Here is a 72,089-nt window from a genome sequence, read left to right as displayed (position 1 = left end):
GCCTGCTGGAGGGTGGCCATGGTGGCTGGGGGGTGGGGGTGGTGGGAGACATGAGTGGGGGCCTGCTGGAGGCTGCCCCTGCACTGCTGGGGGGGTGGGGGTGGTGGGAGACATGAGTGGGGGCCTGGTGGAGGGTGACCCTGGATGCTGGGGGGTGGGGGTGCAGGGGGACATGAGTGGGGGCCTGGTGGAGGCTGCCCCTGGTGGCTGGGGGGTGGAGGTGCAGGGGGACATGAGTGGGGGCCTGGTGGAGGCTGCCCCTGCACTGCTAGGGGGTGGGGAGGGTGGGAGACATGAGTGGGGGCTTGGTGGAGGGTGGCCATGGTGGCAGGGGGGTGGGGGTGGTGGGAGACATGAGTGGGGGCCTGCTGGAGGCTGCCCCTGCACTGCTGGGGGGTGGGGGTGGTGGGAGACATGAGTGGGGGCCTGGTGGAGGCTGCCCCTGCACTGCTGGGGGGTGGGGGTGGTGGGAGACATGAGTGGGGCCTGGTGGAAGCTGCCCCTGCACTGCTGGGGGGTGGGGGTGGTGGGAGACATGAGTGGGGGCCTGGTGGAGGCTGCCCCTGCACTGCTGGGGGGTGGGGGTGGTGGGAGACATGAGTGGGGGCCTGGTGGAGGCTGCCCCTGGTGGCTGGGGGGTGGGGGTGGTGGGAGACATGAGTGGGGGCCTGGTGGAGGGTGGCCATGGTGGCAGGGGGGTGGGGGTGGTGGGAGACATGAGTGGGGGCCTGCTGGAGGCTGCCCCTGGTGGCTGGGGGGTGGGGGTGGTGGGAGACATGAGTGGGGGCCTGGTGGAGGGTGACCCTGGATGCTGGGGGGTGGGGGTGGTGGGAGACATGAGTGGGGGCCTGGTGGAGGCTGCCCCTGCACTGCTGGGGGGTGGGGGTGGTGGGAGACATGAGTGGGGGCCTGATGGAGGCTGCCCCTGCACTGCTGGGGGGTGGGGGTGGTGGGAGACATGAGTGGGGGCCTGCTGGAGGCTGCCCCTGGTGGCTGGGGGCTGGGGGTGGTGGGAGACATGAGTGGGGGCCTGGTGGAGGGTGACCCTGGATGCTGGGGGGTGGGGGTGCAGGGGGACATGAGTGGGGGCCTGGTGGAGGGTGGCCATGGTGGCAGGGGGGTGGGGGTGGTGGGAGACATGAGTGGGGGCCTGCTGGAGGCTGCCCCTGGTGGCTGGGGGGTGGGGGTGGTGGGAGACATGAGTGGGGGCCTGGTGGAGGCTGCCCCTGGTGGCTGGGGGGTGGGGGTGGTGGGAGACATGAGTGGGGGCCTGGTGGAGGGTGACCCTGGATGCTGGGGGGTGGGGGTGCAGGGGGACATGAGTGGGGGCCTGGTGGAGGGTGGCCATGGTGGCAGGGGGGTGGGGGTGGTGGGAGACATGAGTGGGGGCCTGCTGGAGGGTGGCCATGGTGGCAGGGGGGTGGGGGTGGTGGGAGACATGCATTGTTGATCAGTAGTGCAAGGTGACATGTGGGTTGGCTGGTGGGCATGCCCATGGTGGATGGGCTGCCTGCGGGACATGAGCAGGGGTGCAGGGTAGTCCCCCGTGGTGTGGGCTGCCTGCAGGGGCCGTGGAGGTTGTGGAGCGTACACCTGGGAGGACCCACACGGCCAATTCTCCCCAGAACCCCTGAAATACACATTCCCTGCTGAAATCGCGTGTGCAACTTCCCGCGCACCCCAGAAATACACGTACCCTGCTCGCACTGGGACAATCGCGTGTGGAACTTCCCGCGCACCCCTGAAATACACGTACCCTGCTCGCACTGGGACTATCGCGTGTGGAACTTCCCGCGCACCCTGAAATACACGTACCCTGCTCGCACTGGGACAATCGCGTGTGGAACTTCCCGCGCACCCCTGGAATACACGTACCCTGATGGAATCGCGTGTGGAACTTCACGCGCACCCATGTAATACACGTACCCTGCTCGCACGGGGCCAGTCGCGTGTGGAACTTCCCGCGCACCCCTGCAATACACGTTCCCCGCTTGGCGTTTGCTGTCTGCCAGCCCGGTGAACTGGTCCAGGGTTAGCGCAGCCCTTTGCGATGATTTAGCGATTTTGATGGCTTTTCCTTGCGCGAGGGCGTTCTTGGGGGCGTTACTGGCGCTGCTGCAGGGTCGCTGCGATTCTCTGCGCCACGGCTGGTTTGGAAGCCTAAAATCCATGAATACGCTATGCGCGGAAATCGGTTTTAGCGCACGTGCCTGGCGCAGTCAATCGCACGCGGACACTCTGCGCCAGCCGCTAGCGACACTTTTCTGCGAGATTCTATGAATTACCCTCTTAGTTTCAGCATACTATCGTCGTTGGCAGAGCTCGAATACTAATGGCAAATAAGTGAAACGGATATCTGCCCAGTGTGTGTGAAACACAAGGAGAGTGTTGCACACTTCTTGTTCCTTTGCCCAATGTATAAGCATCTGATGCATGCATATTTAAAATCCATCATGTTACAAACATATTAGACGCTATTGCATTATGCAAATTAAGAAGCAGCGATGTAGTTACTCATGCAGTCTCTACATTTATATTTAGAGCATGGCCAATTAGGAGGAAGGCTGTTGCGAATCAGAACGTTACTCCTAATATACCCGATTCATGGCGTAAGCACTGCTATTGAGCATCGTCAACAAATACCCAGGGAGCCATGATATGGATAACCTCTCACTGAATTTATATAAGGGATTTTTGCATTGCATTAGATAGTTTTTAAAATGTCTGTCTTTTCAACCTGAGTAATCTTATGAATTACTTGTGGCTTGTCCATTTTAAAATAGTCAAACATTAGCAATGAATTTGAAGAAAAATAAATTAATCTATGTTGGTTTCTTTTTTATATGCATAGTATTTGAACTGTGTCACTGTTTACTTAATGTTTCTAATGTAATGAATGATTTTCACTTTTTATTCCTCGAAATGTTGTTATATGTAGGTACAAGACTATTTAGTCGAATAAAGCTAAATGAAAGTTATTAGCTAGCACCATTTGACACCTACTGTCCCCTGTTCTTTTCAAGACTAAGGGCCTCATTATGAGTCCGGCGGTAACCGAGGCGTTAAAACCACCTGGTTACCGCCGGACTCGTATTACCATTCCGCCTCTGTGATTCCCGGAATTACCAGGGCATTACAACCCCGGTTTTCCAGGAATCACGGAGGCGGAATGGTGTTAATTCCCATTCCCATTGAGTCCTGTACGACTCAATGGGAATGGGGATCATGGAAACACCTGCAGCATCTCGTGATGCTGCCGGTGTTTCCTCGTCCGCCTGCAGGCGGGCGGTGTTAAACCCGGTGTTTCCTCGTCCGCCTGCAGGCGGGCGGTGTTAAACCCGGTGTTTCCTCGTCCGCCTGCAGGCGGGCGGTGTTAAACCCGGTGTTTCCTCGTTCGCCTGCAGGCGGGCGGTGTTAAACCCGCCAGGTCAAACCTGGCGGGAACATCACCTCCCGCCTGCAGGAGTCGGGATCAGGCGGTCCGGAAACAACGTTGGCGGCGGGTTTACCGCGACCGTTATTTCCAGACCGCCTGATTTGTAATGAGGCCCTAAGTGTTGCTTCCCTAAGGCGTTGGCTAGCTGACTCCCAAGGGCGCTTCCATCTCTTCCTCTCTTATCCCTGCTTAGTGTTCGAGCGGTGTTATGGGATAGTGCCTCCTTCCACCCATGTCCACCTGCTCGTCAGGCACACATGGTCTTGCCTGACCCATTCCTGCCCGAAGTCCCAAGATACTCTCCTCTCACCGTACTACTGCCCTTCCAATCTCACCTTCTGCCTTTCCAGTGCCACCCTTTGATCTGACTTCTTCTCTTACTTCTCAGCTCCTTAATCTCTTACAGTCGCTACCACTGGTTACCTCCATTGTTCCCTTCCTCCTTTCCCCTAATCTTCTTCCTTGTCTGTTGCTGTTCTTCTGTTATAATCTCTCTCTGCTCCTACCATGACCCCCATTTCCCCACTCCCTGAAGCTCCTACTACCGTCCCTCTACTGCTATGTCTACTCCAGTATTAACACCCACTAGCGCCCTCTACTACCAACTACCTCTCTAATGCCTATTCCACCTCCAAACATATCCTTCACGCCCCCTGTCACTACTGCTACTTACTACCATCCCTCTCTCACTACTCCCCTCCTCCCACTACCTCCACTTCCAACTACTGCCTCCACCACTACTACTGCCACTACGCTACTCGCACGCTATCTTTACTTCTCACACTCTCCACTCTCAAACACAAGCACTGCACAGACCCCCTCCTTATAATAGCCTCGGCCCTCCTTTCTTGTCTCCTCTGGTTTCACGGACGTCCTCTTCCACCTCCTGTCCTCACCCAACTAACCCACAATCAACCTCTGACACACACCTCCCTCCCAGGATTGGTCCCTCACCCTGACCAATGACTTCCTGTCTCCAGGGGGTGTGACATGGGAACGGCTGGGGAGGGCTCGAAAGGGCATGTACGCCCCGCCACCGTTTTAATATGGACCATGCACTGGGTTCTCAAGGAGGTTTGCTATTCAAGGCCTCTCTGTAGGTCTTTCTTAAAAAAAGGTCTGCTTGGTGAGTGGTAGTGAGTTTAAAAGGCCTCTCTTGTGGCCTTTAAACCGGACTCCAGCTGATTCTGCCAGCTGGAGCCTTGTTGTCTTATTTCTGCTGTAAAGTATGTTGTCCCAGTTTCCGCATTCCCTGGTTGATGTTCTGCCGGGCTGTGTTCTCTGTCAGACGGTGTTGCCACACTCATTGCATCCCGCGGTGCGCCAGAACCAGACGCCAAGTTAATTGCGTCCTGCGGCAATGCCTCGCTCTTCCTGGCTCAGGCTGTCTGCGGTTCTGGCGCCTCTACACCAGGAGTTAAGGAAGGCTTGGGAGGGGTCCTGCCCTCATTCAAACACAGGGGTTAAGGGAGTTGGGGCCCCTCCATCCCCTGCCCTGTCCCAACATTCATGAGAGCAATTTCCGTGGAGTGATAGAAGCGGAAACCTGCTTCTATGGGAATCACAAAAGTTGTGGATGTCTAAGAAATGTGTAAGACTGTTGAAAACAAGCCTCCTGAGCACAGAATGAGAGGCACAGGGCGAATGTTAACGCGTAGGTTTGGGTCAGGCCCTTGCTTTTTTAGGAGGGGGGTGACTGGTCTTTTTGAAAATAGAGGGAAAGCAAGCAGAGATGAAGGACAGGTTGAAGAGTTCATTGAGGCAATAGGCTTGACTAGCAGAGGAGCAAGAGGGATCTTTGTAAAAAAAAGGATAATAATATATATATAATATATATATATATATATATATATATATATATATATATATATATATATATATATATATATATTATTAATACCAAGAGAGAGGAAAGGCTTAATCACATAACATAGTACTGCTGCATTGCATCATTTGAGCAGTAGGTGGCAATGATTCATCATAATTTAATATTGTTAATATGGAAGGATTTTTGGCTAGTGCCAATCTATGAAGAATAGGTCGAGGACAACAATATGAGTGTCCAAACTCCTCTTTTGTTGTTATTTATGTGTAATGAAAAAGAAATGTATCGTATAGTAGCATAACCTGCTCATAAAACGTTTTTTTAGAACAAATATTATCAATAGGGTTTTATGATGTATAAACGGTTATGCTAACATCAATAGTCTAAATATATTTTATATTTACGTTTTATTTACATTTCAAATTAAAGGATACCATTTTCATCAAATTGCAGAAGTCACATCAGAGTCAGGGGTGGTTTAGTGATAGTAACCCATAATGGCTGAAATCCACTTTACCCCAAGCAGTCACAGGGGACGCACATTCACACTGCCATTCCAGTAACATCTGTATATTTTGTGATTCAGTCATTGATTCAGAGAAATGAAAATGTAACACAGAGTCAGTTTCGACTGATTTACAGGGCAATGCCCGAACCAAAAACACAAAATGCTAGCGTGGGACTGTTTTTCTGGTCAAAGTGGGCCACTTTGTGGGCCAGTTTGATGTTACTTCACCATGTGGTGAATAGTTGTGACCAGTGCTACCGAATATTCGTTAAAATGCACAATTTGCATCACATTTTATCAAAAACCTCTCCCATGGGTACTACTCAGAGTTTGTCACAAAAGGAATGAATTGCCATTTGCAACTGTGGGCCACTTTTGTATTATTGCCCGAAAACAATTGTATGCCCCACTCCGGCCCTGCACAGGGTAATATGAGTGCCATTTAACAGCAGTCAGCACTCCCCCCATGGCAGACCTAGCCCTCATGCCTTATACGGAAAAGTAAACCAGAATACGATAGGTAGGTTCACAATTCTCAGGACAAGACGTCCAGGAAACTGGACCTTATTTGCATGAAGTGCTTTCTCTTCGCTTTTGTTTAAGAATCATCCTCTCTACGCAGCCAATAAATATCTAGTGGAGACCCTTCACCTTTTCCTGGGGCTGTCTGGGAATTTCAGGATCACTTTATTGTCTACGTAGCAGCCACAAATTACCTTTTTGGGGAGAAAGAGAAAAGTCCAGTTTGTAGTTGTCACCGAAGATGAGGGTTGAAAAATCGTACTCATTCTCCAGATTAAGACCAGCGTTCGTTGAGTTCACCACCTGCTTCTGGAGCAGGTGATTTTGCTGCAATCATGTCTGCTAAACTGCCAATCACATGAGTGCATGACACGCATATTGCGGTTTTGAGCATTTTCCTCCTGTGCACCTGTATTTTGTGAATACCACTTTATTACTTTAATCTGGCACACCCTTACACTCCAGTTCAGGGATATTAGCCTGATCTTTTGGCATCATATTGATTATGTGGTAAAGTCTACAATTTGCTCTCCATACTTTTTTTTTCTTTTTTTTCTTTTCTTAAATGTTTTTATTAATTATTCAAACAAACAATACAAACCAAACTTGCAGCGTTATACAATAACATTTCAGTTGTACCTCCGTCAATCGTGTTCACTGCTTCCCCTGTCCCAGCCCCCATTACAAGCCTACTTTCCTAATGTTCTATTCCTGCATCCAGTGATAGGGTATTTTCTTCTGTGCGATCCACTGGGTCTTCTAGTGACCTAAATAGTTCTGCTATCAGTAATTTCCAGGCCATCAGAGTCTCAGTCTCTTCCTCCCCCCCAGCGCTGCTAGCTTCTTGCCATACCATAGTTTCTGCCTCTGCCCATTTTTGTAGATCTTTCCACCATACCTCCACTCGTGGCTTGTGGCATGTCTTCCACTCCATAGCAATTCTCCTTTTCGCAAGCGCATATGTCAGATCCTTCAGCTTGCTCACATGCCTAAGTTTCCGTGGCCTAGGGAACCCCCCTAACAGGCAGGCCCACACAGTGTCCACCACAATCTTAATACCCTTTCCTGCCAGTTTGCATGCGATCTCACCCCAAAAGGGCTCAATAACCGGGCAGGACCAGAACATATGCACTGTGCCCGCGTTCTCCTCATCATATTTAGGGCATGCCTGCCGTCCCGCATTTTTGAACTTGGCTATTCTCTGGGGCGTCAGATACGCCCTATGTGTAATATACAACTGCATCTGTTTAAGTCTCGCGTTTCTCGACACCTTCTTATGATACCCTTGGACTCGCTCCCACAACCCATCCTCCATCGGGGTCCCCACTTCCTCCTCCCATTCTAGTCTCAATTGCACCACCTCCTTCCCCACTTTGGACATCATCATCTCGTATAGTCTAGATATCTCATGTCCCCCCTCTGTTATATCATATATTATGTCTATTGTAACATCTGGTTCTCCTTCGAGAGCAGATTCGGGCCACATTTTCTTAATCTTCCGCATCAATCTGTGATACGTAACTGGCCAGTGTGCAACCCGGTTTCCGTCCCCAGCTCCCCGAAATCAATCATGGTTCCCCCCTTGCAAATATCTCCCATTGTCGCTATGCCAGCCGGCTCCCAGTGGTTTCTGATTATCATCCTTAACTGCTCTTCTCCACCCGCCAGTGCGACCAGTGGTACCTGAGGGGAGCACGGGCATGGATTCCCCATCAATTGACAAGCCCTTCGCCACATCTTCCATCCTAGCACCATCATCTTTGGGTGCCCATCAATCACTGCCTGGGGCAACCAAATAATCTCCTTCAGATAAAATGGGGTGCAGTCCTGACTGAACAGTCTGGCTTCAGAGGTCACATCGTCTGAGAGCCATTTGGCTACGTATTGCAGCTGACTTGCAACATAATAAACTTCATAATTAGGCAGTTTTATGACCCCTTTCCCATAAAAATTCTATAGCTTCCAGAGTGCCACTCTGTTTCGTGTGCCCTGCCACAAGAAATCTCTACACATACTAGCTAGTCTTCCAAAGAACTTCTTTGGTATCATATAAGGGATATTCCTGAAATAGTGCAGGAGCCTAGGCAAGACCACCATATTTAACATTGCGCTAAGTTCCATCATAGCTAAAGGCAGTTTCTCCCAAAACCGCATGCAATTCTGAATTTTCTTAATGGCTACTTCTGTAATGCGCTTATGCTCTTCCTCCACTGTGTGTTATAGGTCTATGCCCAGATAGTGAAATTTATCAGCTGTCCATGGTACCTGTAACACCGGTAAATGCTTCGAGGGGACCCCTTTGTAACCACGCAACGGGAACATGCTAGACTTCTGAGGGTTCACCGCTATACCGGACATTCCCGCACATCTATCCATCACCTCCAGAATATATTGGAGGTTTTCCTCTGGGTATCGCAAGTACAACAGTATATCATCTGCATATAATGATATCAGGTGCCGTTCACCACCCACATGGATGCCTTTCGTGTCATATTGCCGCCTTAAGTAAATCGCCAGGAGTTCCAGGGCCAATATGTAAAGCATAGGGAACCATGGGCAACCTTGACTTGTTCCCCTACAGAGCTTCCACCTTTCCGATATCACTGACCCTGTCTTAACCCTGGCCAGCGGTTCACTGTATAACAATTTAGCCCACTGCAGATATCCTGGGCCCATCCCATAGCCCACCAGGGATGCCAACAACCACGGCCATTTCACTGAGTCGAAGGCCTTTATTGCATCCAACGACACGATTGCCAATTCGTCTTCACTTTCGTTTCCATATTCAATTATTCTGTGGAGACTTCTAAGATTATAAGATATGTTCCTATTAGGGACATAGCCTGTCTGGTCCGGGTGTATGAACTTGCTTATAACTTTCCTTAACCTGTTTTCCAAAACGGCAGTCAAAATGTTACTGTCTTGATTTAACATCGACAGAGGTGTGTAGGAACTGCAGCTATACCCAGGCTTATTAGGTTTGGGAAGTGGTATTATAATCGCTTCTCTGAGCGACTCCAGCAGTCTGCCTAGCTCAAACGCCTAATTAAACAAATCTAGCATCGAGGGGAGCACCATTTTATAAAATTCACTCGGGAGTCCATCAGCCCCCAGGGTCTTACTAGTTGGTAACTGTCTCACCACCTCTTCTAGCTCCTGTAGGGTTATCTGTGCGTCCGGCTCCTCCCATTCTTCTGCACTTATCTGCGGCAATCCTATGTCCTCCAGTGTTTCCATTATCATCGCGCGCTTTTCCTCCTCATCATCCCCATATAGCAGCCCATAATAGTTTGCAAACTCCTGATTAACTCCCTCTTGGGTATCCACCACCCTTCCATCTTCCCTTATTATGGATCTAATCGGAGGTCTAGGGGTTTCGCTCTTATATAACCATGCCAAGATCCTTCCTGGCATATCTCCTCCCGCATGCTGCCTCTCAATATACTTTTTATAATTAAGGTTGTACAGTCTTTCCCAGTGCCCCACGCACTTTTGCTGCAGTCTCGATATCAGATCCGCGTCTTGGTTGGTACCGTTTTCTCCCTTAAGTGCCCTTTCTAGTTCTCCCTCGGTTTCCTGCAGGTCTGCCAGGATCCCTCCCTGCAATCCCTTAGATTTTGCAATAGCCACTCCCCTCATCACAACTTTGAAGGCCTACCATAATGTGCTCGCTGAGTCCACACTGCCCGTGTTTGTCTCAAAGTAACTAACAATCTCTTCCCTCATGTCCTCCCTAAAAAGGGGGTCTCTGAGTGCCTCTGCCCTGAGGCGCCACGTCGGGATTCTTGCTCTCGGGGGACAACATTGCCATCTAAGGATTAAGGGCGAGTGGTCTGAGAGGACTCTCGCTTTATATTTGACTTGCGTGACCTCCGTTAGTATCTCTGGAGTGACAAAGACATAGTCCAGCCTTGTGTGTAGTTGCTGTGGGGCAGAATAATGCGAGTATTGCCTATCATAAGGATGATGCAGCCTCCATACATCTTCCAACCCAAAACCATTCAGTAACGTCTGTAACGCCTTGGCCGACGTAGTAGGTCTATCTATTTTCCCATCTGATCTGTCCACCCTAGGGTTTAATACACAATTAAAGCCCCCCCCAAATCACTGCACTCCCCACACACATACTAAGATTGTCACACAGCGTTCTGAAATGCGCTGCAGTATTTTGGTTCGGGGCATACGTATTCACAATACTTATTTACCTGTTTTCAACCAGTCCCCTCACCACGACCAGCCTCCCGTCCGTCTCCACCAGCGTCTGTAACAGCTGAAACGGGACGTGTGGCGCCACCCAGACTATTACCCCTCTGGCATACGCTGAATATGGCGAGCCCACCACGGTTCCCTTTCATTTCCTCCCAATCATCTCCATCTTATCTCGCGTAAGGTGTGTCTCTTGCAATAAGGCAATATCTATCTTCTGTCTCCGTAGGTATAGCATGACCATGACCTTGTTTCTCTTCAGGTAACTGTTGAGCCCCCTGACATTCCAGGTAACTATTTTAAGATCCCCCTGGCATTACAAAGTCCCCCCCCATTCTGTGCAGCCCACCATCAGTTGCTTGACTAGTCTATGTAGGCTCACACCCCAACTAAAACTAAACCCCCCCTTAACTATAAACACCACAACCCCCCCTTCCTCCCCTCCCCCACCCTACCTTTCCCCAACAACACCCTCCCCAACTGTTGCCCAGCTCCATCCCTGGATCTCAGGCACCCCCGCATCTAGCCCTTTCTGGCAAAACGCCTGTACTCGCAGCTCAGCAGGGTAAAGTCGCCCTTGTGGCCGCCTTACTACTAACTCTCGGGGGTAGGTTGCTCCCCACATGTTGCTCCTGTTCTTAGCACTACCTAGTGTCACGACCCTCGCCCAAAACCCCCTCTGGCAAACCCATTGGCCAGGTGGAGTCAGGACCCGGGCCTCTAGAGCCTGGCATCCTCTTCAAAAGCCCTCATGGGGCCAGGCTCATACACCATGAAAAACAATGTGCTTAGGAACTACTTTATTGTACTGTCAGCCAACATGGAGGCATCCACATAGCTTGGTTCCTAGGAACCAAGCTATGCGGTCTAGTGTTTTGGGTGTGGTAGCCTAGGGACTACTTTACCTGGACTATTTTGTTGGGCTATTTAAACCACACCCGAGCAAGACAACACACTTTGCGTTACTTTGCAGCTTGCAACGTGACGCTCACCGTGTCCAGCTATTCCCCCTGAACCTCGTAGAAGCAGAACCTGCAAGGAGACAAAAGGAACATCATTAGCAACGGCATTTTATCCGCAGTCTTCATCTTTAGCCACTCGCAGCTCCTGAGAACAGCTTCCTCGAATCTGCACGCTTCTCGGACAGAACGACCTGAAAGAGGAAGATAGAGGCAACATTAAAGAAAGCAATAGAGACATTTGCAAATTACAAACTGCTCAAAAGGCTTACCTGGCTGGTCGCCTCTCGGCTGGCACCACTCCGGACATTCCACTCGCGCTGAAGAACACCGCAACCTGCAAGGAAGGAAAACACAGGTTACCAAAGGCAAGACTTCGCAGCGCTGCGCATAGCGCTTACTTACCGCATCATAGTGCTCTTAATGCGCCATCATTTACCAGCGGGGCTCAACCAAGCCAGTTCGCCATGCTGAAGCTCTGCATACCTAAGGGAGGAAAAGAGACATTTTAAACAAAGGAAGGCATGAAGGATAGCAACAATACTAAAGAGCAGCAATAAGACCTACCTGAACAATATCAAACGGGCCGGCATCAGTGAAGTAACTGGACCGCACATGCCCACGAAAGACAACGCACCCTTGCAAAGAAGGCAGGATGGAGAGCACGCCTAACTCTACCACAAGGTGAGGAGAGGGCCCCAGAGTGGCTGAAATCATACGGGGGTGGAGGGAGGATACTTACCCCGGTCGGTCAGTCTTGAACACAGTCCTCCTGTATTTTCAGGCAGAACCTTCCCCTCAGACCACATCTGGGAAAAGCTGAGAAGTATACCAGCGAGTAACCTGGCTGGGTGGCGTCCCTGTGGATACCAGCTGAGCGTAACACCTAGTTCACTTGTGCAGTTTATTCACTATATTCCAGTCCAGCAGGGTCATAAAGTCCAAGCGCACCCAATACCAATCAGATATGCCAGAGCTTCATACTAAAACTATCCCTCCCGCTTATCCACACAATGTTCACGACACCTTCTCCTCACTTATCGTGCTTCTGGCGAACCTGCTCCTCATCTTGCTCCGGGCAACCCTGCAAGTCCAGCCATGATGCCGCATCCTCCCGGGTGTCAAAAAAGAGCGCTCGGCTTTTGTGCAAACCTTTAAGCTTCGCAGGGTACAAGAGCATGTACTTGATGCCAGCAGTACGCAGTCTCCTCTTGACCACCACATAGCTATACCATTGTCTTTGCACCAGCATAGTATAGTCAGGGTATGCTGTGATGTTGGTGGATGCTCTTTCTATTGTCCCGCCTCTACGAAAAAATTCCAAGATCTTCTCCCTATCTTTATAGTTCAGAAATTACGCTATTATCGGCTGTGGCGGGGCCCCAGGTCGCGGTTTCCTCATTAGGGCCCGATGCGCACATTCAACCGTGAACCCTTGTGAGAGCTTATCTGCCCCGATCTCTTGCAGGATCATGTTCTCCACATAGTCAGTGGGGTCCTGGCCTTCTTCTCCCTCCGGCATGCCGACCACTCGGATGTTCTGTCTTGCCCTTCCTTACCCCTCTTCCACTCGATTTTCGAGGATGGCTACCTGCTGTTTTAGTACATGGACCTCTTTTGCATTATTCGTGCTGACGTCCGTGTTAGTCTTCACCGCGCTCTCCAGGCCACTTGTTCTTTCCGCCAGCGCCCTAAGGTCTTGTCGCAGCAGGGTGACTTCAATTCCTACTGCATCAATTTTGTTCTCCAGAGCCGTCCGCAGGTCCGCCATTGCTGTACCCCATTTGGCGCTCAGTTCTGTTATGGCTGCCAGGACCTGGTGGTTATCTCCTTCTGGGGTGCCATCCGCAGGAGCCACCACTGCACCCTGTACCGTGGTCGCGGGGGTCCGCTGTACCTTTGTAAAGGTCTCCATTGTGGATTGTTTGCTCCTGGCCTTCACCCCTTTTACTGACATCCTGCAACCCTTTTGTGACTTGGTAGGTTCCAGCACTTCCGTGTTATCGTGACTTCGCCCGTTTCACCAGGCGTTGAGCTTCTGTGATTTTCTATTTGAACTACTGACTTTAAAAAAAAAACAATTTCTAAGAAGAGAGCATCAGAGCTTTGAACTGGACCATTGACTGTGGCTGTCCTGGCTCCATAAAGGCCCCTTCTGAACCTATTGATTTGGCAGTGCTTGTTCCCTTACAGGTTTTAATTGTTGAACAATATTATTGCTGGGATAAAAGACTGCCTACATCCCTCTGGGAGAATCTAACTGTACAAAGTATGTTCTGAACTGACTTTTTCCCCGTTATAACTCAATATTGCAAAGGTAATCACGAATAAGTATTATTACTGACCTCAAATTATGTCACTCGATGTGCTGGAATATGTATAGCATATCAAAAGTTACTCACCTACTTTATTCCTCTTGTTGAAATTGAATCATAACTTTGTGATAAATGTTACTATTAGTTTCTGCTTTTTAAAGATTGTATAATTATCCTTGTGTATATATAAATGAATATGTATCCTATAACTTTAAATGTGTAAGTGTTTACTTGGATACCTGTATTTACTGATATCATTGTACAGCTCTACAGCTCACATTACCCCTCTTAAGATAAACATGGCTGCTTGGTCACTCTACCAACGTGTGTAGCATAGGCCGATATTAAAAGGTGGGTTACCTAATACCAAGAGATAAGTCTTATAAAGTCCCACACCAGTTGGACTCTACAAATTGTTACCTAACATCATGCCACGTTATTTTATGCCATGTTTTGTTATGTTGCTTCATATTAATTTCATGTTGCTTTATTTATTTATTTGTGATTTATACTTAACAACGCTCCCCAAGCTAAGGGGGACGGGAAAATGACATCTAAACATTCGGAGCTCAAGGGAGATTCCTATCCGGTGAGTGCAAACATGTCAAAACAGAAACAGAAACCGGAACAGCTACAAAGTGGATAGCAATTAAGCGCAAAGAAACAGTAAAGCAGAGGTGTTACAGAGCATGAAAGGAGCAGGACAACAGGGTTTGGAAGGGGAGTAACAGCGAGGGTAAGGGGGTCACAGGAGAACAGGTACAACAATTCATTGTACAATTAGGATTTTTTTTGAAGACGTAGGGTTTTATGTTTTTATCTGAATCAGGGATGGTACTCTGAGTCAGGGTACAAGGAGCTATTTTTTGAAGAGGTAATTTTTACATTTTGTTTTCCTGAAGTGTGGATGGTTTTCCCCCCGTCACAACTCGTGAAAAGCACATTCCACACGGTAGATCGCACAGTATCCAGTGTTTTCCCGCCATGTCTTCTGTCGCTGAAAGGTGCAACAATCAGGTACCTGGATGCAGAGGATCTCAAAGGTCTCAATGAAAAATACTCATTAGTCTTAGAGATATGGTTAACAGGCCCAGATCCCCAGAAGGCTCTGTGTAATAGGCAAATGGTTTTGATTTCAGTTCTAGCTGCTATAAGGAGCCAGCGTAGGGTAATCAGGGCCTGAGTAATTGAATCACAGGGTTTTACTTCAAGCATCAGCCAAGCAGCCTTGTATTGGATCTGCTGAAGTTGATAGGTTCACGGATTGGGCAGTTTCCTGTAAAGGCTGCTATAGTAGACCAAGTGAGATGTGTTAATGGCAGCGGTTACCTGACCTCCTTGTGCCATGTTCAAGAGTGGCAGTATACATCTGTGAATGAGGAGCTGGAAATTAGATTTTTGGGAGATCTCCAAGATCTGTTGCCAGATGGAGAGAATGCTGTCAAAAACAATACGGATATTATACGCAGAGCTAGAGAGCGATGGTGGAGGGGTAAGGCATATAGAGGGAGGCCTGGCCAAAGGGAGTGCAAGAGAAGTTTAGGCACTAAAGTGGATAACTTCAGTTTCTGGCTTATTTAGGCAAAGACTGGTATCAATCATCATCCAGTCCTGGATTTTCAGTCAGCAACTAGTGATGATGTTAGAGTCTAGAGCAGGTAAAGAGAGCTTGAATGCAGTTTGTGTGTCATCTACATAGGTTTGAAATAAAATATTGAGGGAAGAAATGCCATGGGCAAGATGTTTTAAGTAAACATTGGAGATCCAGGAGGAAAAGTGCCGAACCTTGAAGACTCCCATATTGAGAAACGAGTCCTCTGAAAAGAAAGGCCGTACATGGACGTTTCTGGGTCTGTTGATAAGGAAGTAGGAGAGCCAAATGAGGGCCAGCCCTCCAATGCTAAAGGAATGTTTTAGGTGGCTGAGGGAGTGTGACATGATTCACCATGTCGAAGGTTGACAAAACATCAAGGAGGATGAGAGTTAGTGTCAGGCACCTTAAGGAGTTCCATCCTCATGAATACAAGGGCAGATTCTGTGCTTCTCAGCGGGCAGAAAACAGACTGGCGTTCATGGGGTGATTATGCATTACAGTATAATCCATCAGCAGTAATGTAGCAGCTTTTTCCATAATCTTGCCTAGGGTGGGAATGTTGGAGATAGAACAGTAGTTGGTCAGAATGTTAGGGTCAGCATTTGCTTTTTTGGGTCGCAGAGTAACTTGTAATTTCTTAAACGAGGATAAGGTCAAAAGCACTGGCACATCAAAGCACAGTTTCCCTGGGAACATCTTTGCAGCACACTCTGTGACAGCATCAACTGCCAACTAATCAAAGTAGACAGCAGATGTGAAAATTCACTGACTAAGCGAGCTGGAACTGACGATTCGGCAGGCACAGCTAGCAGAACAAAAGGCTTGTTGTTACCTGAAGACAGATATGATTGAGTAGGAAGATAGCAAGCTTGCTCCGAAACAAAAGGTAAGGCATTGCCAGGTAGAGTTTGATATGTTGGAACTTGTAGCAACAAGGGTACCCAAGGTTACCCAACCTGTGGTGCACATCGAGGACAGGTGATGGATTGGACTCTCATTCCTGTCACCTGAAAGATTTGATTGGAATGTATTTGGCTTGATTCTGTCCGGCCTTGCACCAGATGTCCCACCAAATCACGCAGGACAAGCCCCTGTTCAACTTCAGAACACCATGTCAGGGTATACACATCACATGTACATTATGTAAAACGGCTCTCTAGGACAAACTCAACATGGCTAATTTAGTGAGCACTTTGGGCCAACATTCAGAAGGAGCACTCGCCTGCAGCCCTCATTGGAGTACTGAATGTACTTTCCCATCTAATTCCCCTATATAAGAAAAGGGATAGATTGAACCCAGAAAACTACTGACCAATAGCAATTTTGGGTTATTTTCAGCTTTGATCCTAGCAGAATTAAATTGATTGATGTTCGAAGGGGGCATTAATGATATAACTCAACGGCCTCCTACTTTCTTCATTGAAGAATGACTCTAATCGAAAGGGACAGACCTTATTTCTAGCCTTCATTGATTTAACTTCTGCCTTTGACTGAGATCTTCACCCTGACACAAAAGTCCAAGTACGCTAACACGCAGAGGGTATATTATCTGAGCCCATTTGTACCAACAGAGGCCTACACCAAGACTGTTTTAGCACCTGTGTAATTTAATTTATACACCACAGATCTTGCCCTCGACCTGGCGACTTCTAAAGCTTTCCCACCTTATTTAGCATGCATTTGCATCCAATGCCTAGCATACGTGGATGATCTAGCTATACTGGATGAAACACCTATTGGCCAACAACGCAGTCTCCCTGTAATTAAAACGTATATGGGAAGGAATTACCTAGACATTAACACCAGTAAGACCAAGATGATGATTATTCAACCATACAGAAAGTGATTTTCCTTCTCATGGGTTCTGAATAACATTAAGCTTGAACAAAATGGCCAATGGACATATATGGGACACACGATAAATGGGAATATCAATTTGAAGGACAATATGGGGGAATGTGTTTGCTTGCCACTTCCTTTGCAGCACAAATGAAAAAGGTAAACAGGAAATATGGATGCGTCTCATTAATACCTACATTTAGGTTTTAAAATAGGCAAATTATTCCCAAACTTACTTATGGTCCAGAAGTGTACTCGGAAAAGCTCATTGTTTACTTGCTAAAAATTGAAGCACTTTTCTCGACAAAAGTTTCAAAATTACCCAATAGTGTCCCAATCGTATCTCTCAGATGCAAACTTGGTTTAATCTCCATCCAAGCTATTATTCACCTGAAGAAGTTGTCACTGTTTAGGAACATATTGGATCCACCACCTAACTCAATGTTTACTGGTCTCTATAATGTTATACATTCTAAGGTATGCACACTTTTAAACATGTCGATACAGGGATACCTACGCATTTTGGAGCCCTTAGGTCTTACACCGAAAGGTTTTATTGAAAACCTAAATAATGTTAACAAAAATGACATATATGGGATTGGATCCAAACCAGAAATTTTGCTGGTAAATAGAAACTTTTTTCCTACATTATTATAAATGAAAAGGGGAAAACAATTCTTCCAAAATATCTAACTAAAATTCTAAATAAGAAATGGATGTATGCTTTTTTACAGCTAAGTCAAGGCTAAACATATATCTGCCCATGAAGATTCAAGAATCACGACAAAAATTCCCAAGAGAACTCAGGTTATGTAGATATTGATTCTCGCCAATTGAAACATTTTGCACACAACTCAAAATAACTTTTAAAAATCATTTTGTTCATAACCAAGCACGCCTCGAGACTAAATCATTTTGGCTCAGGAGTCTGGATGGTAATGAAACCTCACTAATAATTCCTAATTGAATTTAAAAGAAAGTTCTCCATTCTTTTTCAAACTGAAGATGACTTTCTCTTTTATGGTATTTGTTCCAGAAAATGTATACTTTTACCTTTATACTGTATGCAAAGAAAAATGTTCTATATTGTATTATAAATGTGTTATGTACACTGTGAAAGGTTTATAAATAAACCAATCAAAAAAATAAAAAATATTTCCCATTAGGGATTTGAAGTGAAGGAGGCAGTCTTGGGCCTAGCATTACATAAATCCACAATCAAAGACGCTGCATGTTCTGAGAGAGGATTCCTGGGAGCAGTCTCGAGCAAATGTCAGGTGTACCTCATGTGCATTTTTCAGTCCGACATCAAGCTGGAAAGCAAGAGCCACCTGAAGAGACACATTCACCTGAGGCCGCCATGTGGAAAAGCTAATCCTGAGGTTTGTTGTTTGTGACTGTGCTAAAAGCAATGCCGTGGGGGTGGGCAGAGGGAGAACAAGCAGAAGACAGCATGTTTCTTCATTTTCTTTTGTCTTTTTGAAGGCCACAGTGCCCTTATTAACAGAGCAAAAGGATGAGACCATATAACTGAAGTTAACAACTTGCTTGTGAAGTGAGCTAATGACTGACACTCCTCAAACCTGGTACTTGAGCAGAGAGTAATCAAAATGTATTGACCACTGTGTAGGTAACTAATGTTAATCTGTACATGAACATAACTGTTCAGAGTCAATGCAGCCAATCTATGGATATTAATGCTCAGAGGAATATCACTATTTAGAAATAAACCAGAGACTCAGTATCAAGGTTCTGAGTTAGTGAAAGTGTAAGTGAGAGTGCACATGGACACACTTATTAGCTCATCCAACTAGTGCAGCGTAATGCAAGTATGTGAGAGAATGAAACAGAAGGCAATGTGCTTCGATATATGTCCCATAAGGTGACAAGTTCACTGAAGAAACCGAGGATCATAACTTTCAAGAAATCCCCCTCTGAATACAAAAACCAAGTACTTAAACTCAGAAACTGCACAGTTAATTACCAATTTATGGATTGTTATTGCACAAGTGATTCCATCAGTGACCCATCCACTTCCTCACATACAACCAGTCCCAGGCGCTCAATGTAGGTACGGGCATCTTTGGAAGTAATGATACCCTTAGCCAAAGGTATAAGGGGGGGCTTAACAGAGACCTGAATATGTACCAGACATTTGCATCCCAAAGCCAGATGCATTTCCTGACACAACCATCCACTTTTCAGGCAATCCTAGCAAGAACTGTCTTATTAATGTGTGAGAAACTCATGGTAACCAAAGTAAGACAGACAGAAGTGATCAGAGTTCAAGGGTGTTTATTGAACAATGAAAATGGTATGGGGGTTGGAACAACGTCTGAGATAAAGCTAAATCTAAGATGGAGACTGGCGTCCACCATCAAATGAAAACTAAGACAGTCCTTGTGATGTCAAGTCAAATAAAAAGGCCTATACTAAGAAAACCTATTGCCAATTCCTTAAGCTCAATACAAATGGTGTTGGGTTACATTTTAAGAAAGAAAGAAAGAGGTGTTCTCAAATAATAAGTCAGGATGCAGTCAGTGGCGTAACACAAAATGTGGGGGCCCCCCCTGCGAGACCTCCCAATGGGGGCCCCCTAAGCTCCGCCCCAACATAGGTATGCCCCGCCCACCAGTTTAGACCACGCCCACCACGATATGCTCCGCCAAACACATTTGCTCCACTCGTATATTTACGAGCCATTCGTCCCACTCATACCTTGACGAGCATCTGCACTCAAGTACAATGTTCTCGCTCTTATTTCGTAAACATTGCTACCAATTAATGTACAATGTATTGTATTTAATACATAGCACAGTCAGTATATAATGCAAAACATATATTATCCTACGACACATACGAACTAAGCAAATATATATAAAGAAGTGATAAAGATAACAAGCCCCAAATCAGAGTATAGTGATGGAAGTCAAATATTATCAAATATATGTTTCTGCTTGTCAGTAACACAATATAGTCATTATCCCAAATCAAGTAATGGAAATTTGGAATTGCAGGTATCCAAAAATAAAACAATCTTAATGACATATGTATATTCACATATAAATACAAAGAAAAGGCATGTGTGCATGTCAATAGACAGTGTATTAACATCAGTGGGAAACAAAAAAGGCAATTGAGCAGGATGAAGAAAGAGCAAAATGGTCTCACCGTCTAGACAGTGTGACAGCCCATCGATTTAGTGAATTAAGTCCCATCAATTAAAAGTGTCGCAGTGACAGATCCTTGTACCTGGAGTCCAGAACTATAATTTGAGGAAAAAAACAAGAATGAAATAAAGTGCCTTGCCAGCAACATACACATCATACATTTAACCATCTAGCAAACTACCCAATAATTAGAAAGTAGTAATGTATCTGTATATGAACTGCCTTTAGATTTTTTTCCTAACACATAATCCGAGGCCCTACTTCATTGTTAAAAATGCTAAGTGAACGGTTGCTTAAAACAAAACTGCTTATTAAAGTAATTTCAACATCACTTGTAAAAGACATTTTCAGAGAAAAAAGGAACATTACAAATAATGAATACCTCATATCTATGAAACACTTGGCTGTTACACTGGACTGAGACTGACTGCTTGGCTGGTAAACTTGACTGTCACTGATGAACGCTTGGCTGACACACTGAACTAGAGCCTGGTGACAGCTTGGATTGCAAACTGGACTGTTGACTGCTTGGCTGGAAAACTTGACAGTTGACTGCTTGGCTGGCAGACAAACTGGACTACACCAATGACTGCTTTGCTATCACACTGGACTACAGACTTGTGGCTGCTTGACTGGCAAACATTACTGTTGACTGCTGGGCTGGCAAACTTAATTGTTGACTGCTTGGCTGGAAAGCTTGCCTGTGGACTGCTTGATTGGCAGACAAACTGGATTACACCAATTACTGCTTTGTTGTCAAACTGTACTACAGACCTGTGGCTGCTTAGCTGGCAAACTTGACAGATTACTGTTCGTCTGGTAAATGTAGACTGATGACTGACTGGCTGAAAGAAATTATGACTGTTGGCTGGCACACTGGACAAGAGCTTGATGACTGCCTGGCTGGCAAACTGGACTGCACACTCATGACTGCTTGGTTGGCAAACTTGACTGTTGACTGCTTGACTGGAAAACCTGACTGTTGACTGCTTGATTGGCAGACAAACTGGACTACATCAATTACTGCTTTGCTGTCACACTGGACTACAGACTCATGGCTGCTTGGCTGGTAAACTTCACTGTTGACTTCTTGGCTGGAAAGCTTGACTGTTGACTGCTTAATTGGCGGACAAACTGGACTACATCAATTACTGCTTTGCTGTCACACTGGACTACAGACTCATGGCTGCCAAACTTGACTGTTGACTGCTTGGCTGGAAAGCTTGGCTGTTCACTGCTTGATTGGCAGACAAAATGGACTACACCAATTACTGCTTTGTTGTCACACTGTACTACAGATTTGTGGCTGCTTAGCTGGCAAACCTGACAGATGACTGCTCGTCTGGCAAATGTAGACTGATGACTGACTGAAAGAAATTATGACTGCTTTGCTGGCACACTGGACTAGAGCTTGGTGACTGCCTGGCTGGCAAACTGGACTGCACACTCATGACTGCTTGGATTGCAAACTTGACGGTTGACTGTTTGACTGGAAAACCTGACGGTTGACTGCTTGACGAAGACAAACTGGGCTACACCAATTACTGCTTTGCTGTCTCACTGGACTACAGACTCATGGCGGCTTGGCTGGCAAGCTTGACTTTTGACTGCTTGGCTGGAAAGCTTGACTGTTGACTGCTTGATTGGCAGACAAACTGGATTACACAAATTACTACTCTGTTGTCCCACTGTAATACAGACTTGTGGCTGCTTAGCTGGCAAACCTGACAGATGACTGCTCGTCTGGCAAATGTAGACTGATGTCTGACTGGCTGGAAGAAATTATGACTGCTTGGCTGGTACACTGGACTGATAATGTCTTGGCAGGCAACATGGACTTCAGACTTTTGGATGCTTGCTGGCGCATTTGACTGTTGACTGGTTGACAAAATGGACTACACCAATTACTGCTTTGTTCTCATACTGAACTACATATTGATGACTGATTTGCTGGTAAATTAAAGTTGTAGAGTATTAGGGCAAAATACGCTTTTTGTACTGTTAGTCAAGCACTGTCGTCATACCGTCATTAGTTATGCACTTTCATGTTGTTAGTCAAGCACACTTTAAGCTCTGCAAGTTTGAAAAATACTGTTTTGTTTAACTTTTCCACTACTTAGGTTTGTGGTTTTCTTAACATTGTTTTTTCTCCAGGTATCCATGCATTCCGGACCATGTTTTTATGACTAGATAAAAGATGCATTTTATTAGACAGTTTACCCCACTTGCAATCAAGAAGGAGAGGTTATGTTGATCTGTGATTTTGAAAAACACCTTGGATTAGAATTTAAAGGTTGCTGGCACCTTTTTTCGAAACTCCGGTACCGTGTTGGAATAAAGTTTGTCTGCTTGCCTTTCTTTGTGCAAACTCCTCTGTTAGCTCTTTAACATCTACTTTCCTTGCTCTTGCGCTCTCTATACTCAAAATGGACAGTCGTGTGAGCCTCTCCTGTGTCATGGAACTTCTAAGATAATTTTTTATTAATTTTAGCTTAGAAAAAGATCGTTCCGCAGTAGCAACAGTTACTGGAATGGTTAGGAAAAGTTTAATAGCTGTTGCAAAGTCCAAAACACTAGGCAGTATTCCACTATTTTTCAAAAATAAAAGATCTGCCAAATCTTTCATTGTTCCCCCTGACATGTTTTTGATTTGTCCTTTCAATGCAGTCCTGAATTTTAGAAGTTGCAATGGGAAGTTTGAGGATAGGTCATCCTTGTATTGAGCTGCAAGGGATTCTGCCGATTTAAAAAACAAATCATCATTTGCTTTTAGAATTTCAGATGGAGTCATGAAATTAAATCTTTGAACAATGGTATCTATGCCTGAAAATCTTTTTTGTGACTGTGATAGAATGATATCAATCTAGGTGTAAAATACTTATACCCTAAAATTATCTTCAGGGTTGGATAATCGTTTGTCTTCGCACAATTCGTCAAAATGTTTTTTTGTGTGCCGGATTCTTTCTTCAGTAAATTTTGGTTCAATTCCCCAAGCAGTTGCAAGAGAACAGGCAGTGTTTTTAATATCGTCAAAATGTCCTCTAAGATTTACAAAAGTTGTAGTTGTGCTCTTCAACATCCCAACTGCTTGCAAAAGGTCCACATTCTTAGATTGTAGCAGTTTTGAAACTATGTTCACATTTTCTAAAACTTTGCTTTGTACTACAATCATAACAACAAACTCAAATGTCTCCATGCATTTCTTAAGCCCAGTAGCTTCGGTACGTTCATCTCCTTTTTTAGACTGCAGAATTATTTTAGCCAGTGCTTTCATGACATCCAGAAAGCAAAAACATAGCGCATGAAGAGCATCATGTCTTGATGCCCAGCGTGTTGGACACAGTTTTTTCAATGTGGGATTTGAAGATTAAGCTACTTCCCTTAAATTGGTAAGAAGTTCCCACCGTTTGATGCTGTCACTGAAGAATGTATAAACTCGCTGCACAACATCATAAAATGTTCTAATTTCGGAAATATTCATGCAGGCATCATTTAATACTAAATTTAAATTATGCGCAGCACAGTATACATAGACATTCGGCTCTCTAGAGCGTATCCTAGTTTGGACAATCGAGTATATCCCACTCATGGTGCTAGCCCCATCATATCCTTGGCCTCTACATTTTTCGATTGACAATCCTTTATTTTCAATAATTTTTAGAATTTCTACTGTAAGGCCTTCTGCACTTTGGTCTTTTATAGTGTGAAAACCTAAAAAACATTCATTGATTTTCACCTCAATTGGTTTTTCATTCTCATCATGGATGACTGTAATGTACCTGAAAACCTGACTTAGCTGGTCTTGTTTTTTAATGTCCTGTGTCGTATCCATGATGATGGAATAAAATTGTGCATCTTTAATTTCAGCGACTATTTCATTTTGTACTTTATGTGAAAGCAATTCAATTAGTTCATTTTGTATTTTTGGGCTTAGATATTTTATTCTTGTGTCTTTTTCAATTAGTTCATTAAGAATTGGGTCATACTTGCTTAACAGCTCTATGATTGACAAAAAATTACCACTATCAATCTCTCCTATTTTTTCCCTGTGTCCTCTGAAAGCTAGATTACGTGTAGCCAATGTGAGGGTGACATCAATAATTCTTCTCAGAATTTTAGTTAAAAAGTTAACCTGTTCTCGGAATTCAGATTGCAATTTTGTGTCAACTGTGTTATCATTTTTCCACATATCATAAACAACACAGGCCCCTAAATGGGATTGTGTCATTTCATGCTCTTTAATTTTCTTAGAAATTCCTTGCCAGTCTTTTATTCCGACAGCCCATGATTGTTGTTGGGAAGAAAGTCTTCTGTCACCAAACAGCCAACAGGGCTCACAATATGCGCAATCCAATTTGACTGAGTAGCATAGCCAATTTCGGGGTACCTTTTTCCCTGCCTTTGTTAATATGTACTCATTTGAAAAATACCTCTTCTTTAAATCTCTTGGGAAGGGTCCTGTTGGTTTGAAGGGACCATTTTTAAGAATTCAATTCTTTAAAGCAGTATTATGGTCAAAGTTATTGGGAAAGTTTGCTCTATCTGTAGGGAATACATCTGGGAGAGTCAATGGAATGATTTCAACGTCAATGTCAGATTCCATTACAGTCACTGGGCCTCATTACATGGATGGCGGTAAGGATTTACCGGTACCGCTAAAATACCGGTACCGGTAAATCCTTACCGCCTTACTACGAGGTCCCTTTGCGGGTTGGGGGATTTAACACCTGTTTTTTGCAGGCGTTAAAAACCAACCCGCAAAGGGACCCAGGGAGCTAATTACGGTACCGCAATTTGCGGTACCGTAATTAGCGCCTTCCCCATTCCCATTGAGCCCTATGGGGCAAAAATGGGAATGGGGAAGGGCAATGGTGGAAGGGGGAATTACCGCCCGCCAACTTTGGGAAGGGGCGGTAATTCCCCTTTCCGCCAAGGCGGTGCCGGTATTTTACCGCCAGAAAGTGGCTGCTCTGTTGCCACTTCAACAGCAAGAAATGAAGCAGTATTTTCAGAAGGCAAAGCAGCTAACAACTGGCCAGAACAGGTTGGTTGTTCTACTGGCACTTCAACCGTAGGCAAATTAGCAGTAATCACTGGAGGCAGCGCAGCTAACATTTGGCCCGAGCATGATGTTGGAACTTCAGCAGCAGGAAATGAAGCAGTATCTACAGAAGGCAAATCAGCTAAGTTTTGGTCAGAGCAGAATGGTTGGTCTGATGGCACTTGAACTGTAGGCAATATAGCAGTATTTACTGGCAGCAAAGTAGCTATGTTTTGGCCAGAGCAGGTTGGTTGTTCTACTGGCACTTCAACTGCAGGCAAATAAGCAGTAAGTACTGGAGGCAAAGCAGCTAAATTTAGACCACAGCAGCATGGTTGTTCTGCTGGCAGTGGCATCTGTGGTTGTTGCTCTGCACAAGATAATGCATGAACACTGCTTCTAGGCTTAAATAAAGATTCAATTTTTGGCTGTTTGCTCTTAGGAGTTTCATCACTAGCTTTATGTCGCTTCTGAGCACCACTTAAATACTTCCTTGATTTACTCATTTTCTTACTTTATGAATTTGTAAATGATTGTAGTTAATTTAAATGGTGCTTGTGGTGTCCCTTGTAAGCTACCTCCTCTATTCTAGATATTTGTTGGCCTAAGTAAGGAAAAATATTTGAAATTATTCATGCATATAATACATGCCAAGTTGCCAACATTCAAAATGAAGAGAGCATGCAGTATTAATCACCAGCAATATTAAACGTGCAATAGAAAAATAAACATGAAACAGTTATTTTACCTGTGTCAAAGTATGAATGGAATAAATGTGGCTCTTTATTTCCTGGTGTTTCATTTTACTGTCACTGATATATATAGTGACCACTGCAAAAGCATTGCACTGGGAGTGTCTGTGGGCCCCTCGCTAAGCCAGTGCATGAACAAAATGTTTTCCACGTTACAGGCTAAATGAGAAGAGCAATGAAAAATAGTAGTGCAAGAGAAGCAAGAGAAGTGGGAGGGAGCAGTGAATGGGAGGATGCAAGGAGAGGGACATTAGCCACAGATTAGACAATATAAAACACCTTCCTCTTTACATTTTTGACAGTTAGACTTACCTTGCAATATACTTTCTGCAAGATGTTGGTCGCAGAGTCAGTCACAATTCTCTTGTTCAACACAAGTGTCCTCGCTGCCTGGCGATGTACCTTGAAGGCTGTAGAGACATAGATGAAAAACTACTGTAAATAGACTGCTGTATACTACACACCATTGTTTTAAGTCATTGTTTCACACAGGCATTTTGTGAAAAAAATGTGCAAGCAGCACAATGCATTAATAGCACACTGCTTTCATACTAATAAATTAGACATCACAAACTAGCATTGGTAAGCTAATAAAATGCTTATGTGATGGAGATATTTACTGTGGAGTTAGTATACACGGTCAGGGACTGCTGGGGTGGGATGGCTGTGAGCTAATCACGCCTGTTGAAGCAACTTTTTAATCTTGTCAGAATTAAAGTGTTTAGTCCGAGCAGGTCTTCATGGGCATGCAGATGTGATCTGACTGATTAATGGAGCGTGTACGATTGTTGTGGTCAGAAATAAAAAATGATTACATACATAATAAGGCAGCAGGGCAAATGCAAAGCTTGCCAATCGGGCCATCATGGAAGCATTGGGAATTCACTTCAGTACCCCATATATATATAGCAAGCATTGGTAAAGCCATAAGCCTTGTTTGGCAAATGTAAAGGATGACCTTTTTTTGTTCTGTGGACTTGATAAAAAAAAAGGACCTCTTCATTTACACAACCTGGCCAATTCGCTTTGCAAATATCCATGTGTACGGCAGTAATAAGTGATGTAAATGTGAGCCCCTATTTTTATTTTTCACAACTCGGTGGTGCCAAAGGGACATCTAGAAGCCAAAACGATTGCATTTTAATACATAGGTGGGAGGTGAGATATGAGGGACACAAAGCAGGTAGGTGTTTGTTTATTTACCCACCCATTCACTGTACCTGGCCACAATGACTATGGCTATTCGCACCCACTTCCTGCCCCCCACCCTCCAAACACACCTTCTAGTGTCTGTGTGAGCTAGTTTTATCAAGCAGTAACATCAAACTGTGTGCTCAAAGTGCCTGACATGGGTTATTTCAAACAAGTTATCTGTGAGGTAAAGGTTTATTTGGAACTGTACATGTGCTGCTGGTGTAATAAAAACATATTTAACTTAGTGCTACTTAAGCTGCTTGATTCATAAGCTGAGTGCTTGTTCTTCACGGAAGTCCTGTTAAAACGAGCATTGGCTTCACCAAATGTCCTGATTGTTGTGCCTTTCGATAGGCTAGACCAGTTTGAAGTAAATCAGGAATTGTGATTGATGTTTGTATTGGGTGAGCTATGAACTTGTGGGCTGTGATGAAATGTAAAAATGCTTCCACGATTGATGGCTGTGGGCGCTGGCATCCCTTATTATTTTTGTTAGTGCTAGTTTTTCCCCCTCTCTGTCTCAGATTGAACATTTGGTTAATGAGATTGACTTTTATTGAGTGGTTTATGGATTTTAGGGAAAATGATGGCTGTGCATATGGAAATACACATCATGAATGCAATCGTGTCAGAAGTGTGCGATGTCTCACTTTAGCTAATGCACATTATGTGGAATCTGCCATCCCTTAATGCAGCTTGATCGGCGCAATAGATGATAATGCAGCCCTGAGTCCTTTTTCTCAAGCAGCCACAGCATAGTTGCAAGAAGGAAAAAAGACAAGAGCCGCCGCAGCAAGAGAAGCAAAGCAGTTTTGAGAATGGGCTCCTTACAAGAAATAAGAAAACATGGGCTAATTTCTGGGCCTGGTTTCAGGCTACCTGGAAAAACCCTGAGTCACTGTAAGGTGATAACAGAAAAGAGAGGATGTGTCAAGACTTTAAAAATGTTAGTCAACTTGCAGCAGCCTTTTGTGTGTCACGTTTCAGGCCAGCAGAGAGTGCAATGGATTCATTTATCTCAGTTTAACCTGGTATTCTGGGCCCAAAGTGACATGCACCCACACAAGATACCCAATTATGAGAGTGAGTGGTACACATCAAATATATTTCAGCCAAATGGCACATGATTATTCAACTCTAAAATTCAAAATGTATACCTGTCAGTGGGAATGAGGTACCGAACAAAATGTTCTTCTACATCAGGCCGCAAACTGTAGCGGCCCGGGAGTGAAACATGATCTAGGAGCTTCTTTATATGAGCCAGGATGGACATTGACTTAGTGTGGATGGTACTTCAATACCACAGTTCTTAAAATCTCTGTAGGAATGTGGACACCCGGGTGGAATGTTGTCATTGGTACTTTTATCTTAAAATACCCAGGTTACCCTCCAGCAAAAATGGGGCTTATCTAGAGTTCCCTTCTCTGACTTCACACTTCCTTCTTCGCTGCTCCCACTTTCCTTTCATATCCCCCCTCCCTCGCCGGATCCCTCGCCGTGCTTTGAGACATAAGGGATTTGCACGCAACTGATAACTTTTCAGTCTGCGATGTCCCTTAGTGGTTCTCATGCTACAGCTAGGCTGTTGCTTTGTAGACAAAACAACAATGTTGAAAGACTGTTCCCTTTTTTCTCCTAAGCAAACCTTGTTCCCCCTTTAGGCTCTGTGAGTCTAGCCCGAGGCTCAATCCCTCACACCGAGGCTGACAGCCCTAACCTGCCTATTCCCTGCAGCGGGTGCTAAGAAGAGAATACCACCAAAATAAAGGGCTCCTATACGAGGGATGCGTGCGCAAAACCTCTCCACCTTATCACACAGGAGGCTGCCCTGTACTATGATGGTGGTGCGTCTGCGCCCGTGCATGGCCCATACAAAACACGCCTGAGGCCGTGACGGTATGGCCCATGCCAGGCCGCACCCAGCAGACAACATGTAGGATAGCACACTCTGGTAGTCTCCAAAGCATGACGGCCCATGTTTAAGGCGTGCGCCGTGATAGATTTACTATCAGTTATGAGTATAATCAATCCAGCCCAACCACCTCATCCTGTGCCCTGTCAATGGCTGCTTATAAGGGCTGGCTCCTCCGTGACATGCACCGACTGACACATACTAAAATACCTAGAACACTTTGCAAGCGGCCACCACTAACTATAATAGGCTTATTAATCAATTAATTTACATTTGTGTTTAGTGTGCACCAAAAACCTGAAATGCACTTTTCTGGTAGGGTCCCATCAGTTGTGACATATGTGGGAAGAGCACCCATTTTAACGAAACTACTATCTTCTAGCAGCCTTTGATCCACCTTCACCTCACCCCCTGTGTCCCCACGCCCTCTTCTCCTGCACTTCTCCCTCTCCCCGTTTTTCTCCTTCTCACTCTCTCTCTTCTCTTTCCCTCTCTCGCGCTCTCTCCCCCACCCACTCTCTCTCGGTTTCCCTTTCTCTCTCGCTGTCTTTCTATCAGGCCAAAAGGTGCCTTTCCGGTGCACCTCGTCAGCCGGTTCTAAACTGCAGACCCAGACTAGATGTTCTAGTAGTCAACCCCACCAGAGGAATCAGGCCGGTAAATAAATGAAGAAACACGTCACATGCGCAAAACTAGCTGTCCCATGATTACATAATTGTCTTTTGAACTTTAGTGCGTGCCTGCTCTCTCTGTGCTTGGCTTTGTCGGTATACCTACCCTCTGCTACACGCAGCTCTGCTTCATCAACCTCTACCGTCCACACACCCCACCCTACCATATACGTCATATAAGGTAAATAACAAAGAACATCTTGTTTTCTAGCAACAAACCCATTCACATGTGTATCAAGTCAAGTCCTAAAAATTAAAGTGGGGGGGCTCATCAACAAATGCAATAGGAGGTAATGTCACCAGAAATTAGCCTATCAAGGTGAAATATGCACATTTCATTAAATTGGCTTTGCATAACCACCCAAATTAAACAGGACAAATGGCATTTGTCTTTCATAAAATCAACAAACACACAAAAGTTAAGAGGGGATATTTTCTTCGAATAGTGTTTTTGAAAATTTTAAAAGGTGTGAATGTTTTAAACTTCAAGAACCAATACAAATGTTTACCCTGGGACTTGCAGTACCGAAATGAAACATTTCATCTTTATTTCTTTGTCATTTTTCATCAGGTTATATAGTGCAGTGGTGAAGTGTCTGGCCTACAAACCTGTCAACTGTGGTGTGATCCCTAAGGTCGGATTTAATTCATGAATTCAAAGAGGACATTCAATATCTGGGGGGGACTGAGTCCACCGCCTGAATAAAGTGGGTGGACTCCGTCCCCCCCTAGTGGTTTTTAAAACTTTAAATGGTGTGCATGTTTTAAACTTCAAGAACCAATACAAGTGTTTTCCCTGGGACTTGCAGAACCGAAATAAAACATTTCACCTTTAGTTGTTTGTCATTTTTCATCAAGTTATAAAGTCCAGTGGTGAAGTGTCTGGCCTACAAACATAATTAACAAAACTGATTAAGTGCGTGCAGCATGTCCTTTGCAATTATTTGCAAAACGTTTTGTTGGGGGGTGGCGTTTCCCCCTGTAAAACGTTTTTGTGAAGCAGGGCAGGGCAGCAGGCCCATAATATTTTACACTCTCAACCAATAAAAAGCACCATTTCCAACAGGCTTACGTTACACATGTATAGTAGACATGGTTGTCCCTTAACTCAATGTACAGTCATAATTTACTACCACGCGTAGGAGTAGCTTTTGCACGGCACCTGTAACAGGCTAATTTAAAATGACCCTCTCAATAGCATGACGCAGACTGCCTTTGTGACCACGTTTGTCTCCACCGCCTGCTCAACCGCATATGAGGTATTTTCTGGGTGGTGTGGAAAAATGCATGCGACTATGTGCTATTTGTAGCTCCTTGTCCCTTTTTAACTGCCTCGGTCAGAAAATACTCCTCGGTCACTGCGTGCAATCAGTAACGACGGCCTTCATGTGGGAATATGGCGCCAATATTGCACCCATCGTTACAGGAATTCCTGATGGATTATCAAAGGCAGTGAGAATTCCGTAGGCATTCAAGCCTCTCCACATTCACCAAAATAGATGGGATATACATGCTGTTGCTTGAGGAAACCCAAAGAGCGTATTTCCCACTCTTATCCCATTAGAGGAAGCTTAAACAAAATGGCTCTGATCATCGAAAATGCACCAAAAATGTGTACCCGCGTTTTTTTACTGATCCCTGCAATTTTAAAGCACTATTGAAAATGTTAATTTAAAATGAGCCTATACATCCTTACCTTTGCCAACCACAGCCATGAAGTCAGTGAATATTGTTGTTGGTCTCCTATTTGACAACCACACGTCATTCGCTATATAATCACGTAAACATAGGCGGATGCATGGTAATGGTGATTTTAAAAAAAAGGATAATCTCGGATGGAACTTAGATAATGCGTGAGGAATAATGAATACTGTTAATGCATCTCCTTCGAATAGGTGTTGCCATTAAGGTACTTTTCTCCGCACGGCCTGCACTTTCTTTTTTATTTTTGATGGTTTTCTGGTTTCATATTCTAATGGCATTTAGTTACGGGAGGTAATATTTCTCAAGCAGCTATTGATAATTGCACACATTCAGAAGCGCACAGACCGAATAATGTACAGCATTAAAGGCGTAAGATCAGTTGAGTTTTCAAACGGATTAATTAACATGAGCTGCTCTGGCGTGCTCTGTTAACCGTGGAGCGTTATTTAAAATCACGCAAGATTAAAAGGACGACCCAGTGAAATTCCACATTAGGCCTATGGATTCGGAACAACATCGAAGGAAATGTAAAATAAACCCCATTTCAGACAGGTCATAGGCCTCAGCAAAGCACTGCATGTCGGAATGTGCTGTTGTGACTTGTGCTGTGACAGAGAAACGTGGACAGTGCTTGCGAGCACCCCTCCCTATCCTAGCCCGGCCAATAGAGTCACGCATGTATAGTAAGGCCTCCCCTGCTGCTAAGTTAAAATAAAAAAATAACTTACCTTAGTTGACGACGAGTCGACGTTAGTGAAGTCCCGAGTTCCGACCTTTCGAAACTGAAGCCTCAGTAGATCCTGCCTGCCAAATTACAATGGATTACCACCGGGGCCGGCAACACACACTATAATCCAGTGTCTCACTACAATCATGCGTAGTGTGTCAGGGTGCGGGCCGTGCGGCTCGCTTTCGGCTCGTGCGGAGGCAGGGCTAGCTTGCCAGCTGCGCATGCGCTTTGCAGCATGATGCAGCTCACGCGCAGGCTCAGCTCAGCAAATCTGCAAGGCAAGTTAGTGTGCCTGCCTGAGCCTGCCGAGCGACAGTAACTTCACGTGTGACCACTGCATCCCAGGCGCCGGGTCCATTGCAGTGCAGACAGTCAGTGCAGCACCCCAACGGCACCATAGACCCAGAGACAGAGGGCCAGATCGTAGTCTCTCTGGGTTATATGGTGCTGCTGAGGGCTGCTCTGACTGAGAGAACACAGTGATATTGCTGTGCTGGGACTGGGAGAGGCAGCCCCTCTCAGTGACGATGGTGTGGGGGCCCCCGCAGCCCCTGGGCCCCCCCGCACCGCGGGGGCTGCGGGGGCCCCTGTTACGCCACTGGATGCAGTGGCTTTGGTCTACCTTCCGCACGTTTTAAGCATGGGGTAAGGTTGGAGCTTGGAGCACAGTATGGTTTCGGGCTTCACCTGCATGAGACAACAGTTCCAATGGTAGATAGTTTTGGGCTTCACCAGCACGAGACAACAGTTCCAATGTTCTCCCGTCTGTCAATGGACAAGTCTCGTTTCATTAGAAACTCTCTTGCCTCCGGGGCCTGAAGTGTTCAAACAACAAAAAGAACAGCTCCTTTGACAAATAATGGTGATGGTTTTGCCCCTGGGTACTCCTCCTCTGGGCTGACCCCTTTTGAAATAGTGTTTCTTTTCTATTTCTGGTAGGGTGACGGCGCTGACCCCTTTTTTAGCTGTATTCTTTTACAACAGTTCAACTTGGGAGACAACCTCACCTCCTTTGTCCCCCTCTTCTGGGCTGACCCCTTTTAATGACCAAACTTTGGGGCAAAAGCTTACCTCCTTGGATCTCCCTCCTTCGAGCTCAGACCTTTTCTCCTGCCAGCCCTTGGGTGACGACTTCACCCCTGGATCTCCCTCGTACAGGCTCGGACCTCTCTTGACTGCCAGGATCGAGTTTAACTTCACCCCAGACCTCCCTCCTCTGGGCTCGGATCCTTCTCTGTACTCTCTACTATTTTTTACGGAATTCACTTCCCTTCCTTTGTGGCCAATTCTCGAATCAAAGTCTTTCGAATGTACAGGGCTTTTGCTTGACCCTCACTTATGACCACTTTGCATTCCTTTTGGCTGGCCTTCCTACGGCCTTCTGGTTTCTGTAGTTTCTCAATATGGGGCTCAACCAGAGTCTCGTGAATTGACACCCACGTGGTGTCGGTTTCCCTCTGTCGCTGATCTCCCATTCACACTTCTACAGTTGACTTAAAGTTAATCACTATTTGCTTCAGAACTTGCCACTTTGCGATTCTCACTCAACATCTCCCGGCTTCTCTTGATGTCGTTCATTTTCTTTGAGGAGTCAAGACCGTCACCACAGGCACGGGAGCTTCCCTTGCTCCTGCTTATCACCGAAACTCGCCCCGTGTACTGCTCACCTCTGCTGCAGGACATTTGCTTGATTGTTCGCTGTCTTAGGGTCCCCTCAACAAAGGTTCCACTGACCTGGGATGAAAAGGGCAAGGTTCTTTCTCTCCTCACCTCCCTCTCGCTTCCCTCTGCCTTTCTCCTTCATCTGAACTGCCTCCTTGTTTTAGCTGTCTCGTTAAGCAGTCTTTCGCATTCGCCGCACTCGCCTTTCTCGTACTGTGCTCGTCGGCTCCACCTTTTATCCCTGTGGGGAAAAGGAAGGGCCGTCAGGTGTGTGTGATTGAAGTCATTTGCCTGACTTTGCCTGACCCTTGGGTTGGGGCATGTTAGGTATACAGATTTAACTTTACAAGTCTGTCATAATGTGACGAAGAGTTCAGGGTGAAAAAGGAGGGTGGTAGAATTCTTGAGTGTCCTACGGGGTAGGATAGAAAAAGGGTATTGTCAGATTGTCCGACGGGCCATGATGGGGGAGGTTTTCAAATTCGACGAGAAGGACCAGGATGTAGAACAGAACATAGGGAATTGTGGGAATGGTAGTACTCTGTTCCACTGAATTGGGATTTCGGAAATTGATAATCAGAAGGACGAGACTGGTAGGGTCTGCGGGGTAAACAGGAATGGCCTGGATTGGAAAATGAACAAAGGGGATTGTGTGAACTGTAATGTTTTGTCCAAATAATCTGAGGATCTGAAGAAGAATAATCGGAAGGATGTGGAGAGGAATGATGGACAGTGGTCGGATAGAAAGCATAGGGTTTCTGGGAGATGTGGTTTTTCAATTGAGTAGGGTTCTGGTTTTTATGCGGGCCACCAGATGGGGAGTTTTTGATTGCTGTTAATACAGGATAGAGAAGAGGGGAGAGGGGGCTAGTGGGGAAAGGCTAGAGGGGGCTACCATCCTCCTCATCCTCTTCGCCTGTGACATACCGTGTCTCACCATGGGTATTTCCCCGGGCATAACCCCACGCTCCCCTATGCAGGTGATCCCCCCCCCCCACTAGTCCACCCCAATGAACTGGATCCAATAGCGATGGGCATGTCCTGGCCGCCTGAATAAGGGAATTCCGGGGTCTTATTCAGAGAATACCCTCAGGTTTCTCACAAATGTCATACTTGAGTGGGGAAGTATCAGCTTGGGCAACACCATTGGTGCAAAAGATGACCATGTTTTATGTGACTGGGACATATTCTGGGAAGACTGTGGACAATATTCAACCAAGGAACCACCTGGAAGGCAACCAATGAGGAATGAAAGGCCAGTTTGTATCCGCTCTTTCACCAATAAGGCATTTTAGCATTAGGAAAACAAAAAAGTAGGCTACGGTCTATGCATCCGTCAGGGTAACTAGCCAGGCCTTTAGTCGCTTGCCGGAATGTGGATGATACTTCAGTGCTCAAAGAGCAACTACAAAAGTATTCCACAGTAGCATGGACATGGCTTGGACCAAAACAGTTCTCTTATCCAGATTGGCTTTTATATAACTGTGGGCACAACTAGACACTCATTTCAGCAGAACAAAGTGGTCTGTTTAATTGGTAATGCTTGCATTTGCCATGGATACATTTCACAGTTCTTCAAAGAACGCCTGGTGAATAATACAAGCCAATTGTGCTGGCTAACAGAAGCCAATGAATGCTTCCGAGTGCAGCAGTAATTTGCTCTCTACAACCTAATCTCAAATGCAGTTGTGTTTTGAACAATCTGAAATCAATGAATGTTATATTTGTCATGCCAGTGTATACTGCATTACAGTAACCCAGCCTCAGATACTAATACAGACCCAAATGTGTCAACTAATGATACTTGATGAACGCAGGAAAAGAAATGCAAGATTCTTCTTAAGCTGCTTTTCTGCTGTGCACAGCAGACTCTCCAATACAGGGCATGAAATGAACTTCTTCGGTAAGAATAGTATGTTCTCAGAATTTTAGGTGGCACACACCTCACAGTACAGAGGAGCTCATTCAAATTACTACAGGTGAATGCAGGCTTTTCATGAAACACAGACATTACTACGACCCCAGACTACTTTGCCTTGCGAGTCCATAAACAACCGACAGGCAATCACTTAAATGAAATCCAGTACTTTAAAATCTAGAACAGACAATATGGACTCAGTATGGGAAAATCATGGTAGACAAATATGGGAAGAAATCCAGCACAGCACATAAAACATGCACACTAATAATGTTTGGTTAAATGGATACCTTATAATCAACAGCACATACATTTCTGGGATGCTTTTGACAATTTGTAAGAATTTTAAATTGGCCTGAAAATAAATTTAACTTGACATGAATTTAAATGATATTTTTCTAAACTAAGCAAAGGAAAGGTTGAACTGAAAATTATGTTTGTTTCTGCATAAGGGAAAGTGAATTCAAAGAACTGGTTCCTGAGACTCTATTCCCTCTATTCCCTGAACTCTGGTCAGGCCTGTGTTGAATTGCTGGGTCCCAGGCCCACCACTGTTTGTCAGTGGTCGCACCCCCAGAGAAGACGATTGTCTTTGCGTCGAGTTGCGCTTCCGGACCGCCATACTACGAGCTGTGCTTGCGGGTGCCTGTCAGCCCACCAGGTCTGGCCTGGCGGGCAGAGCGGCATCCGCGAGCACAGCATGTCTTCCCCTTCCAAATTGAGCCCTAAGGAGCTCAAATGGGAATGGGGACTGACAGGCACCGGCACCCGGCAATGCAGGAATTACCGGGTACGGCAATGTCGGAATTTTCCGGTAATTCCTCATTGACGTGTGCCGGAAAAAAATGCAACTCTGGCAGCAGCCGTTCCTGTTTTACAGACACGGCTATGGCTAGGGTTATAATGAAGCCCAAAGTCTTTTCAACATCCATATATGCAGACAGGGTAGTTTGGACTGGGAGTTCCATCGTGGAACAGGAGTCCTTGTCTCCAAGAGGGGAGTCACTTCCAGTGAGGGCTCACTTGCCAAGACCCTTAGGGAGGGTGAGGTCCCACTTGCACAGCAGTCTCACCTCCCTAGCCTCAAAGTGGGTGGCTCCCCTCTGGGGAGAAAGGATGAATTGTGCAGATTCGTCACATTTCCCAAAGCACAACCGTGGATGGATCAGCAGTGTGTGTCACCACTTGGTCTTTGACTGAGTGGAATATGGTAGGTGAGTCTTTCCTTCCACAACCAGAGTTTTTATACATGTGTAAAATAATAGTGACTGAGGAACAGAATTCCCTGTTAATACCAAGGTTCCAAGATTGCGACATAATAGACACAATATAATATGCACAGTAGCAAAATGCACATTGCACAATAGTAGCACTGGTGCTATTTGGGCAGTGGGTGGTTTTCTTCCTTTGTTACTTGTAAGATATTCTTCCTTATATCACCCAGTTGCCCTTCTTGATGACAGTCATGTGGCCAAGGGTCACTTTTCCTGCTTTTTGCCTGTGTTGCACTGTTGTCTGGTTGGTGCAGTCATCAGTGCAGGACTTTTGCACTTTGTGGCTGCACTTGAGCAACTGCTGTGCTCTAGATGGACACTTAATGTTTGAGCACTTTGGTCTCCCACAATGTTTCTTGTTACATTTTGCACATGTGCTCCTAGGATCAACAAATACGCACAAGGGCAGGTGCAACAATGCATTGCAAACTATTGCGAGTACATTCGCAAGATTTGTTCTGCACATTTCTACATTTGCGGAACTCTTTTGCTGATCTTAATTAGTGAATGCCTTTGGTTTCATCGTCTCTTATAGCCAGCAGTCCCAGGGCGGAAGGATATTAGCAAAGCCATCTTTTTTAAGGTCGCAGCTCACGAGGACAGGACATTCAAAGTGCAATATGCAGGTTCTCTACTTGGGCCAACAAACTTGCACATATAGAGTTGATGAAGGCAGCAAGGTGTCAATAAATCAGAAAAAAACGGCAGTTTTGGTTAAAGGAAAAAACACGAAACCTCTCGACATGTATGTGCGCAGTGGTGACTCAGAGTTTCAGTCATATGCAATTTCTTAATGTTGTGGTTGAGGAGCCGAATAATACGTGGAGGATCAAGGAATTGGGCTGTGTGCCAGTCGTTCAACTCGGTCATTACTTGCGTGCCAGGCCGGCAAAGGCAAGAGGTAACTAACGGTCATAGCACAGTGAGCAGAGAGATTCGTGTAGATTATCCTCACGTGCCAAGAATGCTGGGCGTTGTCAGGTAACAGGACTGCAGCCAAGCACACAGCTGAGCTGCCTGAGAACTGCTCTATGAGACAGGTCAGGATGTTATTTCATGACCCGTCTCCCTACCGTGGGTATGCAGCCACATATTTGAGAATGCGTGTGCAGAGGCACAGGCAGGTGAGGTGAGGCGGTTACTCTTCCGCTCCAGTCGCTGCAAGGCAGTGGCATCCAGTCTGCAGGGCACGCGCTACCACCTGCAGAGCACCCACTTACAGCTTGTATCTTCCTGTTATGGGGAAGAGTTGCAATGGCAACGTCCAGTGGCTATACCTAGGTATCAGGATTCATACATCTGTGCTACCTCCTTCTATTACCACTGTATCCCATAGGCAGGGGTGTTGCTAGGTCTGGAAAAGACCCCGGGCTGCGCTGATGTCAGAACTGCCAAGACTGCGGGCTAGCTAGCCTTTTGGTTGCAGCTCCTGAGATTCTATCCGGGGCTACAACCAAAAGACCAGGGGCTATAGCCGCCATAGCCCCCCGCTAGCAACGCCTCTGCCCATGGGCATATGCCAAGGGGGCTGCTGGGTTCAAAGGCACAATGCACACTATACAAAGGCAGAATTCCTGGAACTGTGCAATCCAGTACTTTACTGTACACAACACAGTAGGACCTGATATCTGGCCCAGCTGCACCTACTTATGCCTGTGTTTTCCTGGCCAACTGCTGGTCCCAGGTGGAGCAGGCAATGAACTGCAGACATTTGCACTTGGTGGACAGCAAGAAGAAGAGATGGTACACTTTTGGGGTAATGTCGCAATGTAATGGAAATGCACCCGGAAGTGAATTGCGGGTAGTAGGTGGTTCAGAGCCAACCACTTCTCCCTCTTGGGAGCATCCAAGAGAGATGAAGGTCAGACAGCACACAAAGTGTTGAACAGTGTCGATGGTTATCACTCTTTGCTGAATGAACAGTTTGCAGATGATAGGCGAGCAAAGCACGTACATCAATTAGAAGGACTGGTTGTGTTCATGCTTCATGTAAGCTGGTGATTTTGTATAATAACTACAGCATTGCCATTAAGAGGTAAGCAGCATGCCTCCTAATGTCAGGCGATTTATTCCAGAACCATACAAAGCAGGAAGGGCAGAAGATGCATTCCAGAAAAATACAGAGAGGAAATGGGAACAGAGGTAGGAGAATCACTAGTCTCGTGTGACCTTTGGCTTAAATACTTCATCGTGGAACTTGAAAAAACAGTATTATGAAAAGAAATTCACAAATTGTGATAGCACAAATCGCTTGACAAGTATTCAAAAGTTTAAAGGATTCTGCAGCGATGTGAACGCCATGCGTATGTGTTAGGAAGGACAGTGAATGGGGGAGAGAACAGGAAGAGGAGGGGCATGCGGGAAAGCCCACACAGAGAATATGCCTTGCTCGGTATCCAGTATTTTTATCACAGTTTTTTCATTGCACCTATTTTTTTCCCAGCACATATTTTTACAGCAAAATACAGAGGGGTGTTTGGGCAAGGAAATAGAGGGTGGAGGATAGGTGGAGGGATGCTGGGGAAGAGTGTGGATTTTGGGGGCAAGAATAGCTGTAAATAAAACAGTAGACAATCAGCAACAAAAAAGTTGCAATTAAAAAATATGCGGTAAAAAGACAAAGAACCACCCTGCTCCTGTGTGGCTGCATCCTAACGGCATAAGTAAGAAATTAATAAAAAGGCAGTAAACTCAACAGATTGCAATTGCTATTTATTTGAAGTCGTATCTATATTCAATTTACACAATGGCGACAAAAGGATGGGATCCAGAAAGCAAATAGAAAAGAACATGAGCAACACAGAAGAACGAAAGAAAGACAAAAGGAAAGAAACAAGAAAGAAGATCAAGACAACAGATGAATGGCACAGATGATAGCAGCATCACCAAAATTCCACCAAACTTGCCGGGAAGATAGCTCAGGGAAACACATTTTGTGTTGGATGCAAAACAACGCAGACCGTCACTAGTTAGAATCCCGGTCCCACTCTTAGAGGGAGGTCTCCGGCATGAAGCGTAATATAAAAGCTCAATTTACATTTTTCGTAGGCCCCAGGTAGGCCAAATATACCATGGCAGAAATGGTTACAGACTTCCAAGTGTACACGGAAGCTTCCGGCCTCCAAGAAGCCAGGGAGAAGAGGAAATCAGCAATTTTAATAAATACGTTGGGGATGGAAGAGAAAAACATATTTCAAACATTGCTGATAGAAAACAGGACAATTGGAGCTGACATAGACATCTTTAAGAAGAAGCATTGTAAAGACTAACAAAAAGATTTCAGAACAGAGGAAATGTGTTGAGACAAAGACTACAATGTTACAAAAGAAGAAAAAAAGGAGCGACCAAACATAGATACGCTGAGAGAGATGGCAAAAGATTGCCATTTTAGAATTACCTTGGACATAATGTTGAGGGACTCATTGGTGGTGGGATACAAAAATGTACAATGCAAGGAAAAATGTTGCATAGCAAAGATCCCACACTTCAAGAAGTGGTGATGACCGCACACAGTGTAGAAGAAAGCACATTGCATCAACAAAAGTACAAAGCCAAAGGAGGGAAACAATGTAGATAAGAATTAAAATGGAGGGCGACAGGAATGAGAAGAGAGCATAATCAAGCGAGGGATCCCATACATCAAAGGGAGTGCTTCCGGTGTGCAATCCGCAGCAAAACGGCGAAAGACAAGATATGCCCACTGAGAGGAAGAAAGTACGCCAAAATCCAAAAATAGGCCAGTTTGTCCGATGATGCAGAAGCACGTTAGTGAATCAAATCGAAAATGAAGACTGCCTACGATAGTGAAGAAACAGAGCGAACAAGAGAACAAACCGATAAGAATACTGAGTGAAAGCAATCTATACTGGAAACAGAAGAAAAAGAAAGCCTACTGCAAAGTAGAAATAGATGGAAACAAGATAGTAATGATGGCTGATTCCATGTCAGACATCACACTATTGTCAGAAGGACAGTACATGACAATGCCAAGAGGGGAGAAAAAGATACAAAAAAAATACCAAGAGCAAACTAGGAGTCATGGAGGGAAACAAATTAAGTTGAAATTGTAATTCAGATTGGACAAACAATTTAAAGACATGAAAATAAGAGGGAAGGTATATGTCCCAGAGGAAGGAGACGCTCTACTAGAATGGCAGCACCAGGCAGACCTAGAAATCAAACTGGACCATGATGGCAAAGAACAAGTGATGACAGTAAAACTAGAGGAATATACAGATATACTAGAGAAATATGCAAAAGTCCTCAAATACTCTGTTGGAATGCAAAAAAACTACATGCACAAGTCTAGGCTGCAGAAAGGAGCAGTATCAATCAAGCAGAGAGTAAGCCAAGTTCCTGTGACTGTACAAGAAGGATTGCAGAAGTTGATAGAGAATTTGTTGAAAGAAATAATAACATAAAATGTGGTACCGACAAAATGGTTGAACCCAGAAGTGAGAGAAGAAATTGGTCAGATTAGATGTGAATGTGCATAGTCTCAAGGGCACTTAACCAAGAGTTTGTGAGTGACAACTTTCTACTATCAAACATAACTAAAATGATGCAGTTGCTACAAGGGCAATTTTTTCTTTTTGAAACTTGACGTAACAAATGTCTATCATCAAATAAGACTACATCCAAAGTCATGACAGCGGACCACATTTGCAACACCGTTTGGGACCTACCAGTATAACAGGATGCCGTTTGGGGTGTGTTCAGCGGCTTCAGTGTTCCAAATCATAATGACAGAAATATTACAAGGGATACCAAAGGTCAAATATTTTCAAGATGATGTCCTGATCTATGGAACAAACGAAGAAGAACATAATGACTCCTAAAGAAAGGCACTGAACAAGCTTAAAACTCAATGGTTACTCCTAAAGAAGGACAAAAATGTGAAATAAACAGAGACAAACTAGACTTTCTGGGATATAACATATATGCCAAAATGGAACCCAAGAAAGGCCTAATCAGAGCAATAGAACAAGCCCACAAACACCAAAACAAGGAGCAATTGAAATCGCTCATGGGAATGGCTGAGTATTACACAACATTCTTAAAGGACTTTTCAGACAAAACTGAATGTCTGCGAAAGTTGATGTGGAAGACAGAAAAATTTGAGTGGGTTGAACATTGCCAGGAGAGATCATAGTTGAGATAGCAGGAGCACCCACCCTGAAGCCATTAACTGGTGACAATGGGACCACAATAGTGATTCACACCAGTGCTTATGGGGTAGGAGCCGCACATTTGCAAGGATCAGGAAAGAGAATGCACACAGTAGCATTTGCGTCAAAAGCACTAACAGAGACTGAGCATCACTACTCGTAATGAATAAGAGGACTGAAGCAAGATGAAACACTAAAGAAAGTAAAGAAATGGACGATCAGAGGATGGCCAGGAGAAAAAACCCTGTCTCCAAAACTACTGGAAAGTCCATTCAGAGAGACAAATGCAAGGAGAAATAGTGCTGAGAGGAGATGTACTGGTACATCCCATGAATCGTAGAACCAGAATCACGTAGCTAGGACATGAAGGGCATACAGGCATAACATTGATGAAGAGAAAGATTAGAGAACAGTTCTGTTGGCCATATGACATGCAGAGAAGGGGACAAGAGATCGAAGTCGAGACCCATAAAACTAGAATATGCAAGATTGATAGATGAGACTTGGACCCAAATTGGGGTTAACTTCATACGTCCCTTGGATAACCTGTCATGCGACACTGAATATGCGACAGTAATAGTGGATTACACCACAACCAGATTAACCAAAATGTGTTTTGAGGACATTTTCGTGAGGGTTTGCTGTTGTTTCCACGACAGTAATTACTCCGAAATCACTTCAAAAAATACATTTAGTTGTGGTTTAGGGGGGAATACAGGCATAACATTGATGAAGAGAAAGATTAGAGAACAGTTCTGTTGGCCATATGACATGCAGAGAAGGGGACAAGAGATCGAAGTCGAGACCCATAAAACTAGAATATGCAAGATTGATAGATGAGACTTGGACCCAAATTGGGGTTAACTTCATACGTCCCTTGGATAACCTGTCATGCGACACTGAATATGCGACAGTAATAGTGGATTACACCACAACCAGATTAACCAAAATGTGTTTTGAGGACATTTTCGTGAGGGTTTGCTGTTGTTTCCACGACAGTAATTACTCCGAAATCACTTCAAAAAATACATTTAGTTGTGGTTTAGGGGGGAAAAGTGGGTGGTGAGGGGGCTGGGTCAGAGTCTCAGTGAAGGGGATGTGGGGTAGTGGGAGAAACCCCAAATAAAAAATAAAAAAAATTGGAAGTGAAATTTTGAAGTAATTTACTTTGAAGTAAATTACTTTGAAGTAATTACTGTTGTAGAAGTCACGGGACCTTTTAAGTTTGCATTTTGCACTGAATTGTCACCAAGAGTGTTACCAGTACTAACCACTGAGTTGGACACCTAGTGGGCCATATGTCTGACTATGGCCAATTCATTGGGGCTGAGACATTGACACCATTTGAAATAGGAGTCCCTGCTGATGTCAAATAGCCACGTTGCTTCCAAAATATTCCAAAGTCATGACCACTCCCTGATGATAGCAGAAATGATTGAACATTTTCCTCAAGACAATGCACATGCATTGGTGAGAGTAATCCATTCAGCTTCTTGAGCAGAATGAACATTTGGCAAATGATATGCCTGTAAAACCTCATGCTGCCTGCAAACTGCATAACCTACCGAAAATGCACACAACTTATTACCTAAACAAGAACCATCAACGAAAAGATTTATCTGAGAGTTTTGCAGTTGTACATCCTTCAAATCAATTCAAGGAGACATGAGGTTTTCAGTCACCAATCGAAGGTTGTGGGGCTCCCCATCAAAGGGAGTCGGTAGCAAAGACTCGGAATTCAAAATAGAACAATTGTTAATAGTTACATTAGCAGCAGAGATCAACAGTTTATCACATTTAGTTAAACATGATTTTGCTATGTGTGTAAGTACCCAGCCGTACTGGTCGTTATGGCATAGATGGAAAAGGATGTTGCCCCTTCCAAGATGGCGGACAGCAGTTGCCATGGCCGCCCATTTCAAGATGTTTCCCGCGTCTAGGATACACGCCATTACATCAGGTAACTGGAACTGCTGTTCCCACGCTCAGCCCACCTCAGCACAGCTGGTAAGCCAGCGCATCACAACTATTTCCCTCATTGACCTTGGCGCTCTCTGTGTGTTTTCTCTGTGCTTCTTCGTTACTCTTGTCATTCCTTCCTTCCTGAACCTCTGCTCCAGTCTGCTGCTACTTTTTGGCTGAGTAATGTACATCCTGCACTATCCATTTTTCTCCATGCTATTGCTTGCTGAGACCAGCCCTCTTCATTTGCAGTGCTTAATCTCTACTAGAGTGTTTTTTCTCATCCTTGAGTTTTTCCCTTTGTGGTCTGTTCCTTCAGGGGAGCCAATTTGTTTCTCTGTTTCTCCAGAGTGCAGGGTGGCTGCCCAGGAGAACAGACCCTATCTCTACCCTGAGAGCACCCAGAAAAGCAAGCAGGTAAGATGCTAATCTGATAATGCGCTAGGTTTTGCCTTTCAGATGTGATACTAGAACAGTATTAACCACCACTAAAGTGATTGGGTGTGCCTGAACCAGAGTGGCAGCTTTCTCGAATAGTAATGCAATTGCAGCCACAACCCCTAAACTAGATGGTAAACCTGCACCCACAGGATGCAATGCCACACTATAATAGGTAATTAACCAGTGCGTATTACCAAACATTTGAGTCAACAGTCCCAGGGCAAAAGCTTCATGTTTATGACAATACAGAGTAAACAATTCGAGCTAATTGAGTAGACTGGAGCCTTTGACAATTATTGCTTGATTCTCATAAACGTCTCTTCTGCTTCAGATGACCAGGCAAGTGTTTCAGGAACAGAATCATAAGCGTGATTCTGTAAAGGTTTGTTAATACAAGCATACCCCATTATCTTCCAGCTGCATTATGCAGCCATTTCCGAGAAATCTTCTCCTTTGCCTTCAGGTTTTGGGTCTACGTGTCTGCATGCAAAATCACATTGATTTGATCTTTAGACAGGTGTCTCTCACCTTCGGAGATATTGTGACAAAGATGATGGAATCAAGTTTGGCACAATTGAAGCTTGAGGCCTAATTCCTTTAGAGCAAGTGCTGTGAATAAATCAAGAGAATTTGGTTGGCAAGCTTCCAATGGAAGAGATGCTAATAAAAGGTCATTGATGTACTGAATTAAACAACCTTCCTCATGAAACACTTGAGAGTCAAGATTTTGCTGTAAAATCTGGGGAAAAGTGTCAGACCTTCCACATACCCTTGTGGTAAACGAGTGGAACAATATAGTAAATATTTATCACACACATCGGATAGAAAAAGTAGAAACAAAAGTCTTTACCAAAGACCTGCTTGCTGAAGCAGACAGCAAACTCTTCCACACTGTCACTTTTCGACACCCGTGCAGTATTCTCTTCTGCCGGCCCTACACGACAACCTGATCCCCGGTTTTAACATCTGACGGTAGTCGCAGAGCCTTATATATGCAGATCTAGATTAACAGTTACTGTAGACATCTACAATGAAGTAAGGCGACGGATTGTTAAACTCTCTGATTATAAGCAAGAGGAACTGGGCCTGGGGAAATCCCTCATGCTCACAAATGGAAAGAGTCCAGGATTGTGACAAATTGTACTGTTTATTAAAAGCTTTCATAACAGGAATCAAGTTATGGACAATGTAGCATTCTCTAATACTTTCTCGCAAGTTACAGGCATGTCACAGCATTTTGAGGCACTGTGACATCACAAAACAATGATACATTTGCAGAAACCTAAGGTCGAACGGGATTGGTATGTGAGGTAAGCTCCATATATATATGTGGGGATAATACTCCCATTGGCTAAACCATATCTGGTGGCTCCTCCTGTGACCACCTCCTAAATGTTGCAACTACAAATATGTAAGTTTAGTGTGCTGTCATTGGGCCATGCAACAAAGTGTGAGCTTAGCATAGAAGGTGAGGGTGGATTGGTCGGAGAGGGTCTTCTCAGCCTTGGCGCTTTGGAAAGCTACCAGCCCAAGTGCAACTATTCAAGGTGGTGAGAACAGCCCCAAAGGATCCTCTGGGCCTTGAGACAAAACATTAGGCTTTAAACCTGGTATTACCTTTGTATCAGCTCGTAGTCGGTTAGATGGGAACAACAGTCTCCGTCTGGCTCGAATAAATAGGCTTTGTCTCCTAGGTTCAGATCACGTGTGTAGGGACCAAACATTGATTTTCCTTGCCTGCATTTATGAGGGTTTTCAGCATTTACACACAAAGGTGTCATATCTCGTCTGCTGATATGAAACTTTCTCTCCCTTGGTGTCCTTGGCAAGAATATGCACACTGGCTGCACTAACAGCCTGGTCTGCACGCCTCAGAGATCAGCATGTCAGGTATCTGTATTCTCAAGTCATTTTAGCACCTTCCATTCATTTCAATGCGTCTGTGGCATCCATCTTTATTTACATGGCTGCTTGTGTTAGTTGCATTTAGCGTCAGCAAGCAGTTAATATATATTCTGGTGCAACTTGCGGTTACTGCATAGCACATTGTGTCGTCCTATATCTAAGTGGGTCATAGGCATGTTCTTTGTGTATGCAAGCAATTTAATCTAATTGTGTAGCTGTGTGCAGGAATGCATGTGTGCTTCATGTCTAACACATCTATGTCATAATCTCAGTTGTGATGCCATCATATCTTGCATGGCCGCAGTCAGTCTACCTGTTCCATTGACTGGAAACCTATCTCTTCAGTGACGCCATTGGGATAGGGTTTAAATGGCTGTCTGAGTGAAAAGCGTTTCTCATACCTGTGGTACATTGACGAAGGAGATGATAGGGCCAGGAACCAGGTGCACCTTTCATTTCTCTGCCATCAAGACGAGGGGGTGGTATGGGTGCAACAAGGCCTACATTCATTTCTCCCGCTTCAATAATAAACAAAAAAACAATTCAATCTATTGTGCTGAAAAAAGGGATGTGCATAAGTGCTGACTTGACTTCAGGAAATCAATATGACTGCAGCTAGCAATCTATGTTATCTGTCTGCCCAGGAAATGTAAATATATGATTTGTAAATCATCATTACCAAACTTGAGTATTGATGCCATACTGATCACGTTGGAGAATCTTCAGATCGTCCATTGATTTTAAGAGGATCAGACATGACTGAATAGAAGGAAATTCATGTCATCAAGAAAAGTTTGATCTTCTATTTGAAAATTTAAGTCATCATCTAAATAACTAAAGGACCATCTAACTGTTCATATATTTTTGCTAAGGATCGAAAAACGTGAACATTATTTCTTGACTACTCTATAAAAGTTTGAAGACTTTGTAAGTTTAATCAGAACAGGATTGCGCTATTGACATCTATAAGCCAGTAAACTAAGAACAGTTAAGGCTTACATTTCTAACCACCATCTTCTGACTAAAAGCAGCTTTTTCTTCAGTTGGCTAAAAGGCTCAGTGGCCCACATGCGCTCATCTAAGCAAGATCTCCATTAAGACAAAGCCTCTTACCTTCTCTGGTGGATCCGGGGTGTTGCTGAGGGGCTTGTCTGCAGCTCTTCTGGGGTGCGCTCTCAGCCAATGAATCTTAGTCGAAAAGGCAACTAATTCGGTAGAAGAAATCATACTCTCTAGCTCAAATCTTGGATGAGGTTAGTTGAGAAAATCATTAAGCAGCACTGCAGCAGAAACATAGAAACGGACAGTACACAATCTCCAAACAATTCCAAAAATGTGTACCTCCGCACCTTGTACAAAAACATGTATAAATTCTACGTACATAGATCCTGATTCACAGAAACGTTTTATAATGGTGCAGCCCCATAGGAAAACGCTCTGTGAATCAGGCCCTAAGACTCAAAGACAGCAAAGGGGAGATTGTACGATTTCCCTAGGGAGGATTTCACTCATCCAATAAGTACACTGAACTTCTAAGAGCAACCCTAGTCTTCCAAAGTCACTCCTGCCGCATTGAAGTGATAACAACACAGACATGTATTAATAATTCAATTAAGGCTCACACATTCTTTTTGGTATTCATTTGAAACAGTTTCGTTTAGTACATAGATAAACTTCTTGCCCAGTTAGCGAGTGAGAATGGTGCTGCTTTTGTCTACCAAGTGTCTTTTCCCCTTTCTGACAGCAAGATTTTGATTCAAAATGGAGTCTACTTGAAACGACACTATGCTTGTGTGCCTAGTTCTCGTGCTTAGTATAATTTTCTAATTTCCATTTGAGTTCTCTTACTATAACATGTCCCATCTACATTCTTTGGGCAGTTTTTTTTTTTACATACAACTGTGTTTTTGCTCCACAGAATTTATGGAGAGGATTGGACAACATGGTGCTGTAGTAGAGTCGACCGATCTATAGACGTCTGGACCACCCAAGTAAAAATATTGCCTCTCCATGCTAGACGCCGAACTAACTATTCACAAATGCTCTGAGAGGCTCTAACTCCTGTTACAAATGTGGTCATGCTTCTGGCTTTTTGGGTGTGTAAGAGGGTCAGACCCCTCTGGGATGCGGTTACCATGCATGTCGGGTAGGTTATGGGCACTGGTGCCCCCCCAGAAAATGTGACTTTGTTTTCCTTGGGGCCATGAATGCCAGGAAGAAGTTCCCAGGCGTGATGCAACTTGGTTAAGGGGTGTGATAATGCGGACTAGAAAACTGATGTTGAGGGGCTAGTAAGGTGAGGAACACCCATTTTGTTAGGGACTGGGGTGCTAGTATCAGGAACACTTAGGTATGTCAGCAGAATGATTGGGAATAGAAGTTTACCAAAATATGCTCCAAGTATGGTGACTGGGTAATTTATGATGGATTAAGGATCTGATGCCTTAGAATACAGGTCATGCATAAATCATCTACAACCTATGGTTTTACAACTCTTAGACCCCTCCATTCATCCATGTTCTAGTTGTTTCTGACAAGTAAAGGAGAACATGTTTTGTAATCACATGTTAAGCGTTCATTAATAAAACCCTAAAATGCTATGAAAGAGCTTACAGTGATAAGGAAGTCTTACTCTGTAGTGTGGTGGGGCCATCCTAGAACTACTCCTCAGCCAACAGTGGGGGCTTCAAAACATTCAAATCAACTAATGGTTTGTTTTTACAGATTTCATTTGTTGGTTGTTCCATATGGTTTAATCAAATGTTTTTAGTGTAATGTACATTTTTACTGTCTTTATTTTTAATCCAAGTGGTTTTATCGCCCAATAAAGATTGATTAATTGATATGGCCGACTTTGTACAGTAGGTACCAAGTAGTTTGTGACACTTGCTTACAGATATTTTCTGCATAGTCTATTCCACACAAAAAATGTGCATGAATGAAAGTTGGGGTGCAGCCTATTAAAAAAGCCGGCTGCCAATCAAAGTTCAAGGTAAGATGGAGGATGAGCTGATCCAGCGGGCATTCTTAAATTGGTTCCACTTCCGACATCCGCTATCAGAAAATGTATGAGTGATGGCATCTAGCTGCATGGTATGATATGATATGATATGATATGGCATTTGTAACGCGCCTATACACAAGTGTTTCAATGGTATACATATTAAGCATTTAGGGCACCATCAAATATATGCACCAAGCACCTGCAAATTGATTGGCTAGTGTAAACATCCTTCAGAGGTTAAAAATAACCTGGATAATAACCATGTCCCTGCATCTTCCAAGGAGATGTAGATTGGCACGCCAGATTAAATGTTAGCCATAAACTAGATATTTTCATTTTATCCTGAAATCAAATTCAACCATGTGAGGTTATTGTCTCAGGATGCTGCCACACAAATAGAAACAATCACTTCCTTTATGATTCTTAGTGTAGAACGTTTTTTTATTTCTAAATATAAAGAGCAGTTATTTTTAAATCAATTATGTTGATGTGGTTGCATTTGAAATGTCCACTGAACTTTATCAAATTTCCACTTGTCTTACAATAAAATGTAGTAGTTACATGGTCATTGGACACACGTGTTCTGTGTTGTGCACCTCCTGAAAATTAGGGCCAGTTATGACTTTTTGTTCTCGGCAAAAAAAGATGTCCCCCCTGATGCCATTATTCTTCCTAACAACATACAGTTTTCCTGTACCAGGGACACCACAGGGTTGTGGCTTTCCTCTCACAGTCTGTTCCAGGAGTTAGCAGGATTTAACACCCAAGGGTAGGTAAACATTCAAAGGGATTTAAACCCTGTGTTAAGGGAGGTGGGGGGTTATTATCCGTGGCTTGCTGACAGAAAAAAGGTTCATAATGTCCCAGAAGGTAAGGGACACAATGTGCATGCCTGATGGGGGGGCTCTACTTTGGGCACCCCTCTGACCTCGTTCCTCCAAACCATGGAGAGGTCTCCTCCATGCATCACTAAGACCCGGCCGCAAGGCTCAGAGGAACCTGTAGAGTTCACATGAGAGAGACTGTGGATTGTTAGAATCACCAGAGCCTCTGGTGGGAGTAATACGCCAAGTCTTTCTGAGAACTGCAAAGATAGTTAAATGACCATAATAAGCAATCTTTGGCAATGCCAATAGTGTTGGCCTTTGTGTAGGTGTGGGAAAGGTGGTGCATGTAGTGCTTATAAATAGAGTGGTGGAAGGCAGACCTGGTTAAGAATGTTTTATTAAACCAGTGGTGACTTTACATCTTCAATTAAGTGATTAGAAGACTGTTTAAAAAAATCAACAACAGGCACTTCGAGCTCAATGTTTGAGCGTAACAAGGCTTGATAAACCTAGCTCAACGAGATCCTAGGAGGATGTGTTTTGGGTGGGAAAGAGCAGGAAGTGGGTGGGAATGGCCCTAGGGATTAATACGTCCAGGGGCAGTCAATGGGATTGTAAATAACCAAACACCTACAAGTTGTGTATCCCACCTCATATGTCATTTCTCCCTACCTCCATTGTAATGCAATAGTTTTGGTTTATAGATGGCGTTAATGTGCCACCCAATAGTCAAAACTAAATAACAAGGGGAAAAAGGGAAAACTAAGCCCACCACTTGACATATAGGATCCAAACTGCCTGCCCCTGAAAATGAAAACCAGGAGCTGCTCTGAAAAACAAAACCTCTACTGAGGGCTTTCCTTCAGCCATAGGTAAACCTACCTTACAGGAAGTGTCTGTTTTTCTCCTATAATCTGCTGAAAGTTAAATTAACACAGAGGTTTAATCCACATTTAACTTGACCTTCAGCCAGGGTCTAACTCACTTTTGCCGAGTGACAACTTTGCCGAATTCGGTTTTGCTGCATTTATTTTGTCCATTTTCTTTTTACCACAAACAGATATACGGTAAGTTAGAGTAAGGTTTAGAATGGGGACGGTGTAAGAGAAGGTGCGTGGGTCCCCCTGCTGTTTGTGGTAAAATAAATTGGCAAAGTTGACGAAAAGAAGTTCTGCGAAGTTGCCATTCGCCAAAAACAAATGCGGCAAACCTTCATAGAACCTCAGCCGGCACTTTATCTCTGTGCTCAAAATAGATCTCCCGGAGTGGTTGAAATGTACAACCATAAAATGCTCTAAATGACGTAGGTGTTAACTTATCTCCCAAAGATATCAAAACCATAAAATGGGCTAAGATAATAGAGGGAAGAATCGCCTGTAGGTGAACATTAACACGTGCTGATGTGGGCCTCTCTCCATGTAAATAAGAAAATGGAGAGTGAGAAGGAGGGGAAGAAGGTTGAAATATTTCTGTACCAAAGTTCTGCTATAGAGTTCAGTGCTTATTCATTAGACATATTATACAGTGAACTGAAACAGCCTGTTACAATATACGTACGATCATAATTAAGTCACCTACATGTTGCATATATTACCTATTGTCTATTCATGTCAAAAGGGGAGGTTGCCCTGTCCCTGCAGGTCCATGACTGCCCAACTATACAAGTGGAGGTACTGAGCACATGTTTCCATTGATCAAACCCATGGAGCTCATGTCTGTATGGGCCGTAACGTTAATGGTAGGCGTAAAAGGCTTGATTAAGGCTTTAACGCCTTCCACTAGCGTCATGCCCCATTTTCAATCATTTGTACGTCGGGGAGGAGCGGTGAAACACAACTTGTGTTCCCTCCACCTTCCTTCCACTCTGCCATACAAATGCACCAGAAAAAAGCGGGCATGGATTTTCATGTTGGCGCAAATGCTGGAGATCCCTTTGCACCAGCATAAAACTGGCTGACTCCATAGGGATCCATTGTACACGCTGCCTGCCTGCCCGCATGGCAGGCAGATTGTACAATTACAATTAAATGCTGCGGGTTTAATTGTGAACGCGGATTACCATGCACACATGGCAAGCAGCATTCACAATTAAAAGTAAACGCTGCCGGGCATGAGACCGGCTTGGCGTGTGAACATGACATGCAGCATTTAATCATTTGCAGAGCTGAGTGCAAATGTGTAGGGGGAAAGACAGTGTATACGCGGCGCTGCTGTTTGCTCTGCATATTTGCGCTCCGCCGTGCAAATGATGAAAATTTGGCGGCGTGTACCTGGCTGCGCCTGATTGCAAATGTTTTACATTTTGGAGCACCAGGACCTCCAAAGTGTTTACCAGAGGGCTGGTGAGAGATACTTAGGTTAGCATTGCCATAACCCATAACTTGTATTCTGTCCATGGAAGCAGGTAGAGAGACACTAGATGCAAACCATGGCTACACTAGCAGTGGTAGCACTTTCAGGGATCCTTTTTTTTTGGCAGCACAATCAACTCTTGCAAAGGCATGCATGTCTACTTTCCTCTGCTGGTCGTTACATATTTGCCTCCTTGCGGTATGTAAAGGGAGGCGAGTCTACTGCAAACTTCCAACATGCACGCGGAATGTGCATAGATGAAACAGGGGCCTCATCACTTGGATTTATGTCGGCATAAGTGATATTGCTGTGGCTGCGCAGAGGCCTAGCCAGGATTGTCTAACGAATATGGCCTGAAGCTAATGTAGTTGGGCACACCACAGTGACATTAACAAATGTAAATGCCCACACAGCACTGCTGATTAGGTATTTATAGATTAAAGTGGACGGAATGGAAACACGTGTCATGGCAGATTCGGGATCTGACCTCACAATCCTTCCCATCAACACGTATAAGAAGATGATGGGACAAGCACAAGTAGAGATCAGAACGACCAGGCAAAAACCGATGGTGTTCGGAGCTGCAACTGTCGACCTCGTAGGCTACATCAGAGCCCGGATCGACTTCAAAGGGAGGTCTACCGCCACCAAAGTGTACTTCTCACCCAAAGGCCCAGCCGTGCTGGGATGGGACAATCAACACAAACTCAGCATAAAACTAGATCCCAGCACTCCGGAACAGGTACTCATGGTCTCCTCAGGAGCAGCGCAAAATTATAAGGAGATTTTCCCGAGCCTGTTTTCCGAGAACCCAGGGAAAGTGAGAAACTTTGTCCACAAGATTCGCCTGAAACCCAACGCGGTCCCGGTCCCGGTGAAACACAAAGTCAGGGCAGTACCTGCCACGGCGAGACCCGCATTGGATGCCCACCTTTGGAAGATGGTCGAAGAAGGAACCATCGAGACCGTGGAGTCTTCAGAGTGGCTGAGTCCAGTGGTGTTGGTAAACAAGAAATCCAGCAACAACCTCAGAATACGCATCGACCTGAGAAGCCTTAATCTAGAGGTAGTCACGGATAGCTTTCCTCTCCCCAGCATCAACGAGATTGTCCTCATGATGAAAGAGGCAGCAATCTTCTTGAAGCTGGACATGCGTGACGGCTATCACCAGATTCCCCTACACAAATCCTCCCGGCCCCTGACAGCGTTCATCACTCCTTTCGGCACCTTTCAATATACCCGCATGCCATTTGGGTTGTCGTCGGCAGCGTCTGCATTCCAGAGGATGATGAACTCTCTACTTAAGGGGCTCACAAATGTTTCTTTTTTTCAAGACGATATTCTCGTGTACGCAAAAGACAACGAGACCCATGACAAAGCACTCAGGGAAGTCCTGAACAAGCTTCAAGAGGCGGGCGTTCATCTACGCCACGAAAAATGCGTCTTTGGAGTGAGCAAGGTAGAATACCTTGGGTACTGCATCTCAAGTGAAGGCGTCAGCCGCAAGAAGAACCTCATGGAGGCCATAACAGAAGCCCCGGCTCCGATGTCCAGAGAGGAACTACGCTCATTCCTGGGCCTAGCCGAGTACTAGATAAATTCGTCCCAAGGTTCTCCAAGACCACGTCCCCCATGAGGGAGCTTCTGAAGAAGGGGGCAGCCTACTCCTGGGGCCCAGAGCAAAACGAAGCGTTAGGTGAAATCAAAAGGAGAATTCTACACGCGCCATGCCTGAAACCGTTCAACCCTGAATGGGACACCTGCATTACTACAGACGCCAGCGCATACGGCCTGGGGGCCACCTTGACCCAGAAAAAGGGAGACACTGAAAACATTGTGGTGTTTGCATCAAAAGCGCTATCATCATCAGAGAAGAATTACTCCACCATTGAGAAAGAAATGTTGGCATGTGCCTGGGCCGTCGACTACTTCAGATCTTATGTTTGGGGCACGAGATTCAGGTTGGTCACCGACCAAAAACCCCTCATTCACATGTTGAGCGCGGGCGGCACCAAGACTGCCACCCCGAGGCTGGCCAGGATAGCCGCAAAGCTTCAAGAATATACATACGAGATAGTCCACATTGCGGGTTGGAAAAACGCACAAGCGGACTGCATGTCCAGGCTCCTGAACCAAAGCGCCCCTGGTACCACATTCTTGGAAGGTGAGTGTGTCATAGGCTCTATCAGTGACTTGAGGAACGGCGAGTACATGGACCTGAGTGAGCGCCACTGGCAGGAAGAATTCGAGCAGGACGATGGCCTACGGCGCGTAGGTGCCTGGGTTCGCAAAGGGTGGCCCAACGAGAGAGCAATCCCTGAAGGCCTTCATCCTTACTGGAAGGTGAACAAGGAAATCACCACCATGAACGGCCTCATTCTCAGAGGCGATCAAGTCATCCCGGCCAGCGGAATCCGCAAAGTGATACTGTGCAGAGCACACTCAGGCCATCTGGGATGCAACATGACCAGACGCAGGATACGCGACGCCTACTGGTGGCCGGGCATGGACCAGGACATACGACAAATGGTCGAAAGGTGCCATGAGTGCACCAACAATGACAAGCGCCTAACCGTGAAGCAAGCTCCCATGCTGCCCACCGAAGTCCCCAAAGGGGTGTGGCACAAACTAGGTTTGGATTTCATTGGGCCTTTGGACAACATGCCCCAGAACACAAATACGGGATAGTCATGGTCGACTATTTCTCCAAATGGGTCGAAGTTGACTTCACTTCAGACATCACCACAAGCACAGTCATCGAAGCACTCACCGCTGTATTGCAGCGGGAAGGCCTACCAGAAGAACTTGTCACGAACAACGGAGTCCAGCTGGTCTCTCGAGAAATGGAGAAATTCCTCAAACTCAACAACATTCGACAGCGGAGAGCAAGTCTTTACCACCCACAGGCCAATGGCCTGGTTGAGCGGGCAAACCGCTTCATCAAAGGAGCGCTGCAACTGGTGCATGCCTCGGGCCTAGACCCGTACAAGACAGTCAAGGAAGCTGTAGCAGCCCACCGCATCACCCCCAACGCCGTCACAGGTGTTTCGACATTCCATCTGCTAAGGGGGAGAAGGGCAGCATCCACACTGGTACCACCGTGGCTCCACCAAGTGAGGGCCGACGAAGAAGTGGACATGGAAGACGTAGTTTTCCGCATGCAGCGCAACAAAGAAGCCATGAAGACTCAAGGGGACTTGCGTCGAGCTGCTCACCACACAGTACATAACAAAGGCGACCTAGTAAAGATACGCCTTCCCCACAAAGATACTTCGACTGGCTCCAGATACAGCAGTCCCATAGAAGTCCTGGAGAAAGGGTCAGACCACATTTGCACCAGCGACGGAAGGAAATGGAATCTAGAAAGGGTGGCCATGTACCGCAGGAAAGGATCCATTGAACAGCCACACTGGGAAGCCGGAGAAGATCAAGACCACCAGGAGACATCTGAAAACTCTCACCTCTCAGAAAGAGATAACTCGGAGTCACACTACGGCAACGAGTTCTCAAGCCCCAACTCTTCAACCCCACTCAGGGAGTCACAGCGAAGAGCAAGACAAGGAGAACTCGAATCACCTGCACCTCTTCAAGAGCGTCCCCGCAGTCCTGCCCCATGTCCAGATCGGAGTAGACCCCAGAGAGAGAGAAGGAGACCCAGCAAGTTTGCAGACTTTGTCATGGAATGACCATCCATCCTTTTTCTCAGTAAAGGAGGTGTGTGGGGACGTCACATGATCGCGGGAGCGTGGTCTCGCGAGATCTGGGCACAACGAGATCTCGCGAGCCGGCGCTCCGCGAGACAACGTTCCCGCCAGTGTTGGCGAAGCGCCAGACCAAGCAGGTCGAACGAGAGCGCTGCTCCTGTTAAGGAGCCATTGAAACTGAGGCACTGAATAGCCTAATGACTCCAGCTTCCAGGGCATAAATCCAAAGCCATAGGAGGCCACATGGGGGCCCTGGAAGCTTGCAGCGTGCCATCCTTGTGCACACCTTGCCCCCAGTGATGTAACTGGGAGGGCCCTGAACTGAACTGTGAGTAGTTCCCCTGTTGCACTCAGCCAAGTTTATGCCCACCTGTTTGTCTTGCAATAAAGACAGTTAGAACCCTCTGCAGCATCCTGTCGTCCTTTAAGGCCACAACAGCCACGGATTTGGAAATCTGCCTGACAGCCTCATAAAAAGAAAAAGAGGACAATGGCGAAAATAGCTGTTGCTTTCTTTCACCAAAGGACCGACACCGGTTGGACTATCTGGACCTTCACTTTATTAACCTCCTTCTTTCACCATCTACAAACCAGGACTGTCGTCCCTCGGAAACCCTCACTCCTCCCTTTCCTTCACAGTTAAGCAACACACCCACGTTTGGACATACAATACAGTGGAAATATCTCCATTTAGGAACTAGTGGGGCAATTAGTTGAATGTGCAAAAGCGCACAGATAATGTACCCCAACGATAATTAAAACGAGTGGCAAAGAAGTGTCCCCTTTAAGTGTGTGTTCAGGTGGCCTGTAGCCTTAATGTCACCCTGCATAACAGCAAGCTGCATGCTTGTGTCAAAGCATTACTCAAAAGGGTGCTTTTGGAGTGTATATTTAAAACTTCAAAGTAGTATGAACATTTACAGAGATTTCAAGCGGTCCGGCCAGGTGGGAACCCTTCTATCTGTCTTGGCTTTAAAGCTCACATTACATTTCATCCTGGGACTTGTAGGCCCACATTTGTAAAGGGAGAATAACACTACAGTTACATTACAGAAAACAGGCATGAGCCAAAACGAGGAAGTGGATAACCTCCCTTGTGGGCTGTGCATTTTTTTCTATGTAAACGTGATTGATCAAGAAGGTACTTTTCATATAGATTACTACTCTAATTGAAAACATGTCATGCCAATCAATTGTATTATCGAACGGGCCCTGGTAAACCCCCATTTAATAAAAGGGGATGGGGATGGCACGGCTGTCTTCTGTGCTTTCACTTCCACTGACATTACATGCTGTGATGTCGCGCGTTCTGTATACCATCTAGTCCACACACTTATTTTAGGACGTTTACTCTGATACCCAATCATTTATTTATTTATTTACATTTTTAAAGCGCTCACACAGGTCGCAGGCATCGAGGCGCTGTTACAGGAATTGTTTTTGTTTTTTAGTTACTAATTCATTTTCTTTTGTCTTAGTTGTGTATTTTGCGGACCAGGGATCGAACTTGTGATGCTTCGTATTGTCTTGCTTCAAAGGCGTGCACGTTGCCACTGAGCTATCCTCCCGGGATTATTTGTTTCCCAACGTATCTCACTTTTTAGTGGAAATATCGATTTCCTGCACAGGCTTCAATGGAAGCTGAGAATTGATGACTAATTTTCTGGTAATGATTGTGTTGTTTTTATGTGCAAAATTGAAGTCCTTAAATTCAGAGAGAGCACACATGAAACCACTGCAGAAACATGCAAGCGAGAAGAGAGATGTTTCAAGAACGAGAGTTTCTATGTTCAATTTCTTCATTATACAATAGGTGTGTGGCTGGCATGGCTTTCTGCTTTCATTTAACAGGTGCGCGCCACCTGATTTTGCAAGGTTACACGTGCATATTGTGGAACTTTTGTCTTGAATATATCAACATGCCAATTAGCTCAGGGAATAGTGTCAGTGAAGCGCATTCTGCTGCAGAAACTGCCCTTTCCCGTGCCAATTACCCTCCACACCCATCCCATCCGGCAAAACATTAATACAAAAATCAAAACATCTTTGCAGTGTTTGAGATTTGGCACCTTTAGAGCCGACCTACTTCAGGTTTAGTAAACAACCTGGGTGTGTGCCCATGCGAATGGCACACACCCATATTTTATATATATACTGTCCTTACTTTCAATAGTTAAATACTAATGAATTCCCACACAGGTATGTCATTTCACCAAAATGCCTGGGGTAGCAGAAGTGACATCACATGAGCCTTGACCTCTGCTGACATCACAGGAAGTGATGTCATTTGACCCCACCCCTAAGTGATATCATGGGAAGCAATGGAACACAACCTTTCACGCCTTGACAAAACAGCAAGTGGCATCACACACCATTGTTCCTAAGTACGCTACGAAAAATATGGTTACGATATCACTATAATGTGATGCACATTTCATACAAGAATGGATCGCCATATGTATCGTTAAGATCAGTGTGTATAGGCCCATATTACCAACTTAATGTGAATGCAAGCAGACGTCCAAGGCCAAATAATAATGATGTGATATTATATAGCACTTATGCTTAAGCCCTTTATATAGAATAAATATGCATACAATATCACCCAACCTGTGTTGGTATTCATTTATCAACCCCAGAAGGATGAAAGGCTGAGTTGAGGTGTTTAAGAACAGACTAAATCAGTGACACACTCCCTGAAGTGTGCCTAAAATAAACCTTTAATAGTCTAGTAATTATTGTACAGAATACCAGAAAGACAAATTATTTGGTATTCCTATTCTTTCTTATTTAGGGTCACTGCTGAAAGTGTTAGACTTGTGGAACCCCTGTTCTTTTTAAAAAATGTCTTTTAAGAGGCCTGAATAAGAAAGCCACCCACACCAAAAGCAAAGACCCACGTGGCGCTGGCCACAGCCCAAGACATTGCATTACAAAAAAACATTTCTGTTTTTAGGAGTAGCAAGGGACACCACAGGGGTAGCAAGGGAGACCTCGTAGGTCCCAGATGCAACCCCTGGCGACCCCTAAATGATGTCCCTGTTTATTGTCATCACCATGACCATGCTTTGCTGTGAATGTGCTGTGTCTCAAACGTAAATGCGAATCAGTTCATCCTGTGCTCTTTGGCCATCAAGTGCACCCCCAGGTGGAGGTGGTGCCATCCCATCCCCATCCCCATCTCCATCTCCACCCCCATCTCCATCTCCACCCCCTTCCCCATCTGCTTCATCTGCGTCTGGGGGCATTGGGATGTTCCTGCGCAGGCAGATATTGTGCATCATGGCACATACGAGCGTAATTTTACCTGTCTTCACTGGGCTGTACAGCAGTGATCCGCCAGATCTGCTCAAACAGCGGAACCGGGCCTTCAGCAGTCCGAATGTCCTCTCAATCAGTCCACGTGTGCGGACATGTGCCCTATTGTACGCCTCTTCATGCCTGTTCCTTGGTCTCCGTACAGGTGTCATCATCCATGGCATATCCAGCATCACCTACATGGGATGTAGATGGGGGGACATGTCAGTGTTTGTTGTATCATGTCTTCATCTGATGCTGTGATATTTTGTATCATTGTTCATTCATGCATGTGTGCCATGCAGTGGTTGGAAGTGTTTATCGGCCATCACAGTGGATGTAGCCAAATGGATATTGACCTACACATTTACGTGCATGTGTACTCTGCCCTGCGGGTGACATTTGATTGTGAGTATGGCATAGTGCAGTGATGTGCACACATGGCAGAGTCACTCCACTGTAATGAAGTAGTTAATGGTGGACGTCTCATTTACAGGCATCATGGGCATTGGGAGGACAGTGTTCTATTTGTGGGTGGGTGTTTGCAGTGGCACAAGGTGTATGGGACAGTGACAGTATCGGTTGTGTGTGTCATGTGGCAGGGTGTGTACGGGCACACTGTGTTGACCTGTCATGTCTTCCTTTGTGATGTTTGGGATCCGCTGTCTATTTGGTTGATGACAGGGGGGGTGATGCATGTGCGTTCACAGCGGCACACTCACATTGCTCATTGGCCTGGAGACACACACACCACTTCAACAGGGTCGTAGCATTGTCAGCTGTACTTACCTAATAGCCATGTGTTTAGTCCAGCATAGCATTCCATGTACCGTGGCAACGTGGAATTCCGTAGTACCATTGAGTCATGGGTTGAGCCTGGGAAATGTGCGCAACAGTGTGTAATCAGTAGCGTGGCATCACATACCATCTGTACATTCAACGAGTGATACTGTTTCCTATTGCGGAACACCATCTCAATTGCACGTGGTACTGTCAGCTCAATGTGGGTGCAGTCAACTGCACCTATGCAATTTGGCATGCCTGCTATGGCATGGAAGGCCAACTTGGTGGCAATGACCTTGGGGAGGGTACGGGGCAGGGCTATGTGTTCCGACACATGGCGCAACAGGGCATCCAGTACCTGTACCAGGATTTTTGAAAAACAGGGTTGTGATATGCCGTGCAGCTCACCGAGCGTATGTTGATAGGTGCAAGTGCCAAGGAAATGCAGCACAGACACAACCTTCAGGAGGGGGGAGGTGGCGGTGGAGGTGTCTATGTGGCTGCTGATGTTGTCCTCAATCATAGCAGTGATGTACAGGACTGTTGGCGGTCCAGCCGGTATAGTGTGTGGATCTGTCCTGGGGTAAGGTTCCAGGGTGAGGCCCTGATGCGTGGTATTGCAGGCTGCCTGCGGGGTTGTGCCGGCTGGACAATGGGGTTTGCCATGGGTGCAGGGTTGGCTGGTTGGCGCATGCGCCTCCTTCGCCTCCGCCTCCTCCTCTGCATCATTACTGCCATCATGTGCAGTCCTGCCTGTTGGTTGAGTAGGCCCAGTCCAAGTGCTACTAGAGCTGCTGCCTGCATGCTTTTGTGTTGTGTTGGCCTGGGTGTGGCCCTTTTGTAGGCTCCCACTGTGCTGCTGGGTCCAGCTGGGCTGATTTGGTGCACCTGTGCCCTGATTCAGTTCAGTAGGCACTGTTTAACGTCATGTTTGCGTTGGCGGTGGTACCGCCACCGTGATCATGGTTTTAACGCCATTTTTCTGGCGGTGTTTCCGTGTCCGCGCTAGTTGTGATGCTCGCTGTGTTTCGTATTGCCGGTAACGGAGGGGTTTCCGTGGAGGTGGACTTTAGGGGACCCTTAACTCCGCGATAGCGGTTGGGGGAGGTGCTATTTCCGGGGCCGCAGGTCATGATTGGGCGGACACGGAAACGGTGCCGGTATGGTTATACCGGCAGCGTTAATTCCGGACCGGAGCACTTGTAATGAGGCCCATTGTGTTGTTATCATGACGTCAGCATCCGATTGCGCTAGGTTTTGATAGAAGGAGAAAGTGTAATTTCTGAATTTAAGTACAACATAAGGCTCCCACTGCAGCCATGATTTTCTCTTTTTGTTTTTAGAAGTGGCCCTTGTGAAAACATCTGGGTTTATTTTTTTTCTTATGCTTAAAGGATGAGTATACGCTATGCCTGCAGTATAAAACCATGTCTGCATCAATTGGGAGCTGCAACACGTTCTGAAACAAACTTTGGACATACTCCTTCAGATCTTGAACTCATATTTGCTTACCCAACGCTCTGATACATATGTTACTCTAAGACTGATTCTCACTATCTTCGTGCTCGGCCAAAGCAAATCTGAGTTGCGCACCCATGACATCAATTCTTTCCACCAAAATTGCCTGCTCATGTGCTTGATCACACACTGGTCCTAGCCCACCTGGATAGGGACCTTGCCCTCCTTGAAGTCCTCCCGCTGGCCTCCCTTGTTACCCTGAGAAGTAACCTACACATGGCTGCATGCCGCATCAAGGGTCTACGCAGATACGACCACATCGCCCCAGCGCTCATCGACCTTCATTTGCTTACAGTGCACTCACATATCTCCTTCAAGGCCCCCAGCTACCTCACGGAGAAACTGGAAAGCACCAGAAAACAAGCCTTCTCTGCCTACACCGCGAGACCATGGAACCTCCTCCTAGTCACTATCAGACTCTCCCCCATGCTCCCAGAATTCAGAAAATAACTCAAGACCCACCTCTTCAAGGAAACTCTCCTCCTCAATACATAGGCCATCACGTCGCCCCAGGCGCCACCTGACTGCTAGACACCATCCGCTCTTCTCCTCCCTGCCACCCTGTATAGCTGTACCCCTCCTCTGTGCCTCCCTGTATCCTACCCGCGCTGTATATCTGTTATGTTGTTACCTCTGAAAAGTGCTTTGTTATGCATATGTACAGTTGTATACCTCTTTAAAGGGCTCCGTTATGTTCTGTATTGTTGTATACCTCTGTAAAGCGCCCGTTGCTTCTCAAAGCTAGGTCTGCACTCAATAATAACAATAATAATAATAATAGTATACACTTCTTATAATCTCGTATCCACAAAAAGCAGATGCTTACCTAATTCCGCAAGTCATATGGATAGTTTATCGCTATTGTTCTTGCTGTCTCGTTTCAGCTCCTGCAACATGCTCAGCAATTCTCTTTTAGCAGCTAAAATGTGCGGTTCTGAATCTTGCATGATATGTACTTGGGCCCCTACTTGCTGTCATTGTTTTTTCGCATGCCTTGTGACTGTAGAAATTCCTTAATGGCTAATTGTATTGAGCTCTTCTGCTTACTCGCAGTTTTCCCAGTGTGGAGCACCACACAAGGACATTTCATTTGATGCTTCCAACTTAGTGTTACTTTAATTCATAAGCCAGTGACACGTGTGTGTGCACAAGGAGTGTGTTACTCAAATTAAATGCAATGGGAAGTAGATGAAGTGTCCATTACAATGAACGCTGATGCTGCAATGTACTTATTGTTCGGACTTATCAAAGCGGAGCACTGGGCAATGCGGGCACCCCGCTTACTACTACAAATATTTCCCTACCTGGCTACTGTGTTCAACCTGCCTGCTCAAGCACTGTTCAGGGGAATGCACAACCATGCAGAACGCTTCCGGCTCCTGAGCCGCTATGGGCAGTACTCTCCATGTTCTGCAGTGAAAATATGCCTAAGGACAGTGCCCTCTTATTGGCCAAGCTTTGCTTCCGAAGTTTCTTTGAATTCGGGGGCATTCGCTATTTAAGCAATGCCTGTTGCACAGCTCATGCTGACATTCCAAAGCGTCACAGATCTCGCTGTTGAACATATGGAGATTTTCAGTACTTTCTCGACCCACAAAGTTCGATCCGGGCCTGAGTGTCATCACAGCTCCACCACCCACCTTTCATTGGGCATGCACTCCATTGCTTCAGCAATGTCCCTGCGGTGTCTTATCCAGATCGCTGCTGCTCTGGGTGCCACCTTGACTGCGGTTCCATTCCACTGCAAAACTCAAAGATTCTGCTGAATAGTCTATTTGTGCCACTGCTGCACCAAATCTGCACCACTGGAGGGTCACTTAGGGCCCGATTCTGCCGATTCTGAGGCGCATGGAAAAGTAGGAAAGTATTCATTCACGCAGGATGAACACGTTCCTTAAAAGCACCATATTCTGTCAAAGTGAAAATGTGGTGCCTGGAATCAAAGCCTCAAATGTTGCATGTGCCTGATTTTCATCTTGACAACAGCCCTAGCAACCCTTAGGGATGTCTGCTTTCTCCACTACTTTTATCACAAGTTCAGAATTGGGCCCTAAATCGGAGATCTCTTTACCAACTGGCAGCCCAACCCGCACCAGCATTCAATACCTGCATTCCTTAAGGCTGCTTTCTGCAATTGGTTTGTCGAAGTCAAATCTGTTCCATTAACTAGGATATGCCCGATTTTCCATTTGAGTTTTGTCCCCCCAAGGCACTACCTTTTACAGTCTGTTCTTGTTTTTGTATATCAGTGAATCCTTAGTTTATATAATGCCTCATATTATACTACAGCCACTGCTCTAATTTCCTGTTTGTGCACACGGCTGGTTCTGATGAAGTATGTTTGTGTATAAAATACACGCTGGGCTACGCACGGCCCACCAACCTGCAATCTTTCATGGCTCTTCACCCTCAGCTATTGCTACCTCATTAATATGTCATTCCTTTTTGTTGACTCCCTCTCTTTTTCTAGTCCTGCTGTCTCTGAATAATGCCAAGATCGTTTTCATTGCCAACCGTGGATTGTTCATTGTAATCCTATTCTTTGCGCGATTTAGCAGACTAAATATTACACCATCTACCAATATACATTCTTTTCCCCTGAACCATTCTCTGGACTGGTGTTTAGAGGTCCTGTAGAAACCATATCATGCAGCTTTCCCAAGGCTCTTCTGACTCACTATCTTTGAGTTTCGAGGTTTTCGTTATGGCGAAATATCTTTAATCTGTTAGTCTCTTACGTTATGTTTTCTCACCCACCTTTGTCATCTTCTAATCAAGATTGGCTTATCCTAACCCTTTGGTTGTCTTGCAGACAACAACCCATTTGGTTTAATGGCAGACCCCTCTTCATGAATAGATTGAATGGGGTGAAGGATTTATTTGTCCTAGCATTGGCTCAGAGGATGTATTTCAACCCCAATCCTGCCTTGTGCTTTGAAACTGCAGTGTGCATTTGCTGGCTTGTATTTTATCACAAATGTCCACTTCTGATCAATTGTTCTGGTTGGGGGGCTAGTTTGATCGATTCATGAGAAAGCCAAGGACGTCATTTCACCAAAATGCCACGGGTAGCAGAAGTGGCATCACATGACCCTGGACCTCTGATGACATCACAGGAAGTGTTTGACCCCACCCCAAAGTGACATTACATGAAGTGATTACAGGAAGTGATGGCACACAACCTTTCACACCTTGACAAAACAGGAAATGGCATCACATAGCATAGTTCCTCAGGGTTACCAGACATTTGGTCGAAAAAAATTGGTCGACCAGACAAATGGTCGAACCAATTTGGTCGAAAACCAAATGGTCGAATTTTTTTATTTTTTTATTTTCACCCTTTTTTTTTTTTTTTTGGGGGGGGTCCCCCCCCAACCCCCTTTTTTTCTAAAAAACCCATTTTTGTAAAAAACGAAAACCCGAAAAATAAATATATAATTTTAAAAAAAAATTTGACCATTTGGTTTTCGACCAAATTGCGTCGACCAAATGTCATTCGACCAGTTTTAGGTCGACCAAATGTCTGGACACCGTTCCTCAGTAGACTAAGAAAAATATGGTTACGATATCACTGTAATATGATATACATTTCATACAAGAATGGATCACCACATGTAGCATTAATATCACTGTGATAAGGCCCATATTACCAAATTACTGTAAATGTAAGCAGACGTCCAACAGAACAACATCTGGACTATTGTATATCACTCTGGTTAAACTGTAAACAGACAGAGCATGTCGAAGAGGCCTAAACCCCAAGGCGCAGACATCCAGTTCCTGCCAAGTGTTTGGCCATAGACTGGAAATAGCAACTGACAAACACAAGTTCAACCAGAAAAACAATGGTCTGGAGGGTTGGCCAGAGCTGTGCCAGTGGTTATGAATGATTTGAAACCTTCCAGCCATCACATTTCTGTTTTGCTTATTTGGTAAGTGAGCCACCGTTTTTTTGTTAGATGGTAGATAGAGGGGAAGGATGTGTTGCAGGTCACAGTAATCACAGGTATTTTTTTATTTTAAAATGTAAGCAGCAGGTGCTCCACAACATCACCCCTAGAAAAGCATTCTGGGCATACACATCTAGGCTACTCCTCACTGATGATGCCCAATGAGAATGAAACATGTCTGGGGATGCTTGTGGTCTCATGCAGAAGGGATGTGACCTAGCAGTTCGGGCTGGACTTCCCTTTTGGGGTGGGGCCAAGCATGATTTGCATATGGACTTTCCCCTCCGGTAGTGGCTTGGCAGGCTTTCTGTTTTGATTATTTCGTAAGCAACTCACAGTTTCTTTTGTTAGATGGCAGATAGAGGGGAAGGATGTGTTGCAGGTCACAATGATTGCAGGATTTTTTTAAATTTCAAAATGTAAACAGCGGCAGCAGCTCCATGACATCACCCCTAGAAAAGGCCCATTTTATTATTTTCTTTGGTCCTTTTATCTGGCTTAATGCCAGCCTCCTACAGCTTCTAAGCACCGGAACAGGAACTGAACCCATGTTGCACTACATCATCCTGTTCCCAAAGCAAGTACATTGCCCCTGAGCTATGCTTCCAAATATATATATATATATTTAGCTTGAGGCAGCAACAGATGGTTTACTTCAAATTATGTCACCTTGCATCTATCTACAGTGCGCCTGTGATATAGGTCTGGCAGATCTTGGCCAGGTCACACAGTGCCCAGGCAGGATTGGTGACAGAAGCCACTGGGCCACGCCCCTCTCATCACAGGTCCAGTGGCTCACTGGCTGTGCAAAGCAGATAATGACAAACACTGATGAGATTTGCGTTCATGCTGAGCTATCACTGGCTGCTGCAGGCTGATCTTACCCATTCCCAACTAGCTATATATAGCCACTGTATCCTTCGTGTTGCTACAATACTGGATATGAGCTCCACAGACAGCCCTACCTCTGAACCCAACAATTCAGGCATTATGTAGTAATGGATTGCCAACCTGTTAGTGATGGTGGTGTCATGGTTTTTTCTGCAACCCTGCTATTTCTCCCGCTAACAAGATCTAGATTCCAGGTGAAGAAAACGGTGGCACATTTAGCTGCATTTACAACTGCCTTTTTCAGGTGCAACACAGATATCTGCTCTTGGCACTGCCTCTTTGTCCAGTGGCCTCAGGGTAGCATAGGGGGAGCCAGGGGTGGCAGGTGCTACCCCTGTCAACCCCCAAATGATGTCCCTGGAGAAAGGGCGTGCAAACATTTTAGTCCATTTACCTTCAGTCTAAATCTCAGGTTTTCTGCCTTTTCTTTTTGATTTTTATAATGCTAAAAATGATGGGGCTGCCGCTTCAAAGCAAAGGAGGACATCAAGTGCAATACAAAAGTGTGATATATATAAAAGGATTGTACTTTTAACAAACTCTTTGATGCAATTTATAACTGTTTTTGATTGCAAATAAAATAAATAAAAGGATTAGGGAGCATGGGACATGGTTAAATGCCCAAGTAGACTGCCTAATTGGAATCGAGATCTGAGCTGACAGCTGGGTTACATGTTGTGGCAGATGCTTTTGCTAAGGCAACATAGGTTATAGAAATTGATGTGCATTCAGGTATTCAAGTTACAACAAATACAAAATACAGGGGCTATTCAATCGCCCTGAGGAAGGCGGCCACTATGCACAAGCATAAATCCCTCTGATGCATCTTCAAGATGGATTACATTGCCGTCGAAACGTTCTCTGTATGCAAGGGGGAAGAATGAACTCACTACTAGGGGTTCTGTTGTTTTATACCGATCATATAATCACAACATGTGTTGATTAAAACCAATCATTGACCCCCTGCCACGTTGGCAATTGTAACATAAGATGCGCTCTATGCATCAGATACTTTAAAATTGCACATCTCTCCAAGGACATAGATGCTCACAGGTCCTTAAAAGCGCAGAGTTTTCAAACGCTTACTGATTTCTATATATTTCACCTATGTGTTATGGTGCACTCCTCAAACCTTGCCCCCCCCCCCACCCCCAGAAAACAGATATGCGTCAGCTTTCTGGTGCAATTGTGAATAATTGTATGTCAACCTTTTTGAATCAAAGGTTTTTTTGTGTGTTGAATACTGTTTTTATTCTGATTCAGGGGAATGCAAAACCATGCAGAACGCTTCCGGCTCCTGAGCCGCTATGGGCAGTACTCTCCATGTTCTGCAGTGAAAATATGCCTAAGGACAGTGCCCTCTTATTGGCCAAGCTTTGCTTCCGAAGTTTCTTTGAATTCGGGGGCATTCGCTATTTAAGCAATGCCTGTTGCACAGCTCATGCTGACATTCCAAAGCGTCACAGATTTCGCTGTTGAACATATGGAGATTTTCAGTACTTTCTCGACCCACAAAGTTCGATCCGGGCCTGAGTGTCATCACAGCTCCACCACCCACCTTTCATTGGGCATGCACTCCATTGCTTCAGCAATGTCCCTGCGGTGTCTTAGCCAGATCGCTGCTGCTCTGGGTGCCACCTTGACTGCGGTTCCATTCCACTGCAAAACTCAAAGATTCTGCTGAATAGTCTATTTGTGCCACTGCTGCACCAAATCTGCACCACTGGAGGGTCACTTAGGGCCCGATTCTGCGGCGCATGGAAAAGTAGGAAAGTATTCATTCACGCAGGATGAACACTTTCCTTAAAAGCACCATATTCTGTCAAAGTGAAAATGTGGTGCCTGGAATCAAAGCCTCAAATGTTGCATGTGCCTGATTTTCATCTTGACAACAGCCCTAGCAACCCTTAGGGATGTCTGCTTTCTCCACTACTTTTATCACAAGTTCAGAATTGGGCCCTAAATCGGAGATCTCTTTACCAACTGGCAGCCCAACCCGCACCAGCATTCAATACCTGCATTCCTTAAGGCTGCTTTCTACAATTGGTTTGTCGAAGTCAAATCTGTTCCATTAACTAGGATATGCCCGATTTTCCATTTGAGTTTTGTCCCCCCAAGGCACTACCTTTTACAGTCTGTTCTTGTTTTTGTATATCAGTGAATCCTTAGTTTATATAATGCCTCATATTGTACTACAGCCACTGCTCTAATTTCCTGTTTGTGCACACGGCTGGTTCTGATGAAGTATGTTTGTGTATAAAATACACGCTGGGCTACGCACGGCCCACCAACCTGCAATCTTTCATGGCTCTTCATCCTCAGCTATTGCTACCTCATTAATATGTCATTCCTTTTTGTTGACTCCCTCTCTTTTTCTAGTCCTGCTGTCTCTGAATAATGCCAAGATCGTTTTCATTGCCAACCGTGGATTGTTCATTGTAATCCTATACTTTGCGCGATTTAGCAGACTAAATATTACACCATCTACCAATATACATTCTTTTCCCCTGAACCATTCTCTGGACTGGTGTTTAGAGGTCCTGTCGAAACCATATCATGCAGCTTTCCCAAGGCTCTTCTGACTCACTATCTTTGAGTTTCGAGGTTTTCGTTATGGCGAAATATCTTTAATCTGTTAGTCTCTTACGTTATGTTTTCTCACCCACCTTTGTCATCTTCTAATCAAGATTGGCTTATCCTAACCCTTTGGTTGTCTTGCAGACAACAACCCATTTGGTTTAATGGCAGACCCCTCTTCATGAATAGATTGAATGGGGTGAAGGATTTATTTGTCCTAGCATTGGCTCAGAGGATGTATTTCAACCCCAATCCTGCCTTGTGCTTTGAAACTGCAGTGTGCATTTGCTGGCTTGTATTTTATCACAAATGTCCACTTCTGATCAATTGTTCTGGTTGGGGGGCTAGTTTGATAGATTCATGAGAAAGCCAAGGACGTCATTTCACCAAAATGCCACGGGTAGCAGAAGTGGCATCACATGACCCTGGACCTCTGATGACATCACAGGAAGTGTTTGACCCCACCCCAAAGTGACATTACATGAAGTGATTACAGGAAGTGATGGCACACAACCTTTCACACCTTGACAAAACAGGAAATGGCATCACATAGCATAGTTCCTCAGGGTTACCAGACATTTGGTCGAAAAAAATTGGTCGACCAGACAAATGGTCGAACCAATTTGGTCGAAAACCAAATGGTCGAATTTTTTTATTTTTTTATTTTCACCCTTTTTTTTTTTTTTTTGGGGGGGTCCCCCCCCAACCCCCTTTTTTTCTAAAAAAAACCCATTTTTGTAAAAAACGAAAACCCGAAAAATAAATATATAATTAAAAAAAAAAATTCGACCATTTGGTTTTCGACCAAATTGCGTCGACCAAATGTCATTCGACCAGTTTTAGGTCGACCAAATGTCTGGACACCGTTCCTCAGTAGACTAAGAAAAATATGGTTACGATATCACTGTAATATGATATACATTTCATACAAGAATGGATCACCACATGTAGCATTAATATCACTGTGATAAGGCCCATATTACCAAATTACTGTAAATGTAAGCAGACGTCCAACAGAACAACATCTGGACTATTGTATATCACTCTGGTTAAACTGTAAACAGACAGAGCATGTCGAAGAGGCCTAAACCCCAAGGCGCAGACATCCAGTGCCTGCCAAGTGTTTGGCCATAGACTGGAAATAGCAACTGACAAACACAAGTTCAACCAGAAAAACAATGGTCTGGAGGGTTGGCCAGAGCTGTGCCAGTGGTTATGAATGATTTGAAACCTTCCAGCCATCACCTTTCTGTTTTGCTTATTTGGTAAGTGAGCCACCGTTTTTTTGTTAGATGGTAGATAGAGGGGAAGGATGTGTTGCAGGTCACAGTAATCACAGGTATTTTTTTATTTTAAAATGTAAGCAGCAGGTGCTCCACAACATCACCCATAGAAAAGCATTCTGGGCATACACATCTAGGCTACTCCTCACTGATGATGCCCAATGAGAATGAAACATGTCTGGGGATGCTTGTGGTCTCATGCAGAAGGGATGTGACCTAGCAGTTCGGGCTGGACTTCCCTTTTGGGGTGGGGCCAAGCATGATTTGCATATGGACTTTCCCCTCCGGTAGTGGCTTGGCAGGCTTTCTGTTTTGATTATTTCGTAAGCAACTCACAGTTTCTTTTGTTAGATGGCAGATAGAGGGGAAGGATGTGTTGCAGGTCACAATGATTGCAGGATTTTTTTAAATTTCAAAATGTAAACAGCGGCAGCAGCTCCATGACATCACCCCTAGAAAAGGCCCATTTTATTATTTTCTTTGGTCCTTTTATCTGGCTTAATGCCAGCCTCCTTCAGCTTCTAAGCACCGGAACAGGAACTGAACCCATGTTGCACTACATCATCCTGTTCCCAAAGCAAGTACATTGCCCCTGAGCTATGCTTCCAAATATATATAAATATATGTTTAGCTTGAGGCAGCAACAGATGGTTTACTTCAAATTATGTCACCTTGCATCTATCTACAGTGCGCCTGTGATATAGGTCTGGCAGGTCTGGGTCAGGTCACACAGTGCCCAGGCAGGATTGGTGACAGAAGCCACTGGGGCACACCCCTCTCATCACAGGTCCAGTGGCTCACTGGCTGTGCAAAGCAGATAATGACAAACACTGATGAGATTTGCGTTCATGCTGAGCTATCACTGGCTGCTGCAGGCTGATCTTACCCATTCCCAACTAGCTATATATAGCCACTGTATCCTTCGTGTTGCTACAATACTGGATATGAGCTCCACAGACAGCCCTACCTCTGAACCCAACAATTCAGGCATTATGTAGTAATGGATTGCCAACCTGTTAGTGATGGTGGTGTCATGGTTTTTTCTGCAACCCTGCTATTTCTCCCGCTAACAAGATCTAGATTCCAGGTGAAGAAAACGGTGGCACATTTAGCTGCATTTACAACTGCCTTTTTCAGGTGCAACACAGATATCTGCTCTTGGCACTGCCTCTTTGTCCAGTGGCCTCAGGGTAGC

Source organism: Ambystoma mexicanum, chromosome 5q, assembly GCF_040938575.1.
Source record: "Ambystoma mexicanum isolate Mex_15411 chromosome 5q, UKY_AmexF1_1, whole genome shotgun sequence".
Classification (NCBI taxonomy): Eukaryota; Metazoa; Chordata; class Amphibia; order Caudata; family Ambystomatidae; genus Ambystoma; species Ambystoma mexicanum.
The sequence above is the reverse complement of the archived record's forward strand: the minus strand, read 5'-3'. Positions refer to the sequence as shown.